The sequence below is a fragment of the Populus trichocarpa genome, chromosome 8 (assembly GCF_000002775.5).
Source record: "Populus trichocarpa isolate Nisqually-1 chromosome 8, P.trichocarpa_v4.1, whole genome shotgun sequence".
NCBI classification, from domain to species: Eukaryota; Viridiplantae; Streptophyta; class Magnoliopsida; order Malpighiales; family Salicaceae; genus Populus; species Populus trichocarpa.
The window spans coordinates 17,429,445-17,501,533 of NC_037292.2; the positions used below are offsets into that span (position 1 = coordinate 17,429,445).

General features: G+C 33.9%; 4 protein-coding genes, 1 non-coding gene and 1 pseudogene across 5 annotated transcripts; 3 read left to right on the forward strand and 3 right to left on the reverse strand.

Annotated features, from left to right (window-relative positions):
* Positions 1-980: 980 nt before the first annotated feature.
* On the reverse strand, positions 981-1,666 carry LOC127903941 (major allergen Pru ar 1-like; annotated as a pseudogene).
* A 9,371-nt stretch (positions 1,667-11,037) lies between these two features.
* On the forward strand, positions 11,038-12,049 carry LOC18101880 (major allergen Pru ar 1). Its single transcript, XM_006380161.3, has 2 exons — positions 11,038-11,326; positions 11,495-12,049. The coding sequence occupies exons 1-2, from the start codon at positions 11,143-11,145 to the stop codon at positions 11,785-11,787; spliced, it is 477 nt and encodes a 158-aa protein (XP_006380223.2). The 5' UTR covers positions 11,038-11,142; the 3' UTR covers positions 11,788-12,049.
* Positions 12,050-25,842: 13,793 nt separating this feature from the next.
* LOC18101881 (major allergen Pru ar 1) lies at positions 25,843-26,820 on the forward strand. Its single transcript, XM_006380162.3, has 2 exons — positions 25,843-26,127; positions 26,293-26,820. The coding sequence occupies exons 1-2, from the start codon at positions 25,944-25,946 to the stop codon at positions 26,583-26,585; spliced, it is 477 nt and encodes a 158-aa protein (XP_006380224.1). The 5' UTR covers positions 25,843-25,943; the 3' UTR covers positions 26,586-26,820.
* Positions 26,821-34,785: 7,965 nt separating this feature from the next.
* Positions 34,786-34,892, reverse strand: LOC112328533 (small nucleolar RNA R71). Its single transcript, XR_002983548.1, has one exon. It is a non-coding gene; the product is annotated as a small nucleolar RNA R71 (small nucleolar RNA).
* Positions 34,893-52,586: 17,694 nt separating this feature from the next.
* On the reverse strand, positions 52,587-53,617 carry LOC18101882 (major allergen Pru ar 1). The gene is made up of 2 exons (XM_006380163.3): positions 53,374-53,617; positions 52,587-53,262 (listed from the first exon to the last, which is right to left on the reverse strand). The coding sequence occupies exons 1-2, from the start codon at positions 53,555-53,557 to the stop codon at positions 52,973-52,975; spliced, it is 474 nt and encodes a 157-aa protein (XP_006380225.1). The 5' UTR covers positions 53,558-53,617; the 3' UTR covers positions 52,587-52,972.
* A 14,578-nt stretch (positions 53,618-68,195) lies between these two features.
* On the forward strand, positions 68,196-71,442 carry LOC18101883 (putative disease resistance protein RGA3). Its single transcript, XM_024606337.2, has one exon. The coding sequence runs from the start codon at positions 68,293-68,295 to the stop codon at positions 71,011-71,013; it is 2,721 nt and encodes a 906-aa protein (XP_024462105.2). The 5' UTR covers positions 68,196-68,292; the 3' UTR covers positions 71,014-71,442.
* The last annotated feature ends 647 nt before the right edge of the window (positions 71,443-72,089 follow it).

Sequence of the window (72,089 nt, forward strand, 5' to 3'; positions counted from 1 at the left end):
CATATCATAGATTTTTTAGTAACCATAATACTAAATAACAACACTTAAATTTCATAATCATAACTTTATAATTATACACAAAACCTTATTTTCTTCACTTTTAGAAGGCAGACATGTTATTGAATGCCTTACACATCACAACAAATTAAATGAGAAAATAGATTTGACACTCCATGTCCAAATAAGCTTTATCACAGGTGTTTGAAATCAATGTTCAAATAGGCTTTCATTAAGTATAGAATAAACACAACTCATATGCAAAAGGTATTTCAACAATTCATTACCAAAATAGTTCGATTTGTTTAATTTCACAACACAACTCAATACAATAAACACAACACAGTGGAACAAGTATTTTGACTCCTTTATTTTGAAAATAATAATAATAATAATAATAATAACAACAACTACAACATACATAATTGGGCTATACATGTCTACAAGCAAATATAAGAAATTTTATAATGATATTGTTCTTTCTAACACTCTTTATAGGGCTTTCAAAAATACTCTTAAACATATATTTATACATAATATGTATTACTACTATAAGAAAAATAATATATAATATTCTTGGACAATTATTTATGATTAGTCGATTTATTCAAATTTTTTTTTTGACATAGGAGTAACTTTGTTCGTGAAATCTCTTTTCTGTGGTCTTCGTTCATTTTTGGACATAGGACGATTCCAACGTAATTTTTCCAGGGCTATGCTCTCTTATGAAGTTGGTGTGCTGCTGAAGCAACAACATTGAATGAAGAAACATCTCCAAATTGAAGAATGTCCACCAAATCATTTGCAAGTAAAAACTTATTTCTCGTGAGGATTTTCAATTATACAAACAATACACCAAATATTTTTAATATTATTGAAAATTACAAGACCGTAGAACTCAACACAGATTCTTTAATTATTATCATTTTGCAGCTTCAGGAACTCTAGAACAAACGTCAAGACCAGCTTCAGAGAACGCACATTTAAGCATCAGGATTTGCCAACAGGTAGGCTTCAATGGCCTTGAATAATCCCATTTGCTTTTCTTGTCCATCCTTAATTTCATCTGCTTTTGCGTCCATGTTGCCAACAGTGTAGTATGTGGTGCTGGTCTTGCACACCGATCCTCCGTCAGGGGAGGATTCAATCTTCGATTCGTTGAAGATTTTTTCATATGTGTTTGCCAACGCATCACCTTCGAACACAGTGTACGCCTATGATAAATTCTCATTGTCAATAGCATCAGTCCTCTCCTTGAAAGATAGGCTACCTGAGGAATCAACAAGCACGCATAGTTCTTTAGTTCATATGTATGTAAGACTCGACCTTGGTCAAAAGTTCAAAATGCAAATCCATATTGTTAGTTTTTTAGCTCATTTTTGTTTACTACGAGGAGCAAAAGAGTGAAACCAATCTATTCAAAATGATGGATTGTGACTGTTACGGAAATCATGTATCAGACTACTAGTGAAGCTACGTACTGACCATCGCCAAAATAAGTTTGCTTGATGGTTCCAGGGCCTCCATCTCCTTCAAGAGTGACAATGCTTTTAATAGCCTGTGGCAGGGCTTTGGGCATGACTTCAGCAGCATCAACGAAAAGGGCCTTGAACAGCCTGGCTGGTGGCATCACAGTAGAAGCCTCTGATTCGTAAGTGAAAACTCCCATGATAACGTATATCTGCTGGAGTTTGAAGATGGTCAAATGAAGAAGAGTTAAATGTGAAGATAAATGTCGAGAAGCTTGAGTTTGAAGATTAATGTTTGGGATGGAGAAATGGTAGAACTTGATTTGCTATTTATAGATAACACAATCCACAGCTTTTCTTGTTTGACAGATTCGATTTAACATCTCTTTCTGTTTTAGATGCCGAACAAAGAAAGACTTCGAGCATAACTAGATTTAAAATAAATTTGAAAAGAATAATTATGATTCTAAATGGTGTCCTTACTCTTAATTACCACCATGCTTCCCTCAATCATCTAATTAGTTCAGATTGAAAACAACAAAATCACGGATCTATTCAATTAGCAGCGCCGTCTGTGTACTGCTGTAAAACCTGCCAAAAGTTACCGACGGGGTTTCGCTTTTTAATTGCTTATGTAATTAACACCAGCAAAACACTAAATCAGTTACCACTCCATCACCTCACCAAATACTTTATTTTATTTTTTAACTTTTGGTTTATTATAGATGATGGTTTATGTTTTTTTTTAATTTGTTTCTGTATTGATTATCACAGCCTCTTCAACCGGATTTTTATAAACCAGATTGCAAGTTAATTGGTTGATTTATTTTATATTTTTTTTATTTGTTTTTCTAATTACTTCTTGCAACATAATTGAGTTTTATAATTTCATTCCATTAACTTTGTTGCCATACTTTTTTTTTTTTGATTTGGTGTTTTTTTTAATTCATTCTTCAACATTTTATTGATTGAGAATTATATTTCATGGTTTGTTTTTATTTGTTTTCTATAAAATTAGCCTTGTCTCATGTCTTGAGTTACTAGTTTGGTGGGTTAATCCGAGTTGAGTTGTTTAATTTTAGTTATACATATATCATGTTTTAATATTGAGTTGATTGAGAATTATGCTTTATAATTTGTTTCATTTCTATAAGATTATCCTAGCCTTATGACCCAGATAACAGGTTTGGTAGATTCACCCAGGTTAACTTATATCATTTATTTTATTTGCTTTGTGTGGTTATCCTGATCTCATGACATAGGTCACGAGTTTGACATGTTAATCAAAGTTGATTTAGGTTATTTTCTATGTTATTTTTTAGTTGATTGTTTTAAAAATTTATTCCTCAACATTGAGTTGATTGAGAATTGAATTACATAATTTATCTTTATTTGCTTTCTATGAGGTTATCACAGTCTCATGACCCGAGTTGTGAGTTTGGAAAGTGAACCTAGTTGATTTGAGTTATATTTTTTTAATTGATTTTCTTTTCAATTTCATCCTTTAAATTTAGGTTAATTAGAAATTAAATTTTATAATTTATTTTGATTTATTTTCAGTAGGGTTATTATGGTCTTATAACCATGGTTGAAAATTTGATAGATTAACTAGTGTTGATCAATATGTTGTTATCTTAATATTTTTTTTTAAATATTTCATCTTGAATTTTTTTTGTCAAACCATAATTTTACTGGTTGTATTGGGTTATCTTGGTACTCGTCAAATTAACCAGGTCATATTAGATCAACTTCTATACATTGAATACGGTTGGTTATAGTCTATAAAGGGGAAAGATTGAGCGCGAACCCTATACACAACCTAGGGATAAAGTAAGACCAGAAATGACTTAATCATCACTGCTGATTTATGGATCGGCAGCTACACAGATTTCGCTGATGATTTTAGCGGTAGCCGCAGACCTGGATCGCGTTGATGATTTCTGGGTCGGTAGCAACTCAACTTTCATCAACAATTTTTGAATCAACAGTAGTTTATGTGCGCTAATGATTTCAGCGTCAATGTAGATATGTGTTGCATTGACGATTTCTGGTTTGGCAGCGACTCTATTTTCGTCAATGATTTTTGAGTTTGCAATAGATTGTGTGTGCTGATGATTTCAGTGTTAGCCGTACAAATGTGTTTCGTTGACGATTTCTGAGTTGGTAGTGACTTAGTTTTTATGAATGATTTTTGAGTCCGTAGTAGATTGTGCACACTGACGATTTCAACGTTAGCCATATAAATGTGTTGCGTTGACGATTTTTGTGTCGGTAGCAACTAAGTTCTTGTCGACGATAGAGATTATACACACAATCACACATAAAAAATAAATATAATGTAAACACCTAAAAAAAGTAAAGCCATAAATGATTGCACTATTGTTGTCGATTTCTGAATCGGTAGCGACACAGTTTTTCGTAAAACTCAACAAAAATTAGTGTTGGACCAGCATATCTTAGGGGATAATTGTAATAGGAACCAACCTAGGATAACTCAAAAGAGAGATAGGAACTAAACATTTAAGAGGGGGTATAAATGCAAGGAGAGAGGGAGGGTGACCTTTCCTCTTCCCTAAATGGGCAGCCAACAGCCCTAGACTACAACAATCTCCCTCTATCACAAAGAAAAACTAGCGAGCTGCATGCAGCAGACCCTCTCTCTTTCTCCTAAAGATAAGACCCCTAACTCAGTTGCATACATCCCTCTTAAACCCTAGAGAGGAAAAGGAGAGTTAAAGAGTACCAAAAAATGGCTGAAACCATGACAAGAAAGGGTGTGTAACAGGCTGGCTAGTGCAGCTAGAGAAGGAAGGAAAAACCAAAACCAGAGAGGAAAAAGAAGGAAGAAAACTATGGGTAGAGGGGGGAGAAAAACTTGTTAAATCTCTTCCTAAAACTACTAAAAATAGTAAGGTATGAACCAAATCTTTTATCCTCCTATTCTTTGGACCTTAGAACCGAAAAAAAGGAAGAAGACCCTAAGAAAATGACCTAGGACTTCTAGACCAGCTGTGAAGGAAATCAAAACTAACTAAAAGGACAAGAAAATAGGGATGAATGGGGGCTAAATTTTTAGAACAATTAACACAGAAAAATGAATAGATTGAATGGACAAAACTTGGTGAAGGGTCAGCTATAACTAAAGGGCTGGTCAGATTGCATGTTGGAACCGAAATGCATATAGATGTTCATGCTAAAATTGTATGATTCTGTTGGATTCTAAGAACAAAATGTATGCTGGAATCAAAATGCATGTAGATGTTTATGCTTGAAAATTTTATGATTCTACTGGATTCTAAGAACAAATTAGATACAGGAACCAAAATGCATGTAGATGTTTATGCTGAAATTGTATGATTCTGTTGGATTCGAAGAACAAAATGTATGCGGAAACCCAAATCCATGTAGATGTTTATGCTAGAAAATTGTATGATTCTGTTGGATTCTAAGAACAAATTGTATGCTGGAACCAAAATGCATGTAGATGTTCATGCCAAAATTGTATGATTCTGTTGGATTCTAAGAACAAAATGTATGTTGGAATCGAAATGCATGTAGATGTTCATGCTTAAAATTGTATGATTATGCTGGATCCTAAGAACAAATTGTGCTGTCGACAGCGAATTATCTACCATTGTATTATACTGAATGTTAATTGTCATGAATGGTTGTATGAGTATTACAAAGGATTTACCATTGTATTATACTGAATGTTAATTATCACGAATGGTTGTATTAGTATTACGAAGGATCTATCGTTGTATTATGTTGAAAGTTATTTGTCACAAATGTTTATATGAGTATTGTGAAGGATTTATTATTACTATACAATGTTAAATTGTTATGAATTTTTATTTCAGTATTACGAGGGATCTATTTTTGTATTGTACAGAACATTAACTATCATGAATGGTTGGATGAGTAACACGAAGGGTCTACTGTTGTGTTATACAAAATGTTAAATTGTTACGGAATGTAATGACTTGGCTTTTTCAAAGCTAAAATCGATGGAATTTTTTATATATATATATATAAGTCATCAGGTTCTGGATATTTTTCACCATATCATTCTGCAGATTTATAATTGCATTCCATTCATTAATAAGGTACAATCCATGTAGGATAACATAAATCAACATTCCTATAAAACGGATTCTCAATACACATGCTCATAATATTATATTTTCATACTCATAGGTTTACATTACATCGTATTGACATACTCATAAATTCACATTCATGTTCTAGTCTCGTTATCATCACAAGTTCATACAAGAGTGTTGAATGACAAGTTACACAACTAGTACTTTCGTTTATCCTGACCTCATGAAATTTCACAAAATAACATCCTCATAAGAAGAATACCACATACATATATTCTTACACATCATATCTACATGTTCACACATACACATCCGTGTTCCATTTCAATTTTTCATTACAAGTCTTTACAAAAGGGATCGGACGACTAATTGAGCGATTAACACATCTATTCATACAAAATTCATATCACTCATAACATGCGAATATATAGTTGTTTTCAAAATGTGTGAGCTGGGAAATAGATTTTCTTACGCATTGTGTTGGTATGATGTCCTTGTTACAGCACAAGGAAATTTCAAGCATTATAAGTAATTTAAAAACATAATAAAGAAATATTAACATTACATTTCATTCATTGACCAAAAGAGCATAATTCTTTCATTTCTCCTTACTTACATAAATACCACCCTTAATAATTTGTCAATTACCGAGGCTAATTACAATACTCAAACCCGGTCATCCGTCTTGAATATCGTTAACCAAACCAATATTATTCTCTATTTAAAGTATAACAATCATAATTCTTTTATATATTTGGTATATTTAAAACATAGTACACATGAACGCTTCAATTCTTGAAATTAACTCATAACTCCTAAATTCAGTTATCCTCTTAAGACACCATTAGTTGAAACCAATCGTTTATTCATCCCGGTCATCTCCTTACGATGCCATTAGCCGAAGCTAATTATTTACTCATCTCGGTCATCCCCTTGGAATGCCATTAGCTGAAGGGATGTCTTAATACCTAATACCCTAAAGTCTATTGACCTGAGAGTTATTGGTCCAAAGCTTGTCATATAGATCAAGGAGAAAGCTTAAGGGAATCAAACATTGCACTATCTATATTTAAGTATTTGCAACCCAAGTTACTAAACTCGTAGGGGTGTCTCAACACCTAATGCCTTAAGGCCACCTTATTTGGGAGTTATTAGCCTAAAGCTCGTTACATGGGTTAAAGATGCATTGTGTTGTTTTTTAAGTTATGATATTAAAACAAATGAGAAAAGAATATATATATCAACCAAAGGAAGTTAACCTTAGAAAAATATTAGATAAAATTTTGTTTTCTTCCAAGCAAAGCCTTATAACTATGTGTTAATATATTGAACACAAAAAAGGTTTATTAATATCTTGATTAAGAGGTATATGGTAGAAATATAAATCTAATAAGAGTTTGTTTTGTTGGATTGATCAATGGAAGTAAAATGATGAATGTCTTGGTTTTAGATTCTATAATTGTTTTTCTATTTTAATGTTTCAATTACTAAGGACTAGTAATAAGCAGGTTCAGGGGTGTGATAAGTACTTAAAAGTGTATTTTATTAAGGTTTTATATCAACATGTTACATTTAAAGTATCATTACGTTCTCTGACTTAAGCACGTTTTATAATAACAATTTTGATAATATAAGATATCTTTAATTTATGGTATATGTTTAGTTTTAAATGCAGGTTTGTAAAGTAAGCATATCTCACAATTTAGAGGACCGATTCATGTGTCTAATTATTGAAAATAAGGTTTATGTAAAGAGACAAAGAGAGGGCTAGGCTTAGAGAAGAAATCTTAGTTGGATTAGTTTTATTCAAACTGGAACACCATTTGGTTTTTAGGTTATAATTGGATCTACCAACCTCGAATTCAGGTGTGTTTTAGCTTGATAGAAAACTAACATATAGGCCTAAAACATTCATGAAGAGCCCAAGACTCAATATTGTTGTTTTTAAGTTCAAATCTTAGAAACAAAAGAGAAGTCTGAATCTATCCTACGGTCTAAATATTATTTGGTGTTCAGCCTATATTTGGAGTTCTAGAAGCCCAAATCAGCCCCTGTTTTTTTGGAAAGATGAGACAATTATCTACAACTTTCATGAAGACCATCTATTCAAATTATGATGATATCATTGATGTTTTGTCCAAACACCAAATCCATAGTTAGCCACCATATCAATAGTTGTAGATTTTTCCCTATAAAAAAAATGCATTTGCCATACATTTAAACATCTTAATTTTCGTATCAAGATTCATGTTTTTGTTTTTTTTTCATTTTTGTAATATTCAATGTTTTCTTAAAACATTATTTTGGAACTTAAATATTGGTTGACCATCTTGACTTGAGGTTGCATATAAATTGCTTTGGTGATTATAATTTTTCAAAGTGTTTAGTGTTAACCATTTCTCAATGATTACTGGATTATACATAAGATTTGATGCGTGAACTATTTCTCAATAGTTGTTGCTTTTGAAGTTTGGTATGTGACTCGTTTCTCAACAATTATGGCTTTTGGGAACTGTTACTCAATTATTGTAGTGCTTGACGAGTTATATCTCAATGGTCTCGGAGCTTGAAGAACTGTTTCTCAGCGATTATGGAGCTCAAATAATGGTTTCTCAATGGTTATGGTGCTTGACGAACTATTTCTTAATGGTTGTTGTGTTTGACAAACTGTTTCTCAACGTCCGTTGTGCTCGACGAACCATTTCGTAATGGTTATGGAACTTGATGAACTATTTCTCAATTGGTGTTATGTTTGATGAATCATTTCCCAATGGTTGTGTTGCTTATGAGAATTCATAACCTTTAGGCTCTTGCATAAGTAATGATGAGTTTTAGACTGCAACAATGCTAAGCTCCATGTCGTGTGCTCGAGTAGCTAATTCTTCAAACGACTTAGGTTTGATGCCTTGAAAAATATAGTATAGTGCCCAATACATCCTTTAAATGCACATATCTAAAGTAAAAGCTTCAATAAGTCAATTATTATAATTAAGGCTAAGATTTCTCCACCGATGAATGTAGTCGATTACAGGCTCTTCTGCTCATTAACACGTATTGGTGAGTTCAATCATGTTGACCACACAACGAGTGTTGTAGAAGCGGTTAAACAACTCATGTTCTAATTGCTCCTAACTATCTTTCATAGGTCAATCCTTTGGGTGTATAGCTTCGTATAAAAATACAAAGGTTAGACTGAACTTTCTACTTGGTCCATAATAGCCTCCTTGATAAGCTCTTTCACTTGATTCGTGGTGAAGATCTAATACCATAAATATTCCTTATAGCTCCAATTATAGAATCCTCAACAACATCCAAGTGATCTTTTTACAAAACCTTAATAACCAAAGTTTGGCCTCCCTCGTTTATGCTCTCAAGCTTGTTCATCAATTTCACTATCTCTTGATTGTTTACCTTGAGTGAAGTTGAAAGCCCCTCGATAACTGTTGCCAAGTTAGCCACTTGCTCTGCCAAAGATATAGTCTTAGTTGTCATCATTGACATGGTAACAAAACTTGAAGCCTTTCTTGGAGATGTTAGTTGTCATGGAAAAGTCTCCACAAGTTAATTATCGAAGTATTCACCTTGAGGGTCGATGAAAAGTCACGTGCCCCACTTGAATTTTGAGGTGGAGTTATTTATAATTTCAACCTTTGAGTAGCGAGCACTCTTTCCCTTTGCGTATTCATTTGTCCCTATTAGGTTGAGAATCAGCTGCACTTTCTCATACAACTCGATAATGGATTTGTTTTTAGAGACTAGGTTGGAGAATCTTTAACAGAGTATCAATGACATGAATTAATAGTCTTGTTGTCTTTGGAAGCAACAACTGTGGTCATGTTCTTTCTGGTTTCAATTAAGAGGTAGAGATGTTGGAAATTCTTTCTTGAAAGGAAGTGATGAGAGGTAGAGATTTCCCCAATAGAGTCATCAAAAATTTATAAACACAATTTTGAGTACCTGAAATTAAACAAGCACACATGTACATTTATTAAATTTTATTAAAATATATGAATGGGTATAATCTCTATTTTAAATACAAATGAATAAACAATCCTTTTATTCTTCCATTGAATTTGAAACCAAGCCTAGATTTGTGCTTTACTAGAACATAAATTTAGGCATATATTGTAGAGCGAGATTTGATGATTTGATACTTTGAAGAGTACCTTTGATTTATCCTTAAAGTGTTATTGAAGAACTCTTATAGGATGTTTAGACTTGATTCAATAGAGTTTCATTCCTTATAATTTTCAAGCATGGATGAAGGAGGTTCGAGAGCTTTTAAGAGAGTTTCCTTGCTTGAATAGATTGTCTTGAATAAGATTTTTGTTGAAGAACTCTTATGAGACGTTTAAACTTGATTCAAAAAAGTTTCATTCTTTGTAGACCTCAAGCATAGATGAAGAAGGTTTGAGAGTTTTTGAGAGAATTTCCTTGCTTGAAGATCTTCTCTTGAAGAAAATTTTATATCTCTTAATTTTTTTTTTTGTTGTTTAAGATGAGACCCTTTATTTATAGAGATTTGAAGAGGCACTCTGGTCTTTTGCTAAGACCATATTATATTATTTTATATATTGCTTCATCTTTATTTGTGGGATCTTGTATTTCTGACAAAATATTTTAAATATCTCATCTCATTCCACGTGTCAAAGATTAGCTAAGAAATATATCAAGCCTAACTTATTTTCCATGTTATTTATTTTAATTTTACTTTTTTTTATGTAAAAATAAAATAAAAATGACACATTGTGAAATTTGATTGGTTACGGCTTTTTTTTTTTTACACATATACTTCTAACATCTAGATGCTATAGGAATTAGATTAGTGACATTTTAAAACAAATAAAAATAAAAATAAAGGAAGAAAGAAAGTAAAGTTCAAAATCTTGGAAATCTTTTTAAAAAATTATTATCAAATTGAATCTAAACAGTTGGATACAGTTCCTTTTTGCAATGAATTAGAGTTGATTTTGATTTCAGCCATTGAGAATTAAAAATTTAAAATTAAACTAAAATAATCAATTTCCGAACTGAAGAGACTAAATACGTAAAGAAGAAACTATATGTATCCTTTTCAAAAGTGAATAGAATGGCTATTTTTCTTTCTTGGTGGCTTGACCGACGACTTAAAACTATGACTCCTACCATAGTTTATTAATACAGGTAGATAAATATTATTATTTATAATTTCTTGTCCACCAATTTCTTACGAGTAATGAAGGATTTTGGAGTGCGAAATAAATTAAAGTTTTGTTTGCTGCATGTGAAAAGTCTGCTTAGGAAGCGTCATTCGATGGAATTAATTAGTTCTGGCAGATTTACAATATCAACTTGAGAATTTTATAATTTCTCTAGTTTCAAAGCTGCTTATATTGACCAAAACAATAATTCTACAAAAAATAAGAACGATGAAGGGGACAGGGACTTTGATCCAGATGAGACGTTCATACACTTACCCTATAAATTCCTCCTCCAATTCTCACATTTCTTCACCCCAGAACCATCCTTCATAGCTTCAAATTCCCCCTCTAATTTCTCTCTTCTGTAATCTTTGTAACTAATATTTGGTTATCATGGGTCTCATCACTTTTGAAAATGAGTTTTCTGTCGCTGTCCCTCCTGCCAAGCTCTTCAAGGTCTATTGCCTTGAGACTGATACTCTTATACCTAAAATTCTACCACAATCAATTAAAAGCTCTGAGATAATTGAAGGAAATGGAGGGCCAGGAACAATAAGGAAGGTCACTTTTGTTGAAGGTAAGTTACTAATTCTATCATCTCTTAGCTGCTTGCTGTAACTAATATATATACACACACACACATACACATAAGAAGAACAAACTAAAGGGTGGCCTTGAAATTAGTGTATCACTAGCTAGCTATATGTGTTGCACAAAGAAATAACGCTGTAGATTTCACTTGCAGGCAAAGGACTCACCTACGTGAAGCAGAAGATTGAAACAATTGATGAAGAGAATTTCGCATACAGCTTCAGTTTGATTGAATCAAACGTTTGGATGGAGGGAGTTGAGAAAGTCATTTTCGAACATAAGTTTGTGCCCACTCCTGAGGGAGGATCCATCTGCAAAAGAACAAGCAAGTACTATATAAAGGATGGTGCTGAGATCAAGGAGGATCAAATCAAGAAGGATGGCAGGAAGACCGAAGGACTGTTCAAGGCTGTCGAAGCTTACTTCTTGGCAAATCCTGATGCGTGAACCTGAAAATTCCTATACCTTGTAATAATTAAAGGCTGCAGAAGAAAAAGCAAGTACTATATAAGTATGTCAAGATGGTTTCTGAAGTCTTTCCTTGTACTTCAGTTGATGGTGTTGGATTCTGCTTTGTAATAATTATCTCCTTGCGGTGGTTCCGATCATTTTTTTTTTTGGTGGTTCCGATCATTTGATCACTAGTGTTGGGTACTGTAATGAAGAGAAAAGGTTTTTCTTAATAATAAAATATTCTGGTTTTGGTTTCTCTGATTGAAGTTTAAAAGGAAGAACCTATTTAATTCTCGCGTGGCGCAACGATTACTTTTAATTATTAGAATTTAAATCCTCACCCAATAATTAGCAAATAAAAAAAAACATAAGAAAAACTCCACAAAAATAGTTATTATTCAATAATTCAATATAAATTCTTTCAAGAACCAAAAAGTTTTGAGTTTTCCTCACTTACAAATATTATTCTAAAATCAAAGTCCGTAAAAAAACTTAAATACAAATTAAATAACTTTATTTATAATAGGTACAAAATATCCTAAACAATTTTTAAAAAATAATAAAAAAAAATTAAATCAAATAGGAAAAAAAATTCTAAATTAGATAGAAAATAAATATAAATCGCGCATAATAGCTTTTGAGCCTTATTACAAGGCTTTTTAGTTGTCCGACTGACTTGCAATTTTAACCATGTATAACACAAGACCTCTGAAAATTTTTGGTAAAATTTCCACCCAGTGAAATGGTTAAATTGACAATTATGTTTGTTAGCATAAAGGTATGCATTGCAAAAAATCAATCCAAAACAGACTTTAACTTAATTATATATTATGCTGAAATATTGTTGTAATGTTAGGATTAATTGCGAAATGTTAGGATTAATTGTGACCACCTATCTTTCCTTTTAGAACATGAAAAGTTCTTTTTTTGACTAAGAAGTCTAAGATAAACCTTCATGTTCAGCTATAAATACCACTTACGCTCAACGCTATTTCTACACTGTAAAAGGACCATCGATCCCACAAATCAACAAACGGTGCTCAAAAAATTATAAGATTGGTTAATATGCCTTGTAGCCATTTCTACGCTGCAAAAGGGCCATCGATACCACTTATGCTCAACGCCATTTCCTTTCATCAGTGTGGTAGTTTAATATGCCTTGTAGCCAATTGATTGGTTACACATGATATTATTATATTCATGTAATATTAGATTAATGAATCTACAATAAAGATAAAGTTCATAGGACAAAAATTCTTTACAAAAAAAATTATAAAGTTGTTATAATTATAGGATTCCTATTGCATCAAAACATTGTTCCTAAAATATTCTTGGTCGATACTCTCTTAAATACTCGACATTCATTAGACCCGTAGAGACCAATACATATTATGTTCTTTCCTTTATAAAAAAAAAACAGTTATTCTCATAAGCTGATGTATAAGGGATACCTAGAATTAATATGCAGGTGCTTGTCATAAGACATGTACACTGAACCTACCCACATGAGAATTCCATATGGAGAGATCACCTATGTCTATGGAAAGGCTCATGTGACGGTTACATAAGTGATCCTTAAACTTCATATCACTAACTCATCTAATATAGAAAATATTATGCTTTGATACTGTTACATGTTATCTTAATCGAGATAACGAAAGAGTAAACATTAGGTGTAGCATGAACTATATGAAGATATTTTAGTGATCAAGAGATGATTCATCACCTTAGATGAAGAGAAAATATTTCATCTATTCTCAAATAGTATGACTAGAAAATCCTTGGTCAAGGTGAAATAAGATTTGAAAAGAGTCTCAAATCTTATGATATACAAGATTTGGCTAGGTTATTAGTAGAATAAATAGATTTGTTATTTCTTATTCTCCCTTCTAATTTAGAATCATGGTGGAACATGTATCCCCTGTTTTGATTATGAAATATATATATGAAATAAATAAATAAAAATATTCAAGAAAGAAATATTATTGGAACTCTCCACATCCAGTTCATCCTTCAAAACCATATCACATCCCTAATTTGGTGAAATGGGATGAATTAAGATGGTATTTTGTAAATATGTAATTACTTTAAATATATTGATTATTTCTTTCTTTTTTTCGATCATTTAGAAGGGACTAAAGAAACATCTTGCTATTTCTTCAATAATTTATTATATCTAGTGGACCTCTTAGTAAGATTCAAACTAAGATGAAGTTTTGACCACTTGTTAGAGGAAAGAAATTAATGAACCTTGTAGGACTCTCAATAAATTCTTTAATTTCTTTCAAAAGCATATGCTTATTCATCTCCTTCACATCTTTCGTGAATAACAAAAATATCTAGAAAGACATTTAGGGAACCAATCTAATTTCATCTTTGTTCCTTCCATTTGAAGAACAGAAGATCTCAAAAAACCGAGATATTTATTTTAGTTATTAAATATCTCTTTGACTAATCAATTATATTTATAGTAATGGTCCTTTTATATCATATTAACAATTAAAAGATGGTTGAAAAAATAATATCTATTTTTCAAGGCTTCTTCCTATTCCTATGAATTTCATTGGACCTATAAATGATATATTGAAAGAATCATTTGGGTCTTCCTATATCAATATGTTGATTGTTTCACTCATGTATCTTTTAAAAAGAAAAAGATCTCTTACTCGATCTGAAAGAGAGTACTTGAGTTCTTCCAATAACTAAAAAGTGTATCATGCTTGAATCTAACTAGGTTTCATGGTGGTGGAAGACTGGATTGAAAAAAAGGACTCTAGTTATTAGATATTTAATGAAACCGTCTTTTGAATTGAGATCTCATTCAAAGAGAAAGACATCAAATATTTGGAGTTTCTTCTGAATCTTTGTCAAATTTAATAAATATTGGTTGATTGTATATTTCATTATAGTTCTATGATTCATAGTTTTGAGGCTCCTTGGTGAAATGTCGAGTCAGATTGAATGACTAGCTTGAATTGAGCCCCTTCCATCTCTTAGAATCAACAGGAAAAAGTAGGCAATCATGGGAACTTAGGATCAACAATTTAGAAATAAGGCTTACAAACCTGACCTATAACTTCACCCCTTCTCTTTTCCCTTAAAGCCCTTATAGATTAGTCACTCAAAGCTAGACCTAGCAACTAGACTTTCAAGACCACCCGATATATGAATTAATTATAGAGTTGTGACACAATCTTTATTAAAGGTTATTACTCATTTTCGTACTTGCTATTTTATTTTTTAATGTTCTTACCTGTAATGGATATTACATTAATAGGAATATAAGTTGAAACATCTTCCAATCGGGTTTAACTATTGATAAAACAATCATACTTCCTTCACCTAAAAAAAAAACTTGGTTTAGCGACTCATTCCAAAAGGTGTGAATGCAAATAAAAAACATATATTGGAAAAGTTTCACAGCCAGACGGTCTTTATTAGAAGAGACATTTGATGATAAGCTTGTGCTTGTTACATACAATATTTAGCCACAACTACTCCTATACAAGGACCCTCTTTATTTTAATGTATTTTTTACTTTGCATTAATTTTTTATTTAAATTTCAATTAATACCCTCTCTTCCATTGTGGGGTATTAATTTTAACCTTATCATAAGTCAAAAAAAAAAAATTCTTGACGGCTACATACCTCCAAGGTCGATGTGGACCCAAACACTTTAAATATTCATCATAATATAAAAAATGATAATATATTAAAAATTATCCAAAATAAAAAAAAAATTATTTGGGGTTCAAAAACAACTTTAAGACTTGTTAGAGTTGACCAAAAGTTGATAAAATTAGATTGGGTATTGCTGGTGGACTGTTTGTCTAGAGTGTGGCGCATGTGCATCACGTGCTGTCACAAAACCTAGAAAACTAGCAAAAACAACTCAGTCTTTTTAGGTGATTAGAAGTGTGAGAATGGATCTGATTTGCGACTGGGATTTCAGGTCGGAAAAGGATTCGGTGTTGCAGTGGAAGGAGTGTTACATGGTTGTTGGGATTTTTGGGTTTTTCAGATTTCGAGTGTGGATGATCGGTTAGAGAGAATGACTATGCTACGATGATTCATAAGTGGTAACTTCATTTTATAGTGATCGGGTTGGTAAGTATAAGATTATAAGAAATGGTGTGTAATGGTGGTGGTGAGAGGTTGTTTTTGGTCTAGTTCATGGTGGTTTGGGTGGCGTTTTGATGGTGAGCTGATTTTGATTAGAAGGGTGGTTGACTGAAGCTATGATGGTAGAAGGTTGGTTACAATGTGTTTATATGAGTTATGTTAGTGGATTCTTGCAGGGATAAAGGAAGGGAAAAAAAATTGTTGTATTTTTGGCTAAAGAGATAAGCTTGTTTTGTTTTGTTTTTCCTTCTTTTTATTTTTTTTTAGGAGTGCTTTTTTTTTTGCTTCATTTTCTCTTTGGTTTTCTCTGATTTCTTTTCTTCAATTGTATGGTCTATTTATAACTCATTCTCTTCTATATTTATATTTTTATCCCTTCTTATCTCCTTATATCCCTAACTTCTAATCTTTTTATCTTCCTATCTCCTTATCCCTCTATTTTCTTATCTTCTTATCTCACCCACTTTCCTTGTTTGCTTATCATTTCACTCATTATTTTTATTTTTGAAAACATCTTTTAAAAATTAGGTGATAAAAAATGAGTTATGATATTTGCTCCTTCTTTACAATACTTACGGTACAAAAACATTGAAGATTTTATTTTTCTTTAACTTTGTATAATAATTTTGTATTGAAAAGAAAGCGAGCTTTGCTCAACATTAAAAGAAACAACCTTATTGAGAGGCGATTACCCGTAACTTCAAACAAAAGAAAACAACTACACAGTCTCATTAAGAGATGATTACCCTTAAAATAAACTAAATAAATAAATAAATAAATAGTGTTATCAAGAGATGACTACCCTCAAAACAAAATAAACAGTCTCATGAAAGATAACTACCTTTAAAATGAAAAGAAAAAAAATGCTCTAACGAGAGATAACTACCTTTAAAACAAATTAAACAGTCTCATCAAGAGACAACTATTCTAAAAATAAAATAAAAAATCTTATCTAGAGATGACTACCCTAAAATAAATAAATAAAAACAGTCTTCCATGAAATATACCAACTTTCTCTTGTCATCTTAGGCTATTGTCCCGATTCTCACTTCTAATCATCATGATATTAGGCTCAATTATTTGCTTGATTTCGGTTTCTGAGTAAGCGACCTAGTTTTGAGACTTCTTGTGCTTTTCCATCATGATTTTTTTTTTTACTTTCTATCACATATAGCGTCTTTATTTGCCCCAAGATTTCTTTCTACTATTGTAGTTCTTATTTCTTGATGACATGTCATCCCACATTTCATTCTTACATAGCCTTGTCATAAATCCCTTTGATATCCTTCTTTGTCAAACATTTTTTTGTCTTTATTATCACATTTATTCTTTAAAATAACATTGTTGCCTATTAAGTCTAGAAATAAAACTCATCCCAATGACCATTTTGCAAAAGACGTCGAACTCTGAGAACCCAATTGGCTGAAATTAGGAGTGAAATTGAAGAAATTTAAAAGTTTGATGGTCAATTAAGAATAAAATTACATAAATCCAAAACCAATAACCAAGATAAAAAAGGCATTGAAGTCCAGAGCTTAAATTGAAGTTTGTCAGAGGTACAATTGCACAAAGTTGAAAGTTTGAAGCCAATCAGGGGTGCAATTAGGAATAAATCATAAATCGAAGGACTAAAGCACAATTGGCTAAAACGAAGCCGTTTTGTTGCGATTGTTCATCTTCTTCTTCAGAAAAGCTATTTGAGTGGCCTACTTCTCAAGGCATTTGATGCTTCGTTTCTTCATCAAATTGGACAAAACTTACACCAAAATGATCATCTGACATCTGACTCCACTCAAGTGTGATCAGTTCTGGCTGACTAACACCACAGAGGCGGTGGCACCGCTCCAAAGTGGCCAACCCGACCAGCCTTTTTCTTGCAACAAACCTGATAGCCCATAATGACTACTTTGAGCCAACAGTTAGGATTCTTTTGGGTCAAATCAAGGGTCAAAATTTGGCATTAGTGGAGACCAAACGTTCCTCTTCCAACCCCTATAAATAGATAAGGATTTCATGTTCTAAGGGGGAAAGAAAGTCAACCTTTCCCCTTCATTTCCTTTCTGCCACCGTGAACTTTCTTTCCTTTTTCTCTCTCCACTATGGCCTTTAGCCACCACCAGCCTTTCCCTCCATTAGCATCGTCACACTTTCCTCCTCTCCATTGACTATTTCTCCTTCTTCCTCCACAGCGCCAGCAGCTCCTCTACCGCAAGCTCCCTCTTCTCTTTCCTCTCCTTCTCCCTTCTCCTTCAACTGATGTTGGCGTCTCCACCCACCGTTCTCTCCACTAGCTCCGCTACCAGGTCACCAGCAACTTCTTACGCCAGGTAACCCATCTGTCTTTTTTTCCTCTAGTTCACCTCCCCCCCTTCCCTTTATTTTCCTGCATGCAGAACGATAATTTGTTATGCATTCTGCATGCAGGGCACTAAGGGGAATAATTACCCCCCAGCCTGGGCTGGACCCGTTCCAGCCCACTTCAAGTGGCTAGGCCGGGTTCAACCCAAAAAAAAGAAAAAGAAAAAGAAAAGGAGAAGCTTAGATTTGTTGGACCGCTAGTCGGCCCAACCCATATATTTTATAATATATTTAATTATGATAATATAATAATATTATATATTAAAAAAAAATCCCAAAAGGGAATTTCAAAATAATTTTGATTTTCTCGCGTGTTATTCTATCAATTTTGTTTAATATTGGGTTATATTTTTACATTGTAAGATATAGATTCGGTATTAAAATACTCAGTTTTCTCCGAAAATTTTCAAAAAAAAAATCTCAAAACTTTTAAATTAATTTCCCCTTTCAAAAAACAAAAACAAAATATACTTTTTTAATGCATACGACCAAATTCTAAAAAGTTTTCCAAGCATATTTTCATTAAAAAAAGACAAAAATTGCATCTTTCTCATGTTTTAAAAAATCCAAAAATAGATATCATTTCCAGTTTATGATTATCCGTTAGGATTTAGCTAAAATGTCAAAAATCCTTCACCAATCATTTTGTTTATTTTATATTAGGGTTCAGAAGTAGACTTTTAATACTTGGGGGGTGTAAAACTACACAATAAAGTACACTCTCAGGTATTAAAGATACAAAGTGTAAAATAAATACGATGCTAAAATTTGAACTTTAAAATTGTTAGGATTAAACCCGATGAGGTAGAAACTCTCTCATGAAGGGAGATCTACCTTAGACCTTGGACAAGACCAATTAATAGAAACTTGACTTAGAAAAAAAAACAATCAAATAACAATGCAACTTACTTTAAGTAGGGTGCACTGTGGGTGATGCATATTCCCTTTGCACAACCAGTCCATTACTCAGACTCTCGCAGACCATAGATTCCTAGTAATCATAATACTAAGTGGTAGCTCCTGAACCTTAATCATAATTTTATGATTAAACTCAAAAAAATTTCCTTCCCAATAACACGCCTCTTATGGAGGCACACACCCATATTTTTCAGCGAGCTCAGCCATACATCGTCTCTATCACGTGCGAAGGTGGCATAACAAATCAAAATAGAGAAGGGGAGGTTTAATTCTTGATGGAGAAATTGAAATATTTTGGAAGTATAATATAGTTTGTATATAACGCCCCGTAAAATTCTCAACGTTCTAATGATATTTTAAGCCTTGAAATCATGTAAATAAGGTAATTTTTTTTATAACTTGCATATCTACTCCCAGTAACACCATTCATATAAATATTGAAACGTTTCCATTAAAATTGTCACATTAGATTCCTAATGAAATTTTGATAGAGTTCCTTCTGTCAAAGTCACTAAATTTTTTGTTTCTCTTCTTTTAATAACCTATATAACAATCATTGAAGATTATGAATCCTGCCCGTAACAAATTATATCCAAGTAATGGCCTCAGGCCATCCAATCAATCCAATAAATTTTACATCAATATCTATACATTAAAATTCTTTGAAACGTTAATACCCTACTTAAAGAAACAATACAATGATGTACTTATATGACAATTTACATTATTTTTTACTACATTATATATATAGATTGATCTACTTGGTATGATCGTACAGTATAAAATTTTGTCATAGTATCAGCTCTGTATTTGATTCTTTCATTCCCTGGCTAGATCATGCAAAAAACACTCTTGCAAAACACAAAACTTATATTAGGTTTTTTCTTCCAACCCAACAAAGACTCGATTCACATTATTCATAGTTCATACAAGTTAATAACTAAAAGTTTAATTCCTTCATTATATTTTGTAACACATACTACACTAACTAAATTTCATCAGTTTCAAACTTTTACTCGCATTCCATTCTTTATACCCCTAACTCAGGGTCTTATATATAACATATTTAATATTCTATTTCACCAAGTAGTTACACATGTTTTGAGGTGGCATCATCTATATAAAATCACTTAGAGGCTCATCCCTTTAAACCCTTCTCTTCAACTTATCAATCGCCTACTTGTTTTCAGGATTTTTATCCCTTATGGTTGCTCGAAGGTAGAGGTGAGTCCCAACCTGAAGCTATTTGTTTTAATCATTCTGAAGTGTATAAATCATCTCATTTACCCTTTCATGACTAAAATATCAGTGATTCAAACCTCAAGTCTGGATCCACATACAATAATTATTTAACATTCAATCTATTATGTTGGTTCAGTCAAATGCATTAATACCATTTCCTTTCAATCATATGACCCTATTTTCATAAAGAATATGCTAGAAATAGTCTTAGGAATCTGACTAAAAAAACCTTGTTTGTTAGTTTTTTAAAAAAAACTGGATGGGAAGCCTATCCCCAACCTATAAACAGCGTTTAAGTTGTTCTTGGATGTAAAACCAAGAGAAGATGTGAGTCATAATCACATCTACTTGTACATATACATGTTCTAAATCAAATAACAAAAAAAAAACCCTTTAACTAGCCTATCCATATAGGTGATATGATTGCATTCCTTTTCCATGTCTATAAAATATTTTCACCCTTCCTTTTATTTTTATTCAGCTCATACATTCAAAGAGTATAAGATACTGTAGAGATGACAAGATCCTCAACTCTTAAAATAAAAAATATTTGTGGATCCAGTCCTGAAAAAGAAAATGAAGTTTTAGAATCAACAAATTATCTTGGTCGGGTAGTAGCTGAGAGAAAGACTCATTTAGTATATGGGGGAGGCAACTTTGGGTCAATAGAAAATGTGTCAATAGTTGTATATTCTTCATAGACAATCAAGTTTTGGGTATCAACCCAAAAGCTTTAGCCAATGAGAACATCACTAGAAAAACAATTGGAGATGAACTAAAGGTCTTGACAAGGTCTGAACGAATAGCTACAATACTTGAACATTTTGATGCCTTTATTTCTTTAGCAATTAGTTTAGGTACATTCAAAGAGATATTTCAGATTTTCTCTACACCCAACTGAACATTAAATGTTAATGATTTTTATAATAATTTGTTATCTTTTTTTTTTATCATGTTGGAACAAAAGTTTATAACATCTTCGACATAATGAAACATAATATCTGTTGCAACTGCTGAACAATTGATTGATCAACTACAAACTTTCATCCCTAAATTTGATCAATCCATGAATCGAATAGACTGGTCAACCAAGAAAAGTTGTAAAAACAAAAGATTGGGTTTGAGCCTTAGTGTGTAAATATTTATGTCTTTTGATTTTACCCATAATATATTATTTTTTTGTTCCGTTATTTATTATATTTGTTTAAGTGTGTTTCAGGTTTTTAGTAGTTGTAATTTTAGGTAATGTCTTCTATACACTACTGATCTGACTTTAAATATTGAGAACAATGTCTCATTTTTGTTAGGGGGGAGAGGATAGTTGAAATAATTAAAAAAAAACATTTTCTTCTTGGTGTTATTAAAACCATTTGACATAATTGTTACAATTAGAATGGCCAAGTAAGAAGGAACTTTACTTTTGAGATGACTCTTGAGACACATTGCAATAAATATTTTATTATGGTTATTTGTAAAATTCATAACAAGGTTTTATCACATGCTTTTTTTTTTAATTATTCAAGTTTACAAGCTCTCATATTGTTATCACTTAATTCTGCTCATATACTTACTTAGTAAGTATTCATAAACCATCTTCTTCACACACATACTTTAACACATGTTTATGGGTTGCAAATTAGATTATTACATTATTTGTGTTCTTTTATCGTAGGTGGCAACTAAGAGAATGATAGATTATATATATAATAAACTAATAAAATAAATACATAGATAAGTTCAATTTTGTAGTCTCCTTAACCTAAGCAATTAAGCACGAATGAGTGTTTTAACACCTAATAACTTAAAGTCAACTAATCTGGAAGTTACTAGCCCAAAACTTGTTACATGAGTTGAGGAAAAAGCTTAAGGGAATCAAACATTGCACTATCTACATGTAAGTATCTGTAACTCGAGTTATTAAGCTCATAGTGTCTCAATACCTAATGCTCTAAGGCCAACTTATTTGAAAGTTTTTAGCCTATAACTCATTACATGAGTAAAGGATGCATTATGTTTTTTTTTAAAAGCTATGTTATTTAAAAAAGAATGAAAAAGAAATATATATATATATATATATATATATATATATATATATATATATCCTAACCAAAAGAAGTTAACCTTAGAAAAAGATTAGAACAAATTTAGTTTTCTTCCAAGCAAGGTCCATAACCATGTGGCTCAATATTGAACACAAAAAATATAGTAATATCTTAATTAAAAGGAATATGGCAGAAATATAAATCTAAAGAGAGTTTTTTTTATTTGGATTGATTAGTAAAAGTAAAATGACGAACGCTTTGGTTTTAAATTCCGTGAATTGTTTCTCTATTCTAATGCTTTAATTGATGGGGAGTAGTGATAAGTTAGTTGAGAGGTGTGATATGTACTTAAAGTGTATTTTATTAAGGTTTTATATCATCATATTATATTTAAAGTATTGTTAAATTCTTTAATTTAAGCATGTTTATAATAACAAGTCTAACAATATAATATATCTATAATTTATGGTAAATACTTAGTTTTAAATGCAGGTTTGTAAAATAGACATAGTTCACAATTCAAAGGACTAATTGATATGCTTAATTATTGAAATTAGGGTTTATGTGAAGAGACAAAGAGAAGACTATGTTTAGAGAAGAAATCCTACTTGGACTGATTGATGTTTGAACTGGAACATCATTTGGTTTTTAGGTTATAACTGAATCTAACAACCTCCAACTCAAGTGTGGTTTAGCTTGATAAAAAGCTAAGATGTAAACCTAAAATATTCATGAAAAGCCCAAGACTCAACACTGTCATTTTTAAGTTCAAATCTTAACAACAAAAGAAAAATATGAATTTGTCCTCCAATCCAAATACTGTTAGTTGTTTAACCTATATCTGAAGTTCTAAAAGTGCAAATAAGCCCATTCGTTTTAGGTTGGAAAGATAAGATAATTATCTACAACTTTCATACAGACCATATGTTCAGATTATGATGTTATTATTTATGTTTTATCTAGCTATAAAATCCATAGTTAGCCACCAAATTAATAATTAACCACCATATTAATAGTTTTAAATTTTAGCAAAAGTAAGTATTTTCCATACATTTAGACTTTTTAGTTTTCAAATCAAGATTCATGTTTTGGTTTTTTTTAAATTGAATTTTTGTATTTTTTAAGATTTGTTTGAAACATTATTTTGGAACTTGAATGTAGGTCGATCATCTTGACTCGAAGTTGCTCATAAATTGCTTTGGTGATTAGAATTTTTCAAAGTGCTTGGTGTTAACCCTTTCACAACGGATGCTTGCTTTTGTATAGGATTTGATGCGTGAACTATTTCTCTCAATGGTTGGTGCTTTTGGAGTTTGAATGTGAACCATTTCTCAATGATTGTGGTGCTTGACAAACTATTTTTTTTTTAATGATTGTTGTGTTAGACGAACAGTTTCTCAATATTTATGTTGCCCGAGTAATGAAGGGTTATTTAATATAGGTAGATAAATATTATTATTTATAAGTTCTTGTCCACCAATTTCTTACTAGTAATGAAGGATTTTGGATTGCGAAATAAATTAAAGTTTTGTTTGCTGCATGTGAAAAGTCTGCTTAGGAAGCGTCATTCGATGGGATTAATTGAGGATTGTGTAATCTTTAGTTCTGACAGAAGATATACAATATCATTGTGAGATCGATGTATATCCCATGCAAATTATGGGTTAATCTCTTGATTTTGCACATTAAGAGTTAATTTTACATGACTTGTAAAACATTAACTTCTAACTTTGAATTGTAATTTCAGAGTTATTTTTGATGAATAACTTGTAGAAAAAAAATAAATTAAGATAAAAGTATATTAAATTTTTTTTCAAAATGTTGAAATGATTCAAAGCAACGTTTTGAACAACAATTTTTCTAATGATATCTTTACGCCACACCGACTCCCTTTTCGAAACGTCATAAGGCGTGGAATGAGACCAATTGTATATTACTCAGACCTCAGACTCGGTATGGGGTGTCGATGTCAGACACATATACAGATCCGAGCACTCATGCTTCAACAACGTATTATTTGGGAAAAACCTCTATAAAAAAATATATACAAACATCATTTAAATTAAAAAAATAAATCTTGACTGCTACTTTGAAAAAAAATCCCACCAGTATGGCAAGTTAATGCTTAAAATAAAATAAAATTAGCCCCCTGTAAAAAAAAGAACAAAAATGAAGAAATTAGTCATTCCAATTTCCAACAAAATTTAATATATACTCAAAGCCAACTTGTGTTTGAGGGGGAGTTTGTTTAGTATAAAGATATTTGTTTTGCAAAAAACATTTTTTATGAATTTTTTTTTCTAAAAAATAAGTTAATTTTTATTATTTGGATATATATATATATTGTATTCATGATTTTTGAATAGCAAAAATAAAATAAGAAAAGTTGCAATATTTATGATAAGATAATAATAACGGTGGTAATAATGACAATTATAACTATAATATTAATAATAATAGAATAATAATTACTTTAATAATAAAATGGTTACGATGGTGGTCGTCATAGAATGATAGACTTGTATTAATGGTAGATGTTAATGAAAAGATAATTATAATTATAATTATAATATTAGTAATGATTATAATAATAATTACTTTAATAATAAAATGGTTATGACGGTGGTAATCATAAAATGATAGACTTCCACTTATGGTAAATGTTAATAAAAAGATAAGTACGTATTTATTTTTAAATTTGAATATCAAAAATATTTTTATGAGACTAAAAATCTAAATAATTTTCTCGGGAATATATTGATATTCTATTTTGAATAATAGCAATATTGATTTTAAATGGGCAATTAATATCTGGGCCATTGAATACATAATCGTCTTCGATGGCTGCTAGTTCTAACTTGACTTCTACTTGTAATTTCTGAAGGCACTGGACTTGACCAAGTCAGAGCTTTTTGTGACAGTAATTAACATGGAAAACGATAGATTTTCAGCGCCTGCAATTTACTCTCAATGAGGAGTAAAGAAACTATCCAAAATATTCCAATCCTCTTGCTTTATATGCAAGTGTGTATAGCTAGGGACTTGCAAACCGTCTTTGATCCAACTTGCAGGCAAGGGACTTTAGAACTATCAAATTATCCATGCACTAAGTTTTTTTCCCCTAATTCTCTTACTGGAGGTTGCAACAACGGTCCTCGTAATTCGTGCTAAATTAATCTAGTTCAGATTATTTTTCTTACAAAATGATGTTTAGTTATATTCAACTTGAGAATTTTATAATTTCTCTAGATTCAAAGCTGCTTATATTGACCAAAACAATAATTCTACAAAAAATAAGAACGATGAAGGGGACAGGGACTTTGATCCAGATGAGACGTTCATACACTTACCCTATAAATTCCTCCTCCAATTCTCACATTTCTTCACCCCAGAACCATCCTTCATAGCTTCAAATTCCCCCTCTAATTTCTTTCTTCTGTAATCTTTGTAACTAATATTTGGTTATCATGGGTCTCATCACTTTTGAAAATGAGTTTTCTGTCGCTGTCCCTCCTGCCAAGCTCTTCAAGGTCTATTGCCTTGAGACTGATACTCTTATACCTAAAATTCTACCGCAAGCTATTATAAGCTCTGAGATAATTGAAGGAAACGGAGGGCCAGGAACAATAAGAAAGGTCACTTTTGTTGAAGGCAAGTTATAAATTCTATCATCTCTTAGCTACTTGCTGTAACTAATATATATATATATATATATTACCCAAGAAGAACAAAATAAAGGGTGGCCTTGAAATTAGTGTATCACTAGCTAGCTATATGTGTTGCACAAAGAAATAACGCTGTAGATTTCACTTGCAGGCAAAGGACTCACCTACGTGAAGCAGAAGATTGAAACAATTGATGAAGAGAATTTCGCATACAGCTTCAGTTTGATTGAATCTAACGTTTGGATGGAGGGAGTTGAGAAAGTGATTTTTGAGCACAAGTTTGTGCCCACTCCTGAGGGAGGATCCATCTGCAAAAGAACAAGCAAGTACTATATAAAGGATGGTGCTGAGATCAAGGAGGATCAAATCAAGAAGGATGGCAAGAAGACCGAAGGACTGTTCAAGGCTGTCGAAGCTTACTTCTTGGCAAATCCTGATGCGTGAACCTGAAAATTCCTATACCTTGTAATAATTAAAGGCTGCAGAAGAACAAGCAAGTACTATATAAGTATGTCAAGATGGTTTCTTAAGTCTTTCCTTGTACTTCAGTTAAAGGTGTTGGATTCTGCTTTGTAATGATTATCTCCTTGCGGTGGTTCTGATCATTTGATCACTAGTGTTGGGTATTGTATTGAAGAGAAAAGGTTTTTCTTAATAATAAAATATTATGGTTTTGGTTTCTCGGATTGAAGTTTAAAAGGAAGAAACCTGTTTCAAAGGCAACTCTCGCGTGGCACAAAGAATTAAATTTTAATTATATAAATTAAAATACAAATTAAATAAATTAAATTAAATAACTCAAATACAAATTAAATACAAATTATAATACATATAAAATATCCTAAATAATTTTTAAAAAATAAAATAAAAATTAAATTAAATAAAAAACTAATACAAATTTGATAGTTTCTAAATCTTATTACAAGGCTTTTCTGTTGCCTGATTAATTTAAAATTTTAATTATATATAAAACAAGATTCTCAAGTTATTATGCTGAAATATGATTGTAATTTTAGGATTAACTGTACATATGATGAATTCAGAGAGGATGGTTTTGGAAACTATAAATCCAACCACTGGCTCATTCTCAGTAGCTAGCTAGATCATATTTCAGACTTTCTTTCTTTTTTGGTCTACTCGTTCATCCTAATTGAAGAGGCCCTTGTTTCTTTCAGCTTTACGAATTGCTTACTATCTTCAAACTTGAGCTGTCTCGGTCATAGTTATCATACATGATTTGAAAAGTCACCTTATCAAGTTGGGTTTTAAATTTACTCGGATTAATCTAAATTAATATAAAAAACTTTTAAGTTAATATTTTCAATTTAATATTTTATATAAAAAAATTAAATAAAAATTCATGTGAATATAGATCATATATGTTATAAATAATAAAATTTAACAGATTATTTCAAAAGTTTTTTTTATCACACATTAAAAAGATACTATATTAATATGTTATCCTTTTAAGTTGAAGTATTTAAACCAAAAAGATTTTTTATCCCACATTGAAAAAACATAACTTTTTTCTTGTGAATATAAAGTATATGTATTTAAGGGTTTCAGATTCCACATTGAAAAAATAATATTTTTTTTTGTGAACATAGAGTATATATTATACTAAATGACTTCAAATCTCATATTAAAAAAATAAAATATTTTTCTAATATTTATATAATAAACTTTGAAAATGATTAATAATCAACTAATATATATATATAAAAGATTTCTAGTTAGAAGACAAAACACATTTGTAAAAATAAATAAATAAATAAAATATTGAGTTTCAATCTGATTTTGTCAGGTTGTCAGGGTTATTGATGAACCAGATTTTATCTGGTTTTTACCAATTCTAATTTTTTATGTCACCCAGATGAGTCCAGCTATCAAATCCATGGGGTCCTAAATCAACCCCCTAAGTCCTAACTATGATCTCAGGCGGCATTAATCTAAGACCTATCCGATCTTAATAACTATGATCTCAGGCGGCATTAATCGTCTTTATTATTTATAAATGTTATCTTGCTTTTGTACCAAAACGCAAAAGCCAACTGGCTTTAATAAAAGAATGGTGATCACGGGCCAGCTTCCTACAACGGGAGTATTTGTTTTGAGCGGTTTAACCTTTTTTTTTATTTAAATAAATTTTAAGTTGATTTTTGTTAGGTGGTTTTTTATAATTTTAATGTGTTAAAGTAAAAAATAGAAAAATATATAGAAATTATTATTTTAATATATTTTCAATTAAAAAATAAATTTGATAAATATCACAGCATTACTATACACGAACTAATTCTACTTTCTAGAATGTTGGCCAAGGTGGCCTTTCTATACTCCCTTTTACTTTTGAGTTATGATATCACAAGAATAAGATATATATAAAATCTAAATGGCTTTTTTTTTTTAATTTATTGAACGTGACCTCTTCCGAAAACCACCTTGGCAAACGATGAAGACCCAAAACTTGCAGGGACCTCGTTCAAAACATGATGGGAAATCATAACCAAGTCTGCATAGTCATGCTGTGAGTCGTTGTTGAATCTCACAAAATAAGAATTCATAACATGAGAAATATAGTTTAACTTGTAAGATCTTTGGTTTCTTTTCTAGAAATTACCAGTTCGAGTCTTACAAACTTCAGGATCACTAGAGGTTTACATAGTCATTAACTTTAGGGCCCGTGAAATTAGTCAAGATACGAGCAAACTGATCCAAATATCATGTTGATAAAAAAAAAATCCATAAACAACTGAGTTCACTTCCGACTCAGTCCATTGATAGCCATTACACATAGCCCAACTGAAGGCCATAATCGGCTGCAAAATCTCTGCGCGACAGACCATATACTCAAATCTGTCACAAAAATTTGAAAAAATACCCAAATGTTCAAAAATCAAATTAATCAAAATTTTAAAAAATAAATAAAATTTCAAAGTTTGAGAAAATGCCCAATTTGAGCCAAAATAATTAAATTATGAACTTTTTTCATTTTTAAATAACTTTTTTAACAAAATAAATAACAACCACCTTAAAATATTCTATCTAAAATAAGCTATTCATTGTTTGTTGTTTATAATAACAGATATATATTATACTTATATTAAAATAATATATGAATTTGTGGCAGAAGATTATTAAAACTTCAATTTTGGAATCCAAGCATGCCCTGAAAGGAAGGTAATGGTCAATTGGGTTTTGGTCTTGTTTCTTTGGTTATGTTCAAAATAGACCTGAAAGCCAATATTTGCACTCGATAAGCTTTCATGTGGTCATGTTGACCTAGCCCAAATTTACTCATATCAAAAGAATATTTGATCTAGTTCAGAAAATAATTAAATACACGTCCACACATATTCAAAATTAAAATTTATTTAACAATAAATGTAGACATATGAATTATATTTACAAACCAACGTCCAAAAAATATATATACAAGATATTTATTATACATAACATTTTTTAAAATTAAATACGGTCACTTAGAAGATGACTTCGATGGTAGAATAACGGTTTACTGGATATTCAGAGAAGTGAATTAAAATGGTACGTATTTCCTAGGTCACCCTTCAACTCACAGGTCTAGATTTATATGCACAATTAAATAATATTTATATATTTTAAAAACATAATGTATCAACCATATTCAATATATTTTAACTTTCAATGGGTATGACTTGTTTAAGGATCATATTATTTTTGGGTTGATTCTTAGATAAAGAAAACAATCAATACACCCACACAATACACATAAAAAGATTCTTTGTTTTATACAAAAAAAGGTCTCAACTTATACCGAAGCCAGAATAAAGAAGAATGGTACAAGCTAGTGTCCTTTGCTATATTCAGATTAGCTTTGTTCCCATATAAAAGTAAAGTCATAAGTTTAGATAATGCAATGCATTCATAGAGTATGAACATGATCAAATCAACTCTCTTGCTGTAATTTTGGCTGAAATCATGCTATCATTCAACCATTGTAGGATGCATGAGAAATGAACCATGAGATATAGTGTTTCATTGTTGCATCTATGAATTATCAGTCACATTGAAATGCAAGAGATATTTTCAATAACTTTTGGTTGTTTGATCTTCAACCATTAAAAATTATTATAGATAATACTTGGAAGAATTTGACGAGAAAACATGGGTAGAGAAATATACCGCATTAATGCAAAACAACTTCACATGGAAAGCACCATGGATTAAAGACACTATCTATATAATGAGTTGTGGTAGCAAGATATGAGTTCCTCTGACTAGTGTAACCAGATACATCAGTAATACACCTGCACTTGTAATAAAACAGCTGAGTGGAATGTAGTATGTATCGATAACTCTAGGATTAACAGAATTCACCAGTTTATTTAGACATCAGTCATCCTTTTATGAGATGGAATTTATTAGACAAGATTGGAAAAGACCTTTATTGGTGAAGAAGGAAAAAGAAAACAGGGTTGAATTCTCATTCAGTCAAAACTACGTGATCTGGAGAATTGAAAAGCTTTTTGGAATAATCAAATTCACGATAGCTAGAAGTTTAGAATCAAAAGTGGAGCAACCAAAAAGAAAAAAAGGATTGATAAAAGTGCAGAATTGACCTCTGTCATAGCATAGGGCAACAACAACTTTTGGAAAAACAACTAGAAGAAGAAGATAGGATAAGAAATTTCTTGAACTAGCAACTGTAATGAAAAGATGAATAGTTATTGATCTTGACTAAAGATCTTGAGATGGAAAGATTGGAAACAAAATGGTTGAGATAGCTAAAGAAGTAACCATGGGGATCCAAAAGGAGTTAGAAAATCAAATAAGCAAGCATAATGAATTGGTCAACAAGTGTGTGCAAATAGAAAAAGAAGGTGTCAAGATCAAGAAATCAACTAAGAACAAGATGATTTCTAATAAGAAAATAATAGATTCTTTGAAGAAGGAAAATGATAGCCTTAGAAAAAAATTAGACAATGAAAAAGAGAAGAACTGGCTAGGTGAATTTGACATAAAAGAAGGAAAAAGCTTTCAAGCCCAATATATAGAATAGTTAGAAGAAGAAAGAAGTGCTAGGAATGCTGCTAAATCTGACATGCAGGACTACAAGGGGCCGAGTATGCAAAAGAATAGTTCATGGTGATGCAATCCGAGCTAGAAATTTGAGAGGAAGAATTGATAGAGCTAAAAGACCAATACTTCAAAATGAAAAAAAAATGAATAGGTCCAAGCAAGAGCGTCATGAATGTCAAGATTAAACTGATAGTTTTAAGGTTCAGATGAACTCCAAAATAGATGGGCTTGACATCGAAAGAAAAGAACTACGACAAGTAATGACTAAAGTAACCTATCTGGAAAACACAGTATGAATGCTTGAAAGAAATTATAAAGCTCTTGCTTCTAGTAATGACATCTTAGTCACTAACAACACTTTATTCCACGACAAAAAAAGAAGAAGCATATGACAAGGCAAGTTGAGTAAGTAGCTTTTCAGGCTGGGAGATTACAACAACAGGCTGCCTAGATTGGGAATGATGTCATGAAGTACCAAAAGCACTTGGATGAAACCCCTGCCTTTATTATAAATATAGCTAATAAAGGCAATGCCCTCTATGAGTGGTGATGTATAGATTTTTCTATATTTGTCTAAATTTGATTTATAAAAAATGTATGAATTTTTATTATATGTAATGAAAAAGCCACAACTCATTTTCTCTTTTATATAATGTGTTTGGAATTCAACAATGATAAGAACTTGAAAAATACTCCTTTACAACAATTAACTAGAATAAAAAATCATGCCTAGAATCAAGAAGATAGAAGTCATGAATCAATTTCAATCCATTAACAACATAAGCATATATGAGCTTTAACATGCAAACATTTTTTGACATATATGCATATACAGGAGTTGAAATGTATGTCCCTCTATAAAACAAATTTATCACACAAGATAAAAAAAAAGAAGCTAATGGGGAACGAAAAGCGTGCATATTTAGAAGCTGAACATCAAAAAGAAATGGAGAGCGTTAAAGGTGACGTGGCAAGACTAACTAGCCTACTTGAGCAAACATTGCAAACAACATCAGTGGAAGCTTTGATTGTTCAAACTATAACAACTCCTCATCCAACAACTATGGCTCCATATCAACTGATGCAACCATATTATTTGATAGTTTTACCTATATTTACCTAATATTTTGTACATGTTTTATATATAAAATACCTTGATAATATTTATTTTATATTTTGAAGGTACTTTTGGATGTAAGATTTGAAATGGAGCAAATTGGAGATAAAATTCAGACCATGTTTCAACCCGTGTCGAATATCTTGGCATTAGAAAAATATATACATCACTACTCATAGAGGTTGAAATGAAGTGATTCTAGTGGTATTAGAAAGCTAACATCCATACCTTTATATACATATATGGCAAGAAAAATATAAAAGAAAGGGGATGGAAATTATAGCCTTCAAAGACAAGTCTCACATTCTGCCAATTTTGACCTTTTGTCATTCCAACTTTAATATCTTGAGTTAGAGAACTTCATTTGATGCAAACTTAATTTTATTGGATTCTTGACTCAAAGACCTATTAATCTATGCAATGGCAACAGAAAAATAGCTCATATGAGAAATATATGATTTTTCTATGATAACCCATAAATTATATCAGCAAACAGGTTTTGTGAAGAAACAAGTCCAACTTACTTCCAAAGCATCCAAACCAACATGGGAATTGTTTCTTCTTATGGATAAGATCTTCAATTAGGTAATTTAACTTCTCTAAGTCCAAAGTCAAATCTTGAAGATTTTATGCAATATTATTTTCTCTTCTTTTTAGAAAAATAATTATTGTACTACTTAAATATAGATTGTCTATTTTGGAAAAGACTATTTTATTTTTTTAGGATAAAAATGGATTGGAGGGATGCGGGAATTAGGGATTCCTATCAAATAAAAAAAGAGAGAAAGAAATAGAAGGGCGACAAAAAAGAAGAAGAAATCTCTACCCTGTTCTCATCTGTTCTCTTCATTAGTTTTTGGATAGCCATGCAAGGCTAAGTTATTTTTTTAGTTGAAAGGATACAGAAACATCCATATTTTAAAAACTACGAGATCTATTCTATCCTTTCTTTTCAGTTTATATGATAACTATGAATATTTTTCTATGTGTATTTCCTATAATTGTTTAATTTAATTATTATAGCGGACTCAAAATTATTATTCTAAACCAATCTACTGCTAAGTTTGCTATCAAAACCAGAGTTGTGATATTTAAACTTGTGAAACGACTAGGTTTAAAATTATGGTGGATCTATGTTGTTAATCTTAGGGAAAATATTCAATTAAATCGAGCATAGACTGCAAACAGTTATGTTGTCTAGATTTATCAACTTTCTAGTTCTTAAAGCTTTTATTGAATTAAATTACTAGTGCGGATACTGTGGTTGTTTAATGGTTAGGGTTATTTACCCTGCGGATTGGTTAACTGATTAATGTTAAGGAAAGATAAATATCTAGAATATAAATTAACATATTATTTTGATGATCCATTTTGATTTTTGTATATGGATGTTTACTTGAGACCAAGGTTTTTCTCTTAATAAGTTTCAGATTTATTTAATTTATCTTGATTATTTTATTAAGTTTACTATAGCATAACCTAGATAACCTCAAAACCCCCCAACTTTGAATCATCTAGCATAAAGACTTGAACTCGATCTTCCTTGTGGAATTTACCCCTTGCATGCTCTATACTATCTAGTTTGTTTAAAGCTAGGGTAATTAATTTGCATGATCACAACATCGCAACAAATTTTAGCGTCGTTGTTGGGGAAGTGATTCTAGTTGATTCTTGTGCTATGTTTGTTATTTATTTTGTTCAAAAGAAAACATAAAAAAACAAAAATAGAAAGAAAAAAAAATTAAAACAGAGTTGCGGTACTATTCAAAATGGAAGTTTTGGTTGAATTAGGCTTCAACATTTAGTTTCCTAAAGGAAACAATGTTCCGAGCAAGCCTGGTGGGCTTTGGCCACTAGCATTCCTCTAGAGGCCAAATTCCACAGTTTTCTAGGGTTTTTAGGCATTTTTGTGTTTTAGCGTTGGATTTTCATTTGCTTTCACTACTTTAAATCTCTTTTGTGATTGATTTATTTTTAGTTTATTTGAGTTTTCTTGACTATTTATGCCAATAACTTGATCTACTAACCAAGGACAAGTGTAAGAAGATCTCAAAATAGAAAACACTTTACACAGATTATGAAAACAAAGCGCGCATCAACACCATGGTTGCTGCACAACAACAAACACTGAAGGAGCTTGCTGCTCCCAACGTGGAGAATCAACCATTATGCATAAATATCGACAACAACATCAACTTCATGCTCAAGTCTGGGTTTATACACCTACTACCAATATTCAATGGACTTGCCGGAGAAAACCCCTTATACTCATCTCAAGGAGTTCCATATAATTTGCATTGGCATGAAATCACATGGAGGTGATGAAGAACAAGTTAAGCTGAAAGCTTTCCCTTTCTCTTTAAAAGAGGCAGCAAAAACATGACCTTCATTCTCCCTAGTTCTATTAGAACATGGAATGATATGAAAAAGATTTTCCTGGAGAAGTATTTCCCAGCATTTTGAGTTGCTAATATAAGGAAAGAAATATGTGGAATTCGACAATCTCATGGGGAAACACTCTCCGAGTATTGGGAAAGATTTGAGCAGTTGTGCAATCAATGTCCTCATCATCAAATACCTGATCAGCTACTCATTTAATACTTCTTTAAAGGATTGATGCCTACTAACCGTAGTATCATTGATGCGGAAAGTGAAGGGGCATTTGTAAATAAAACACTAGAGGCTACACGCCAGTTGATCTCAAATATATAGTGGTCAACTCGAAACAATTTGGCACGCGTGGAGACTTCCCAACCAAACGAGGTAAGTATTGCTAACCTTGAGAATAAAGTTAATGATCTTAGTTCTCTTGTGCATTTTTTGGCTTGTGGAAATGTACAACAAGTGAAAGTTTGTACTATATGCTCGTTATAAGGCCATGATTCAGATATGTGCTCAACAATACAAGAAGATTACATTGAACAAGCTAATGCAATTGATGGAGCATTTAATGGCCAACCTCAGTGTAAATATAATCCCTTTTGTAATACGTACAATCCTAGATGGAGAGATCACTCGAACTTTCACTATGGGAACCTACCTCAACAAGGCAATTAAGTCGACAGTTCCACCCCCATGGATTTCAGCCCCAATAGAATTATCAAGCGAGAAAGCCCTTTGCATTTACAAATTCTAATGTTATGGGGTCATCGAGTGATGATCTTCATGAGATGATGAAAACTTTAGCTTCTAACACAATGACTTTTCAACAGGAAACAAGGTCAAGTATTCACAACTTAGAGAAATAAACAGGGCAAATAGCTTCAAGTGTAGGGAAATTGGAAGCACAAATCAACGGAAAATTGTCCTCCCAAACATTGAATCCAAAAGAGAATGTTAGTGTGATCACGCTGCAAATTGGGAAAGAACTTGAAGATTAAAGGTCAAAACAAATTGAAATGGCAGAAGAAGAGGAGATAGAAACTAAATTGAGCATAGCCCCATTTCTTTGCAGGAAAGTAGTTTTCTTTTGGAAAGTGGTTTCCTTGAAAAGTCAATTCCGGGAAAGTAAATTTTTTTTTATGTTTGGTAGTGTCATGGAAAATAAGTTGGAAACACTTTTCAGTGTTTAGTTATGTTATGGAAAATGAGCTGGAAATAGTTTATTAATGTTTTATTTTTTTTCAAGTTTATTAAAATAATAAGGATCAAATCTTACAAATTGAAAAGGTGAATGAGAATGGAATTGAAAAAAAATCTAATTTCATAAATTATCTCAAATAAAATAAATAATAATAAAAAAACAATAGAGATCAAATCTAACAGATAAAAAAAATTGAAAGATGATGAAATTAAAATAATAATAATTACAATTTCATAAATTATTTTAAATAAAATAAGTAACAATAAAAAAAAATGAGGACCAAATTTGATAGAAAAAAATTTCAATTAAAAAAATGATAAGAGAAAAGTAAATAACAATCATAAAAATAAGGACCAAAGTTAATATAAAAATCAAATTAAATCAAATTTTAAGGGATGAAATTGAAAAAAAAAAGATTCAAACAAAATATATAGCAATCAAAAGTTTGAGGATTAAATTTGACATAATCAGCAAATAATATGATATTGCTAAATTTTTCACAACTTCTGGAAAGTGTTTTCTGCGCAAAATAGAAGGAAAACACTTTCTTGGAAATCAAGCCAAATTTTCCTTTGATAGGAAAGTGTTTTCTGTTGACCGGAAAGTGTTTTTCGTTGACTAGAAAGTGTTTTACGTTGACAACTTTCCTAATGGCAAACAAACACAGGAAAGTTTGGAAAGTGATTTCCCGGAAAACACTTTCCAGGAAACAAATGCACCCTAAATAAGAAACAACTTTCTCCACTACAAACTGAAACAACCACCAATACTCCTAAGGTAAGTCCTAACTCAATGAATTCCAATTTCAAGAAAATCCCTACAGATTTTAGAGGTTTTCAAGAAAGTAAAACTCAACATTCCTTTGATTGATGTTATCAAGCAAATTCTCAAAATGCCAAATTCTTGAAGGAGCTGTGTACTACCAAAAGAGCTTACAAACTAAAAGGCTATGAAATGATAAGTATGAGTGAAGTTGTATGTGTTGTTGTTCAAAAGAATTTGCCTTTAAAGGAAAAGGACCCAAATGCGTTTACTATCCCATGTGTTATTGGTAGTAATGCTAACTTTAAAAGGGCTTTATATGAATTGGGTGCATCCATTAGTGTTACACCTAAACATGTTTATGATTCTCTTAGTCTTAAGCCTTTGATTAAAACTAGTATTGTAATACAACTTGCGGATCGTAGTTTTATTTATCCACTTGTTGTGATAGAAGATGTCCTAGTCAAGATTGATAGTTTGGTTATTCCATGCGACTTTTCTTGATATGGAACGTGATTCCTCAAACACCAACACTTCTATCTTGTTTGGAAGATCATTCTTGAAAACAGTCAACACTAAAATTGATTGTGGCAAGAATACTTTGTCTATGGGAGTAGAAGATGAAGTAATTGAATTTAACTTTTATGATGCAATGAAATATTCTTACAACAATGTTTATTCTATCACATGCTATAACCAAATTGATGAGTGTGTGGCATTAAGCCATGACATTGATTTTACCGAGATAAAGGAGATGGAGAGGAACATATATGCTTCCTAAAACATATAAGAATCAGCCTTGGTGTTGTAAACCACCCCCTATGATAATGTTTTTGTTAATTTAGTACTTTCACACAAAAAGCTTTTGCCTTCTATTTTACAAGCACCCTAGTTAGAATTGAAATGTTTTCCCGATAACAATACACTCTCCGTTACATAGTAAAAGGTTTGATAAGTGCACAAGAGGAAAATCTTGTGAAATTGTTGCGCGATCACAAAATAGTTATTGGTTGGACTTTAGCCGACTTTAAAGGCATTAGTCCTTCAATGTGTATGCATCACATACTATTGGAGGACAATGCAAAACCAACAAGGGAAATGTAAATGAGGATGAATCCACTAATAATGGAGGTAGTGAAACCTGAAATTTTTAAATTATTGGATGTAAGAGTCATTTACCTTATCATGGACAGTAAGCGGGTGAAACCAATCCATGTGTGCCTAAAAAGACCGGAATCACGTTGGTAAAGAACAAAGATGATGAACTCATTCATATTCGCATCTCGAGTGGTTGGAGAATGTGTGTTGATTATAGAAAGCTTAACTTTTTTATATGCGAAGATCACTTCCCATTACCATTCATGGACCAAATGCTTGAACGCCTAACAAGTAAGTCTTTTTTTGCTTTCTTGATGGATATAGTGGATATAATCATATTGTTATTAATCCTGTAGATGAAGAAAAGACTACCTTTACATGTCCATTTGATAGATATGTATATAAGAGAATGCCCTTCGGTTTGTGTAATGCACCTGCAACTTTTCAAAGATGTATGATGAGTAATTTTTCTGACTATGTTGAAAGAATAATTGAGGTTTTCATGGATGATTTCATAGTGTATGATGATTCTTTTGATAAGTTTTATTTTATGGTAGAACAAGGAATAGTTCTTGGGCATATTGTGTCTTTGCGTGGTTTAGAGGTTGATAAAGCTATAATATATGTTATTTTATCATTGCCTTACCCTTCGTGTGTGAGGGAGGTTCATGTTTTTCTTGGCCATATAGGTTTTTATCGATATTTTATCAAATATTTCTCAAAGATTACAATATCCTTGTGCAAACTATTAGCCAAAGAAGTGGATTTTGTGTTTGATCAAGCGTGTAAAGTGTCCATAATGAGCTTAAGAGGTGGGTCACATCTACCTCCATCATGCAACCACCAAATTAGGATGAACCTTTTGAGATAATGTTTGATGCGAGTGACTAGACGGTAGGGGCTGTATTTAGGCAAAGAATATGAAATAATTTGCATGTTATCACATATGCTTCCTGCATATTAGACAAAGCGCAATGCAATTACCATACAACTGAAAAGAAACTTTTTGTAGTGGTGTTTGCTCTAGAAAATTTCAAGTCCTATTTACTTGGTACACAAGTTGTTGTTTTTACTGACCATGCAGCTTTGAGGTATCTTTTGAAAAAAAAAGAATCTAAACCAAGATTGATTAGGTGGATCTTGCTTTTACAAGAATTTGATTTTGCGTTCAAAGATGAAAAAAGGTGTCAAAAATCATGTAGCTGATCACTTAAGCATACAGCAGACCAAGGATATACAAACCGAAATAGTAAGAGACATTTCCCAACGAGCAGTTGTATACGTTACAGTCCTTTACAAGACCATGACATGCTGATTTGGTGAACTATTTAGTCACCAAAAAATTCCCTTCAGGTTTGTCTAAATCGCAAAAAGATAAGTTACAAGCCGATGCTAAATATTATTTTTGGGACACTCCTTATCTATGCAAATTTTGTACGGATCAAGTAGTTGGAAGATGTGTGCCACATGATGAATTTCATTTCATTCTCACTTTTTGTCATTCTCATTCTTGTGGTGGGCATTTTGGAGCAAAAAGAATAGCCCACAAGGTACTTGAAAGTAGTTTATATTGGCCTTTTATTTTTAAGGATGTGTATCACTTTTGCAAATCATGTGAAAAATGCCAAAGAATAGGCAATATCACTCATAAAAATCAAATGCCTTTAACTAATTTTATTGTAAGTGGAATTTTTTATGTTTGGGGTATTGATTTTATGGGTCCATTTTCTTCTTTTGGTAATCTTTATATCATTCTTATTGTTGATTATGTATCCAAATAGATTGAGGCGGAAGCCATATGAACTAACGAAGCTAAGGTTGTTTTAGATTTTGTCAGGACTTCACATATTTGACAGGTTTGGAATCCCTAAATCTATCATTAGCGATCATGACACTCATTTTTGCAATCGTTCAATAGAAACATCACTATGCAAGTACCTTGTGACTCATCGGACTTCCACAGCCTACCATCCTCAAACAAATGACCAAGCTGAAATTTCAAATCGAGAAACCAAGTTCATTTTGGAGAAGACAGTGCAACCAGCGAGATTGGAGTTTGCGACTTAGTGATGCACTTTAGGCTTATCGGACTGCTTATAAATCACCTATAGGAATGTCACCTTATAGCATGATTTACGAGAAAGCATGTCATCTACCAGCGGAGCTTTAACACAAAGTTTTTTAGATCATTAAGCAATGCAACTTGGATTATGATGTTGTTGGGATTGCAAGGAAGTTGCAATTGCAAGATTTGGAAGATATACATAATGATGCCTACGAGAATGCAAGGATTTACAAAAAAAAAGACCAAGAGTCTTCATGACCGAATGATTACAAGAAAGGAGTTTCATGTTGGAGACAAAGTCCTTCTTTATCATTCATGTTTGAAACTTTTTTTCCTGGAAAGTTGCGCTCTAGCACTCTTGTTGGATTGGACCCTTTGTTGTTTCTAATGTTTTTTCTTATGGTGCTGTTGAGATTACAAGTTTAAAAACAAACAAAGTGCTCAAGGTCAATAGGCATCGATTGAAACTTTCTATGAATGTTGGATGACAGAACTCACCACTTCCATTGAGTTAGATGATGTAAGGCCCGACCCACTCCCCCTTGCAGAATATTGTCCGCTATGGCTCAGCCCAACCCGACTTCCACGCCTTACGGTTTTGTTCCTGGTAGCTCACGGGCCCCAAAACGCGTCCTACAAGGTTAGGTACCAACTGCCTTATTATGCCCTGACTCTGCACACTATTCTTTCTATGTGGGATGTTACAACTGAACTAATATTTGAGGCATGAGCATGCGATATGTCAAGCCAATAACATAAAACAAAAGCGCTGGGAGGCAACCCAACAAAAAAAATTTCAAATTTTCTTTCTTTTTCCCTTATCTTTTATTTATTGCATTTTACTTTTTGTTTGTCATTCTCTTATATTCCTTTCCTTTTTTTTCAACATTGAGGACAATGTTGTGTTTAAAGTGGGGGGGCATTTGGAGAATTTTGGTTTTCTTTGTTGTTTCTATGTAAAAAAAAATTATATTTTTCAACCTTAAGTATTAAGTTTTATCATTTGGAAAAAATTGAACATGTATCTATTTTTATCCTTTTCTTTAACATGTATATTTCTAGAAATCATTGAACTCAAGTTTTTTAAAAATATATTAAAGGCCATAATTTTCAAAAATAAATTAGATGATTTTCCTATGAATTTAGACAAAATAGACAAATTTTTTATAAAAATACTTTTAGGGTGTAACCAACCTCCTTACCTGATTTTTGATAACCAATATTAGGTTTTCACTACAAGATTTCACAGTTTTACCGACGGAACAATTCCATCGGTGTATGATGAGAAGTTCGTCGGTGATTTTTTTACCGACGTCATTACCGACGGAATACGTCCGTCGGCTTTACCTTCGTCGGTGATTCCCCATTCCGTCGGTATATCGGTCGGAAAAACAAAAAAACCATTTACCGACGGTTTTACAGACGGAACGTGCGCGCCAAAAAAAAAAGATTCCCGCTTGAAATATACCGACGGATTTTTATTCTGTCGGTGACATTGTAATTACCGACGGAAAATATCCGTCGGTACATCGGTCGGTGAATGTATGAAATACCGACCGAATATGTCCGTCTGTAAATTCGTCGGTACTGGTGGAAGCTACTGTCAAATGCCGACGGATTAATTCCGTCGGTAAGTCTGTCGATGAACGTTTAAAATACCGACCGAATTAATCCGTCGGTAAAATCATTGGTAATAGTTTTTTTCTTAATTTGTTTTTAAAAATTTATTTAGGATATATAATATAAAACTATATAAATTAATTGTTATACAAACCAATTATGCAAATAAAATTTTTATTAAACATAAAAAAAAAAAAACAAAGTTAAATAATATTCATTACAAACTAAATATGTTTCAAGAAAAATATTAAATGAAGTTTTAAAGGTAAATAATGTTGATTACAAATTAATATAAAGGTGGAACTGGAGGAGGAGGAGGAGATCCTGGAGGAGGCTGGTGGTTATACGGCCAAAAAATATTAGGCGCACATGTTCCACTATTTGACATGTTCATGATTATTTCGCGAAGCTGTTCATAAGTCGCTTTTTGTTGTTCATGAGCCGCTTCATACTCCGCTTTTTGTTGTGCTTGAGACGCTTTGAGTTGCTCAGACTCCGCTCTTTGTTCCGCTCTGAATTGTGCGTACTCCGCTTTTAGGTTATCGTATTTCTCGGTGAGCTGAGCAGTGTGTTGCTGCAAGGCCACGAACTCCTTAGATTGGGAGCTCGATATCGATTGGGAGCTCCCAACGGTTGAAACACTACGTGTCGACCGCAAGTTGTCGGCCGTAGTGTTGGAGAGCCCGTAAACCCGATTTTTATCGGGTCCACCTGACGAGCCAACCTCCATCCACAAATCCGGATCGAATTCTGGATGGGTCAAAGTATCGTCCCCGTATCTCTCCCTCAACCGATTATTATACGTCTCCTGAAAATAAAAAAAAAGTAATCATCATATTCAATACAATAAACATAATAACTTACATAATAACTTACAAAATAAAATGGTTGAACAAACATACCACGAAATGCTGAGCACGGTTATCAACGAACTGTTGCGCCCCCTTCTGGTGGTCTTGACTCCGCACATGCGTCTCCACAAACAGCTCCATCGGGCTCGGCTCACGTCCAAGAGACGCAGCCTATAATGAAAAAAGATATATTAATAACAACTGAATTTAACGATATATTTCATTTAAATTAATATTACCATCCGTTTCGCATGTGCAGCAAACGGAACGGAGCCGCCAGTGTGCGTTGTCACCCCACCATGAATTGGCCGATTCCGGTTGCCAGCACCGGACTGTGAGCGTCGTGTGAACCGCTCAGACGTCACGTGCTCAAGATAGTGCGGCCATATATCTTCCGGGATGTATATCGGTTTGAAATCCCTCCAAACCGCAACATCGTTCCAGCCTTCGAAACCCCTATCCCTCGCGGTTTTTTTTGCCTTTTTTTGTGCTTCATACCAAAAATCACGCAACCTACTTCACGCAACCAAAAATTACATTTCGAAACATAAATTTTTGTCTAAAAAAAATCATGTACTGTTTTCGATCTTACCTAGTTGCCGCGTGATTTTCCCACACCCTCCTCACAACAGTGTTATGCTCACTGTCCCAGCAGAATTTGTGCTGTGTATAAATAAACAAGTTTAAATAAAAACAATAATTTATTTACAATTATATTAATAATTTATTAGAAATAAGCTGAAAATTATAAATTAACACCAACCTGAAATCTGCCAAACCATGCATTGATTTGAGGCATCCATTCAGGATGCTTGGATATCTGACTCCATTGAAACAATGGAATCTCCATCGACGATTTAAACGCCGATGATATTACTCGGGCGGCTTCAATGTTTGTGAACCTGAAAATAAATGAAATAAATTCAATAGTGATTACTTCATAAATTATGTTGTAATTTTTTAAAAAAAAACTAAAACCTTAACAAACTTACATTGAAAGGTCGTCCTTCCACTGTGCCTCGTACTTGCGGGTAAATTGATTCCGCTGCGAAGGCACGCCGCCTCTGCGCTGTGAAGTACCGCTGGAAGAAGCAGCATCGGTTGACGGCGCAGGTGGTGTAGGTGCCTCTTCTTAAGAGGCACCTAAGGAAATATCATCCTCGCTGCTAGACGAACTAGCTGCGAACCTACTTGAGCGACCAGCTCTGGTTTTCGTTTTACGCATCTACACAATTTTATACAAATACTTATATAATTAAATTCAAATGTCAAAAAAAAAATTCGACAACACCTCCCCTATACCGGATACTACCCAAATCCACAAACTTGCACATATTAACAATAGCCATAACCAATTTACCCAATCTATACTACTTATTCCAACATATTCAATTACTAATCCTAAGGTAAATTCAACATTAAGAATTACAATTCAAGTAATTATTCAATAATTATGCCAATACAACAAAACAATAAATTAAAAAAAAACTCTAGAATAACAATCAAAATAAATGGAAAAAATTAAACACAAATCATGCAATAATAGAGTAAAACTAATAATTATTCCAACATATTCAATTACTAATTCTATGGTAAATTCAACATTAACAATAAATATTCAACAAATTAACTACTAATAATTATGCCAATACAACAATAAAAATTATTCAATAAATTCAAAAAAAAAACTATAGACATTAGCAATGAATTATGCAAAAAAAACTATAGACTTTATCTACATTACAAAAAATACACCAAAACAAAAAAAATAACCAAAAAATAACCAAAAAAATACCATTAAAGTAAAATAAAATAGAGGAAACACTAACCTTTTAAACTGATGAAGATGATGAAGAAAACTTGCTAGAGATTGGAGGTGAAAGCTTTGAAGAATTGAGAGGAAAAAAATCAAAATTTTAAGGTGAGAAACGAAGGAAAAGAAAAAATGAACTGAACGGGCGGTCAGTTGAACTTATATGGCAGTTTTACCGACGGATTCACCGACGGATATAAAATTAATTATTATTTTAATTTATTCCGTTGGTGATGTGTTAAAAATCCGTCGGTAAATTTTGAATTTCGCACCAAAATTTTTAATGACCCTCCATATTTTTCGTGGTCCGTCGGTAATTCCGTCGGCAAGATGACGCGGTCAGAGGCGCATTTAATGCACAACCCTTTGAAATTCGCGCGGTCCGTCGGTAATTTTATCGGTAAAATTGACCCGCCGACAACTTACCGACGGATTTAAATTCGTCGGTGATCGGGTGGCATTTCAAGTAATTATCTTCGAACTCTCTGTGAAATGCCGACGGACTTAAGGCCGTCGGTGATCTGGTGGCATTTCAAGTAATTATTTTCGAACTCTCTGTGAAATGCCGACGGACTTAAGGCCGTCGGTGATCTGGTGGCATTTTAAGTAATTATTTTCAAACTCTCTGTGAAATGCTGACGGACTTAAGTCCGTCGGTGTGTCCGTCGGTGATATGGTGGCATTTTAAGTAATTATTTGCGAACTCTCTATGAAATGTCGACGGACTTAAGTCCGTCGGTGTGTCCGTCAGTGATATGGTGGCATTTCAAGTAATTATTTCATTTTACAAAATATATCATCCATGATCAATAATTATTTCAAGTAATTATTTAGTAATTGTGGCATTTCAAGTAATTATTTCAAGTAATAAATATTTTGTGTTTCAAAATATATCATCCATAATCTAAATTACATGAAAAAAAGGGTTTTACATAGGGCTTCATTTTGGTAGTTAGTCAGAATTTTCTTCTTCTTCGTCATCAATTGAATTGTCATCACCTTCATCGCAATCTTCAATATGAATATCATCTTCTTCATCGATATTTGCTTGTCCGCTAGAGCTCAAAACAAAATTCAACTCCTCTGCGTCAACATCAACAAGACTATCATCGAAAACACGAAAATTTGAATTTTCTTCCAATTCAATCGAAGGAGCAACTCGATATGGTTCAACCACCTCACTAACTTGAAAGACTTCATCTCGCACACTTGTGTCTTCATTCTCATCCTGAACAACCTCGACACGACCCCGGGGTTTCGTTTTTAAAACGGACAACCAATCCACTCTTGATCGATCCTTTCTAAATGAAGGGGTGTATGTGTAATAAACTTGTTGACATTGCTTTGCGAAAACAAAGACATCGTTTATGTTGCGGAGTCTAGCTTTTGAGTTGATTTCGACCAGACCATAGTGCGGATCAACTCTGATTCCTCTGTCAGTCGTGTCATACCAATAGCATTTGAATAAAAACACTATATTCTGCTCGGTATGATATTGCAGTTCGACGACTTCTTCTAATCTACCATAGTAGTCAACTTCTAACTCACTACTAGTGGATCCCTTAACACAAACACCGCTGTTGTATGTCTTTCTTCCTTGCCCGTATTCTTCAGTATGGAAAACATATCCATTGACAAAATACCCGTTGTAGCACTTACATTTTCTTTCAGGCCCCAGGCTTAGTGAAGACAATGACTTAGGCGCACTCCTTCCCATTTGATAAACCTTGTATGTAATGTACATCAATAAACAGTAAATGAACGAGAATCTCGTAATGACATGCATACGTACAGTAATTTTGCAAGTTAGAATGAGTTTGTGATAGTGCTTACATGTGTTCTGAACCACGTGGCAAACTGCTCATCTTGTAATTGAAAGATCTGGGATTCGGTCAGCTGTGAGTTATTGGAGAGCAAATATTGTCGATGTTGCCTGCAAGTGATAATGATTGTATGATATTACAATATATAATTAACAGTATATTACTAACAAAGTCTAATTAGTATAAACTTACTGAATAAAAGGTCTCAGCTCATCACAGTTAAATAGAACATAGTTGTGTGCTTGTTTGAACTCTATTTCCGACAAATATCTTCCTCTTACGGCATTTTTAGGTGTGGGTCGTCTAGTATTGGAGAATATTGACAAGTTCCCACTGGAAGGCACTTCACCGCCATCATCATGCCGTGGAACGCGATTGATTCTCGTTCTCAGATGAGGTTCGAAATAGTACGAGATAAATGTTGAGATCTCCTCAACAATATAGGCCTCACATATCGAAGCCTCAACATGCGCCTTGTTCTTAACCTTTTTCTTGAGATTAAACAAGTACCTGCATTGAAATATTAATCAAGTATTTTCAATTAATAAAAACATATAAAATACTTGTATATATGAATTACATTGCAACTGTAATATCTAACCGTTCGAATGGGTACATCCATCTATACTGGACCGGTCCTCCAGCTTTTGCCTCGAACGGTAGATGTATAGGGAGATGCTCCATTGAGTCAAAAAATGATGGAGGGAATATCATCTCAAGTTTGCATAGTGTCTCGACGATATTCGTTTGAAGCCTATCAATGTGATCAACATTCAACTTGCTGGAGCATATATCTCTGAAGAAATGACTGATCTCCGTGAGTGCATCCCATATTCCCTTTGGCAACAAATCACGAAAAGCTAATGGGATGAGTGTTTGTATAAACAAGTGGCAGTCATGACTCTTCATTCCATACAATTTGTAGTCCTCTATATTAACCAGCCTTGATATGTTCGATGCATGTCCATCCGAAAAACGCAGACTCTTAAGGCATTTGTAGACTAGCAGTTGTGCGTTTTTCTCTAACACGAAGCTTGCTCTTAGTTTTGCGACCCGTGACTCATCATAAACCAACTCCATATTTTTACGGTTACAATATAAAGCTATATCCAATCTAGCCTTGATGTTGTCCTTTGTCTTCCCCTTCACATCCATGACGGTGTTGAAAATATTCTCAAACATGTTCTTTTCGATGTGCATGACGTCAAGGTTATGGCGGAGCAGATTGGTCTTCCAATAAGAAAGCTCAAAAAAGATAATTCGCTTTACCCAATTATGGGTCAAACCAAAACCAGGAAACTTTTGCTTACTTGATTGAAGGCCAAACACAATGTCACCGTACTCTGAGACAACATCATGCAATTCTTCACCAGAAAGACGCGGGGATGCAACATCTTTTTCAACTCTGCCAACAAAAAAATCTTTTCTGTTCTTTCTGTACCTGTGATGAAGTGGCAAGAAGCGACGGTGACAGTCAAAAAAAGAAGCTTTACCTCCATTTGCTAGCGTGAATGCCTTGTTGTTTTCCATGCAGTATGGACATGCGAGTTTCCCATGCGTGCTCCAACCAGAAAGCATTCCATAAGCTGGAAAATCATTGAAAGTCCACATCAATGCCGCCCTCATAAGGAAATTTTGTTTCCTCGATATATCATAAGTCAGAGCTCCGGAGGACCACAACTGCGCCAACTCATCAATCAACGGTCGAAGACAAACATCTATATTCTGCCCCGAGCTTCTTGGACCGGGTATGACAGTAGATAAAAACATGAACTCCGGCCTCATACACATTCCCGGTGGCAAGTTATAAACTGTGAGTATGACCGGCCAACAAGAATAAGGAGCAGCAAATGACCCAAATGGGTTGAATCCGTCTGTACACAACCCAAGACGCACATTCCTTGATTCAGCTGAAAAGTGAGGATGAACACTGTTAAAAAGTTTCCACGCTTCGCCGTTAGAAGGATGAACCATCACTCCATCAACCGCATGGTGTGCTTGGTGCCATGTCATGTGCTCAGCAGTCCTTGGTGACATGAATAACCTCTGCAGTCTAGGTGTGATCGGGAAGTATCTAAGTTTTTTATATGCCACTAGAGTCTTTCCCCTGCCAGTTCTAGGTTTGTAATGGGAATGCCCGCATGTCATGCACTCGGTCATCTCAGCATTTTCAAGGTAGTATAACATGCAGAAGTTAGGGCACATGTCAATTTTTTGGTATCCTAAACCGAAGGGTTTCATCATGGACTTCGCAGCATAGAAGTTCTCTTTCAGCTTGTTCCCTTCAGGTAAAATGCTTCTTGCCCATTTAATAATCTTGTCATACCCGGCCTCACTCAACCCGTGATCTGACTTGATGGTGAACACCTGTGCTACGACCGATAATTTACTGTGGTTCGTGCAGCCATCCCATAATGGTTCGTCAGAATCTTTCAACAAATCAAAAAACCTAGCTGCATCTGCATTAGGTTCTTCTTCTACGATTGGACATTGACTGCCATTACCTTGATTCATTCTCATTGCATCCATAACCATATTTCTGTAAGGATTAGTGTTGTCATTTGCCGCTTCATGCACGGCGTTGCTTGCACTAGAAGTAGACCCAACCACCGTTTCTTCCATTCTCCTCTCACTCTCGCTAACAAATACTTCTCCATGTGCATACCAACACTGGTAATTCTCTATAAACCCTTTGTGTAGAAGATGCATCATTACAACATCTTGATGCAGATACTTTTTATTTTCACACTTCCTGCATGGACACCTAATTCCGCCTCCAGTAAAATTTCTAGGAATAGATATTGCGAAATTAATAAAACCCTGAACCCCGTTACAATAATCCATCCTCCGCAATCCTTGGGGTGAATCTCGATACATCCATGAACGATCATCCATGATTTATATCGAACCTCTATAAAATTATGATGACATAATGTATTAATTAACTAAGTTAGGTAAATAAACTTGCAAAAATATTACTTTACCTCGAGATTATCCAACAAACCAATCACAACTTCTCATAAATATTAAATATTCATTATCATTTATCAACGTCCATTCAAATTAAAATATATAAATTTACAGAAATTACCACTCCGCAATACCATTGACAAAACTTTAAACGGACCCATTAAGTAAGCTATTAATTATTTCAAAACAGCACATGTACTTCGGTAGTTCCATAAAGTTTTAACAGTTTACAAACAAATACAATCTTACAAAATCTAAAACAAACCATAACAGGTATAGAATTATATATTCATATACTACAAGTTTGTTTGAGAAATAACAATAAAACATGTACATTTGCTAACAAAATACATATACTAAAAAAATGATAAAATATAATTGACATTTAATTAAATATTAAAATTTAAAAAGAAAGAATTACTTACAAAAATTGATAAAATCCTTCGGTAAATCAGAACACGGATGCTGTGACCACAAAACTTCAAGAAATATAACTTGTTGTGCTGATATGAGGAAGACTTTTTTTTAGGGGGGAGGGGGGGCTGGTTGTTTGCAGATGGGGAGAGTTGGGATTAGGAAGAAGAAGAAGGAAAAATAGGGGAGGAGAGGGTCGGCAGAGATGACATATATTAACTTTTACCGACGGATTCACCGACGGATATTCCGTCGGTGATCACGTCTGTGATTCTGACGGAAACATAGACACGTCACCGTACGGATCTGCCATTTCAAATCCCTCGGTGAGTCCGTCGGTAATGTAAACAGCGCACCGGTCACGTCACTGTACGGGCTGTCGTTTTTGAATCCGTCGGTGATGTCGTCGGAAAAAAATGACCCGCCAAAACCTCCACTTCAGCGACCCGTCTTTTTTTTAATTCGGAAACTTTTCCGTCCGTAATTCCTTTGGTAACTACCGACGGAATAACTACCGACGGAATATTTCCGTTGGTAGTTACCGAAAGAATTACGGACGGAAAAGTTTTCGTCGGTAGTTACCGACTGAATTACGGACGGAAAAGTTTTCGTCGGTAGTTCCGACCTCAAATTACCGACCGAAATATTCCGTCGGTAAATCCGTTGGTATTTAGCGAATTTCTGGTAGCGTTTTCTTTCTAAATTTTTACAGTGAAAAATTTAAATGGTGATTCCATTGATTTTTACAACAAGCCCTCGATGTCACTGTATGACATGTATTTCAAACTATTTCAACAAGTATAAAAACTATTTCAAACATTATAATTGCAATAAATGTTATCTTCACCCTACTTTTACTACTACAACTGTCGCCTTCTATTTAGAGGCAAGCATAATTGTAAAGAAAGCTAAATAGTGTGGGGTTTTCTTTGTAGCTTTAGACACAGATTATTGTGGATTGCGATCGTGAAATTTACATGGGTATGTTGTGTAATTAAGAGGACCATGGGGACGTTTTAGTATTTTTACGTTGTATTTTTTATTTTTTAATTGAAAAGCTATTGTCGCATGTTCCACATGACCCAGTGAGTGGGCGACACTCGCACCATTAAGGAGGCGTGTGAGATGCTTCTCGGTTGCCAAATCTAGCCATCCACCATATAACTAGATGCGCAGATGTGCCCTTTTCCATATGGTACGGTGCATGTAGACATATCATGGTTGAATTGTCGTCAATGATCGATTGTTTGTGTTTTTTCTTTTTTTCTCTCTCCTAACAACTAAATTACACAATTATTTTTTGTTTATTTGTTATTTGTTTCGGTCTGGCAACCCAAGCACCTTGGGTCTAAAAAACATGCAAGACCCAAGGTTCTTAGGTCTGACTACCATGTTTGGTGATAGACCCAGGCGGGGGCTGGCAACCATGTTTGGTGCCAGACTCAGGCGCAGGTCTGGCATGGTTGCTAGACCCAAGCTTTGTGGGGTTAGCAATCTTGTGCAAGTGTATTGTGGACTAAGACAAAGTCCATTGTAGACTTGCATAGTGGATTTTTTAAGCTCTGAAGACTTGGGATGGAGCTAATATTATCTTTTCATATAAAGTTAAAGTTTTATTTTCCCCATTGGTTGAAAAAATTGAAGCTCTAGTTGTGGGCGTATTTTAGTATTTCTTATAGACTCATTGATATTAAACATTTCAGTGAAGGTATGATAATCTTTTGACGATTATTTGCATAGTAAAAATAGTATTCTATCCCCATGGTTAACAAAATTAAGACTCGTTGTCAAGGGGTTTTTTGACCTTTAACACTGTTAAATAATTAAAATACATCATTTTATTCTTTGTTTGTTTGTTGTTTGCTTGTATTTGACATGAGTTGCCAGACCCAAGTACCTTGGGTAAACCAACCACGCCAGACCTAAGCTACTTGGGTATGGCAACAATGCGAGACTCAACAACCTTGGGTCTGGTAAACCATGTTTGATGCCATACCCAGGTGCGGTTTGGCAACCATGCATGGTGTCTGACCCAAGGAAATTAAGCCTGACATGCTTGCCAGACCCAAGAGCCTTAGGTGTGGCAGCCATGCCAGGTCCAAGCGACTTTGGTAGCTTTGTTAAGGTGTGTCTGGGCTCGGGTCCAGGCCTATTTAATATATATATATATATATATATGAATCAGGTGTAGTGCTTATCAGAATCTGAGTAGGTGATAATTAAAATGTTGAGACTTATAATTTTTTTATTTTTTATAAAAAAACATTTAAAGTATCCTTAAAATATTCTTAACAGAAATCCAAGTGCAGAATTTATTTATAAACAACAAATCATCACAAAAATCTAATCTAACGTTTTAGATCTAAAAATTCAAATCATGTCTTCCGATTGAAATCGTTTGTTTTTTATGTTTATGAATTTGTTATTACTTTAATAGAAATTATATCTTCTCTTTTTTTCTCTCTTTTTTGTGAATTTTTATTATATATATATATATATATATATATATATACACACATTAATCAAACTCAATGCAAAAAAACATTTATTTAATGGGCGGTCGCTTGTGATTTTTCACCGATGACAATATTATTTTATATTTTTTTAACAACACTGGACTATATGTGTTTAGTTTCATTATACAATTTATTTAGTTTTTTAAGTGCTTCTTCTACCCAACTGTATGACATCTATTGTTATATGAAAGAGTCCATCATTTCATCACATGCTGTTAGGAAGAAAAGATATGGAGCCCTCCAGAATGGAAGACTTAACGAATTTGAAAGAAAAGATATGGTTGTCAAACCCAGACGCGCGGGTCTAGTATGATTGCTAGGCCTAGACGCATGGGTCCAGATTAAAGCGTCTTAGGGTGGCAAACCATACCAGCCCCGAGTTTCTTGGGTCTGCCACCCATGCCAGATTCGAGGTACTTGGGTTTTGCATGACTGTCAGACTTAAAAGACTTGGGTCATATATGATTGTCAAACTTAAAACGCTTAAAACATTCTTTATATATTTAATATTTTTTTTTACATTTAAAAAAAATTTAATATTAACCTGTGACAAAGCGCGGGGCAATATACTAGTATAGACTAAAGGAGGCCACATCCCCTCCAAGTTTTTAAAAATTCCTTTAATTGATATAATTATAAACCCTCCGAGATTATTACCTTTAATTGATATATTATATTTTATTTCTTACTGAAATTCAATGAATCTAGAGATGAATCACAAAAGTAGATTTCATTTTTGAAACTTTGAGGTAGTGTTAGAATTAAAAGAGACAAACCATTTATTCTTAAAATTAATCGATCTTTCCCGTGAAGCAACAAGCATTCATTCTACAAAAAAGCATCAACAACTACTATTACAATTTAGTCCACATCGAATTTTTTTAATGGTAACATATGATAAAGAGAGAGTTTTGCATGTGTAGTGAAGTCAATTTTTTTCCTATACAGTGTGAGCATACCCTTCACACACAAAGCATTATGGGAATTTTCTTTCAGGAATTGAAAAGATGTAAAACACTTGCTTTCATAGTTATTATTTATTAGAAATTGGCAGAAGCTACTTTTATTTGGCAAGACTATAGTGATTAGATAGTCTAATGCATCGCTAAGTGGTGTCTCGGAGTGTCTCATCGCAGTCTCATTATGCGTAGGCCTGAGGATTTGCAACTACGTAGGTTTCCACAGCCTTGTAAACTGCTGCAGCCTTTTCCTTGCCTTCCTTAATTTCCTCTTCCTTTATTTCAGCACCTGGTTTTGGGAAATACTTGCACACCACTTTAGTTTTGCATCCTCCTTCAGGGGTGGCCTCAAACTTCATATCATAAGCAATTGATTCAAATTTGCCCAGCAAAGGAACACCCTCAATTGTTGTGTAGCTATGAGTCAGGTTGACTTTGTCCACTGCATCAATCCTGGTCTTCGCATACTTACCTGCATAAGAAAAGGAACAAAGATGACAATTTTGTCAATGTGTACTTCTCCTTATGTTGCAATTAATTAAATATTTTGTTCTACTGAATAAAAAAGTGAAAAGTAACTAGCCTTCGGCAAAGGTCAACTTCTTGATAGTCCCAGGGCCTCCATTTCCTTTGATTGTTTCAATACTCTTCACAGCCTGCGGCACGAGCTTGGGAATGAGGGTGTCAGCCTCAAGTACCATGGCCGTGAACAACCTTTTAGCCGCGGCGGGGCTGGAGAACTCCTCAGTGAATGTGAGAACTTCCATGATTTTTTCTAAAGCAAACAATGAAGAGAAGGATATGAAAAGATGGGTGACGAAGTGAAAACAAAGGTTTGGTATTTATATATAGATTGAGAAGAGAAGGGTGTAATGTGTTAGTGCTAGCTAGAGTGTGCTGCCAATTACTATGGCTGGCACCAACTCAACTAATTCAGTAACTAATTATTCAGCTTGAAATAAAAAATTCGGTAGCGGAAGAGCTACTGGCATGTACATAATTTCTAGAAGACGATTTCAACTAGGAAAATGGTTGTTAGAGGGCGGTGACTTGTGCACTACAATAACAGAGTTTTAGCCAACCCAATATTAATGGCAGGGACCATTCTCTTTCCTACCTAGTCGGCATTAATGCTTCATAATTCCTGTTTTCGTTGGTTCCGTGTATGACTCTGTTAAAGTCATGAATTGAATTGAGTAGGTTAATTTAAAAAAAAGTTAAAATAATGTAATTTTTTTTTAAATTAAACTAGAATTTGACAAGGTTAATTGAGTAGGTTAATCGGGCTTTTATGAATCAGTTAAAAAAAAGTTAAAATAATGTAATTTTTTTTAATTAAACTAGAATTTGACAAGGTTAATTGAGTCTTGGATTGACTTATTGGATTAATAAAATTTAATTAAGTTAATTTTCACATACTGAGAGAATTGTTTCCGCAGCAACTATCACGTTTTTCCCTAACCTCAATTATATAGTGTTGGGTTACAAAATAATACTGTGGTTTGGGTTATGGGATCCATCAATAAATGAGATTTTGATGAAGCAATTTTTACATGCTTCCAGTCCTGCGTTTTTTATTTTAGCTGCTTCATGTTTATTGTTGAAGACACCAACCAAAACAACCTTCATAATTTTCATTTCTTCAAGAACCAACCGTATAAATAAAAAAAAGCTATAAATTAGATCTAAAATGTTTGTGTTTGAATAGAACTGCATCCAGTGTGCTTGATGTCAACAACAAAAAACCAGTTTTTTAATTTATTAAATAATAAAGTAGAATGAAATAGTTGTATAAATTTAATTAAATCTATAATATTTCAATTAAAAACTATTAATATTAATATATGTCTTTTTTAATTATTTTATAACCTCAATTTGAAAAGCATTCTTAACCAAACATATTAAACTATTTTTTGTTTAACCTCAATTTCAACCACAGTTTAAACCAAACATATATTTTACTAAACCAACCTCAACTAAAAGTTTTTTTTATAAAATAATTTTTTTCAAACCACAACCATAAAAACTACCACAAGTCTCACATCAGCTAGTCATCAAAATAACCAACCAAGCGAAGTCTCACATCTTATGCACTGAGAAAAAAAAGATTGTGGATATAAATGTAGTTTTAGTTTTATGAGTTAATAAAAAAAATTCAACATTTAACTAAACATAACTCTCAATTTTTTTAATTAATTATTTATAATTTGTACATTTCTAAATAATGAGAATTAATGTGTTCATGATCATATGATGAAGTCTAGCGGAACTTAATAGAATTCACAAACCCAAGATCCATCTAATTCAAGTTTGAGTATGAAATTGAGCTTATCATAATGAAAGATTTACTCCAAGGCAACAAAACTATAAATCACCCTATCACAAAGCTTACTCCTAGAGACGAGCAAAAAAAGTATAAAATCAATAACAAAGATTGATCAATTCTTTGAAGAGTTAAAGTTCAATCAAGAAACAAGAGAGACAATATTTTATTCTGAAAAAAAAATCTATTCTTGAAGAATTCTTCACAAAGAGTACTTCTACTAGAAAGCTAAGTAACTCTAGTTTCTCTAATGGGTTACATATAAACTCAGTTTAAATAATACCCAAACCAATCTAAAACTAGCATATACTAATTAAAATAAATAAAATAAACAAGCTTGAAACTTAAACAAGTATTGTCGCACAAAACAAAGATAGATCAATAGCTCATCTAATTAAAATAAGACAAGATCGGTTTTTCTCGTAATCTACTGGCAGCATCAAAGATCAACTTTAAACGAATAGTTTTATCTCATCTTAAAGAATTAATGGTGTTCCATATATAATTGAAAATGTATGGAAATCTAGTTTCCAGCCTAACAAGAATATAATCAAAATCGACTTTGCAGCTCCAGTTATGATCAAAACTATATCGAAAGATCAAACTGTCCGATTTGAGTCTTCTTATTTCAATCCTTGTGTAATGGCCTTGGTTCCACCAACAAGCCCTTCTTGAACATGAATTATATTAATCAAGGCTTGCTCTTTATTATTCATTACCCTTTTAAATTCCACCTTAGCCCATGTATCTCAAAGAAGTCCGTTGAAAGCCTCTTTAAACCTCTTAGCCTTAAGCCTTGTCACTGTACCAACTGAAACCTCTAATAGATCCTTTAGTGTTGTTTGGATTGCATTATTATAGGATTATTTTTTTTATGAACGAGTATCTAGGAGATAGATTGAAGTTAAATCCCATAAGGCTTAGAAACATATTGATGTAAAACTCTTAATCACGTGGTCAAATAACTCCTAACAAAGTTGAAATACAACTTGAAAAGCTAAAAACCAGGTTTGATAGAACTCTGAACCAGAGGTAACCTTATACATTAACCAAAGGTATTAGAATAAACTTGGATCCAAATATAACCTTGTACTTAAAAGACAGAAGTATGCGAATGACATCATGAACTCAGTTAATCTTTAATAAATCGAATGGATGATTTTTGTCCATGCAAAGAAAGGATGTTTTACCACAAACAATAAAAAAAAAAAAAACTCACGTTTATTATCATCAAGCTTCTAAGATTTGCAGCTCCAAAAACATTATATAGTCTCCTTTAAATAACTATAATGGACCCCTTTTGAGTTATAAACTAATGGGTCTAAACTAGGAATCAACTAACATAAGGCCAATAATGAAATAAACTCTTAAACAAAGTCTAATGGGTTAGAACAAACCCAAATTAAAAATAATTCTTCAACATCAAATAAATAAAATAGGATACTAAAAATAAAGTCTTCATACTAGAATTTATCCATGTAGCTGGAATCTCCAAGCTCTTCTAGGTAGTGTTTTGGCCAAAACTTTTAGTGTAGGTATTCAAATAGGAAACTTTGTTTTGATTGCTAGAATTTCCTTCTTTATGTTGCCTACTCTTAGTCTCCTTGATGTTCTAGGAATACCAACAAAATAAGAAAAAGAAACCTAAAAGAAAGATCTCCTTAGATGTTGTCATATCAAGTCCATGTGAAATTTGGAATCCTTGCAAAGTATAGACTTCAATTCTTCAATGAATCTAAGCCATATTAGCAACCTTTGTATCCCATGCCCATGAACCAGCTTAAGGCCTAAATAAGCCTCGTTTAATTTCTTTCTTTGTCTAAAATTAACCCATTACTGGTCTGGACTGATTAAGCCAAAAATAGTTAAGAAAAAACACTTTATCGATGAATCTATCAAGACAGTAACAACAACTTTGACCAGTTTAAATAATATTTTTTTCAAAATCTTATTGACCTGAAATTTATCAAAATATAGTTCCATATTTTTAGTATCTTCCTATAAAATTTTAGCTTGATTTGATATACAGTTTGAGAGATATATCTAATTTCGCAAAATTGATCAATAAGTATTTTAAGGAAAAAATAGTACCTAACTTGGTTTGTATCTTCTCCTCCCTCTTTGAAAATATTCATCTTCGAATCTATAATACGAAGATCATCCCCTAAATAAAACAAATCAGTACTAAATCAAAAAATAACATTATCATCAAATCCTGAAAGAACTTTATTAGCAAAAAAGGTCTTGTTGGTATATAATTTCTTTTTTTCACCCATCTTCCCCGTCTTTAATTTTATTTGCTCATCATATATTTGTTTAGGTGTCAAAGGCACAAGAATTATAGGCCTTTCATTCATTTCAAAGGAATATCTATTTATCAATCCATAATGCATAACTCTACTATCATATTATCATAGTCTACCAAACAACAAATAACTAGCTCGCATTGGCATAATGGTCACATAATACCTCATCACAATATTTAACAATATATAAAAAAATTATTCACCTTCACCTCACCACTATCATTCAACTATTGTAATTTATAAGGTATGAGATGTTTGATTGTGCGCAAGTTAAACTTTTTCACCAATTCAGTATTAACTACATTAGTGCAACTATCACGATCTATTATTAAGCTACACACCTTATTCTGAACATGGCATCTCACTCGGAATATGTTCTCCTTTTGATCTTTCAAATCATCCACTTTGACATGCATATTCAATGCTCTCCTCACCACAAGTGTCTCTTTCTTAATCAGATACTCAACACAAACATCATCAGCATCTGTTAATGGTGACATCTTCATCCTCCTCATTAGTCTCACCTTATTAGTTGCTTTCATAACCATGACTCTTTTGTTTGGACACTATGAAGCAACATGAACAAAACCCAAATAACAAAAGCATTTAATATCACGATTACGAGAAGTACGAATATCCTTAATACCTTTACCAATGACCAAGATATCTTTCTTCTTTCTAAGGTATTCAACCTTACCCTTCTTATTCAACTGTGATGAACCAACCTCAGTGTCAGTTTTCTTCAAGGTGTCAAATGGCCTAATGGTTGGCTTTTTCAAATGATAACCTTCTATTTAAGTTGTTTCTCCATTTTCAAAACCACATGCACCATCACCTCAAACTCTAAATAATGTTGTAACTCCATAATATATGTTATATCACGATTAAGGTCATTCATGAATTTAGTCATAATAGCCTCTTTATCCTCCTCAAAATTAGGCACCAATGTCATCCTCATTGTCACGAGGTCGCACCGCAACGTCGTCTAGGGTTGGTGGACGCTTTTGTCATGCCTCCCGATGAGGTGTGGTGCGTTGGGAAGGGTTTTTGAATTTAATCATAAAATTATTATTAATGTTTAGGAGTCGCCATCTAATATTATGGTTACTAGGAACCTATGGTCTACAAAAGTCTGGGTAAGGGACTGGTTGTGCAAGGGGAAGACGCATCACCTCCAGTGCACCCTACCTAAGGTAAGCTGCATTATTGTTTAGTTGTTTTTCTAGGTTGGGTTTCTATTCATTGGTCTTTTCTAACGTTTAAGATAGATCTCTCTTCATGAGAAAGTCTCTACCTTATTGGATTAAATCCTAACCATTATAAAGTCTGAATTTTAGCATCACATTTATTTACACCTTGTATCTTTAATATCTAAAGGTGTATTTTATCGTGTAATTTTACACCCTACAGATATTAAAGTCTACATCTGAAAAACAAATTGGAGAAAAAAAATGTTTTTGACATTTTGGTCGAATTCTAATGGATAATCATAAAATGGTTACGATATCCATGTTTGAATTTTTTTTAAATCATGAAAAAGATGCAATTTTTGTTTTTTATGAAAAATATGCTTTGAAAAATTTTAGGATTTGGTTGTATGTATAAAAATAAAAAAAAATTGAAAAAGAAAATTCATTTTAAAGTTTTTTCTTTTAGAGATTTTTTAAAAAATGTTTTGAATTTTTTTGAAATACTTCAGAGAAAACAAAATATTTTAATAACAGATCTGTATTTTACAGTGTAAATATACAACCCGATATTATGCAAAATTGGTAGAAAAAGATTTGAGAAAATCAAAATTTTTTTGAACTGATTTTTGAAAAATTTTGGATTTTTTTGTTTTGTTTTTTTATTTAATATATATATAACATGTGGGCTGGGCCGACCTAGATAGCTGGGCCAAGACATTTGGGCTAGGCCAGAACTGGCCCGACCCAGGTGAGAAGTGAATTATTTGCAGAACGTGAATAATAAGTTCACGTTTTGCATGCAACTTTGTTGTTGCAAACGGCGGAGTGAAGTGGGAGGCAACCTGGCAGAGGAGAAGGAGTTGCTATCTAGGTGGTTGACAAGAGGCTGGTGGTTGTGTTGATGGAGAGTTTGGTCACCAGTGTTCTACTATATAGGAAGAAAAAGTTTGCAGAGAAGAGAGAAAGGCTGGAAAGAGAAGAGGGAGAGAGTCATGGTGGTTGCTTGGTAGCCGGTTGGTGGTTGTGTTAGCTTCCTTTGGTGGAGCTGGTGTTCGTGGTGGTGTACAGGCTGGGTTTGTTGGTATTCTCACCAGAGAAGGCAGTTGTGAAAGATGCCGCAGAAGGCTGACAGGGAAAGAAGGAAAATGAAAACAAGGGAATGGCTGGTTTTTTATGATTTTTGTACCTGATTTTCTTCTTGCTTAGGCCATGAAATGCACCTCTATTTATAGGAGGTGGAAGAGGGACATTTTGTCTTTAATGGTGCCAATTCGTGGCCTTTGGTTTGGCTGGAAAGGATCCCAACCATTGGTTCAAAGTGTGCATCGTGAGTTGTCAAATCTATAAGAAAGGCTGCCTTAGTTGGCTTCTTTAGGCCAGCGCTGGGGCCGATGTCATGTTAAGAGGCCTGAATGGACCATACTCGGAGATAGAGGGATGTTAGGTGACCATTTTGGTACATGTGTTGTCAATTTTGGTGGACATATAAGGTATTAAATGCACCTTAAAAGTAGCTTCCTGAGATGTCATTTTCGGGCAAATTTGGAGAAGACAATGAACAGTTACCAGACAACGTGTCGCCAGGTTTTTTTTTTAAATGAAAAAGGGCGTCGTTTAGGGTTAAATTAGGGAGTTTTGTCCAACTTCAATGTAGTCCTTTATCTTTCAATTTCGTTCAATTGAATCCCTAATTGACCCTAAACTTTTGATTTAATGCAAATTAGCCCTTGCCGAGCTTCAATTTGAACCCCATATTTACGCACCTTTTGCACTTTAGTCCGTGGTCTTGGTTTTATGCAATTTAACCCTTAATTGACCATTAAACTTTCAATTTCTTCAATTTTACCCCTAATTTTTGTCAATTAAGCCCCTATAGTTTGGTGCCTTTTGCATTTTTTCTAGGTAGGTCACCCATTACAACGCGACCAATTCTCCATGTTTTTTTATCTGGGTAGGTCACCCATTACAATGAGGCCAATCTTCCACCTGGGTAGGTCACCCATTACAATGAGACCACTCTTTTCTTTTTCCTTGGGTAGGTCACCCATTACAATGAGACTAACATTTTTTCTAGGTAGGTCACCCATTACAACGCGACCAATTCTCCATATTTATTTTTATCTGGGTAGGTCACCCATTACAATGAGACCATTCTTCCACCTGGGTAGGTCACCCATTACAATGAGACCATTCTTCCACCTGGGTAGGTCACCCATTACAACTCGACCATTCTCCATGTTTTTTTTATCTAGGTAGGTCACTCATTACAATGAGATCATTCTTCCACCTGGGTAGGTCACCCATTACAACACGATCATTCTTCCTTTTTTTCATTTTTAGGTAGGTCACCCATTACAACACGATCACTCTTTCTTTTTTCTATTTTTGGGTAGGTCACCCATTACAACTCGACCATTCTCCATGTTTTTATCTGGGTAGGTCACCCATTACAATGAGACCATTCCTCCACTTGGGTAAGTCACCCATTACAACACGACCACTCTTTTTTTTTTTTCATTTTTGGGTAGGTCACCCATTACAACTCGACCATTCTCCATATTTTTTTTTATCTGAGTAGGTTATCCATTACAATGAGACCACTCTTCATTTTTTTACTTGGGCAGGTCGCCCATGAAAATAGACTAGGGTAAGCGTGAGTGTGTGGGCTGGTCGCCTATGAAAATAGACCACTTTGAATATGTGTGGGCAGGTCGCCCATGAAAATAGACCAGGGTAAGTGTGAGTGTGTGGGCAAGTCGCCCGTGAAAACAGACCAATTTTCTTCAAAAGGGGCAGATTGCCCAAAATAATGTGATCGTTTTCTTTTTTTCTTTTTTTCTTCTTTATAAAACTTACTACGCAAAATCTTTGCTCCGTAAGTATTGTAAAGAGGGGGGCAACTGTCATAACCCATTTTTGAGTTATTCCCCAATTCTCTCTTAAAACAAATAATACAAAAAAATCAAAAAAATATTATCAAAAAATATAACAGTGAAAAGAGGATGCCAAGACGCTCAGAAAATAGTCAAAATTTGGTTGAGAAGGTTTAAAAATACAAAAATTAAAATTTAACAGTATTTTATTAACTGATGATAGCCCTGTTGACAAAGAAAATTCAATTTGAGGAAGAAAAGTCCAAAATCAAATGTTGATGGACTCAATTAAATTATATTGAAGGTTTAATTGAATTTATGGAGAGTTTAATTGAAAGAAAAATTGATTTTGGAGTTAATTTGGGCTTTAATTGGAAGAAATTAAAGTTCTGGGGTCAAATTATAATTTTTGAAAGTTAATTTGGTCAAATCAGAGGCTTAATTGCATAAATATTGAAGTTTGATGGCCACTTGGGGACTTAATTGAAGAAATTTGAGACCAAAGACCAAAATGCAAAATGCGCGCAAATTGAAGGATTGGCTTGAAATCTGGCACTTTGGCGCCAGTTTTCATTTAAATGAAACGGCGCGTTTTAAGCAAAACGACGATGTTTCATGCGTTTGAAAAAAAAAGGACGAAACGGTGCCGTTTTAAGGCGGTATTGTTTCTTCTTCTTCCTCCCCTGGACGTGCAGCAGGGGAAGAAAAGTTTTATTTTCTTCCCCTTGTCTCTTCCTCCCACGTGCTTTAGAGCTAAAGTCAGACACCACCCATCTCATGATGAGATGCCAGAGCAGCTGTGTCCCACAAGCGACGCCTCCATTGGCCACCACTGTCGGCGTCGTGGCAGAGCAGGCGACGTGCACCCCATGCATGGGCGGCGATGGGATGGGGTAGGGTCAACCCGACTCCCCCTACCTCTATAAATACCACCCGAACGCAGAAGAGAAAAAAAGAAGAAAAGAGGAGAAAAACAGCAGAAAAGGGGGGAAACTGAGAGAGAGAAACTGACTGTGTAGAGAGAGAAACGACCGAAACTGAGAAACACAAAAACATGGGATATCGACTAGGAAACTGAGAGAGACAAACGGGGAGAAGGAAGAAAAAGAACAGAAGGGATAAACCGGCGGGGAAGGAAACGCCGACCGGTGTCTCTGCACAGTGGAGAAGAAGTGTCGCTGCTGTCACTGGGTCTCACTGTCACCGCCACCGCAGCGCCACCGAGAACAACCACCAGCATCACCACCAGCTCAATCGCCCGAGATCACCGCCTCAGGTAATTCTTCTTCTCCCCTAGCCGCCGGTCCTAATTCATCTTCTTGTCTGCAGAACTATGCACGTTCTGCATGCAAGAAGAAAATAATTAGTCGGTTATTGTGCATGCGCATAGTAACCGACTCATTAATTAACTGGTTACTGTGCTCATGCACAGTAACCAGTCATGGGTTTCTTTCCTTCTCCGGCGGGCTGGAACATCAGCCCAACCCACGCGGCTGGGCTGAGTCCAGTCCCTTTTTGCTCCGGGCTGGAACATCAGCCTAGCCCACCTGGCTGGGCTGAGTCCAGCCCTATTAACTAAAGGTTGGAACATCAGCCCAGCCCACGCGGCTGGGCTGAGTCCAGCCTTGTGGCTAGGCCAATACAGGCCCAGCCCAGTCCATTTTTTTTATTTTTTTTATTTTTTTTTCTCTTTTTGTATGTGTGTTTTTTTTGTTATATATCTATATTTTTTTAAAATTTGTGATTTTTCCATGGATTTTTCTACGTCATTTAGACTAAGATTGGTCTGTATTTTAATATCATAAAAATAAAAATCCGGTATTAAAAATACCTGGTTTTCAAAAAAAAAAACTTTTGTTTCCATGCATACGGCCAAGTCTCTCAAAGCTAAAAAACTCATATTGTATTTTTTTTTATAACAAAGAAAACTTCAAATTATATATATATATATATATATATATATATATATATAGACACACACACTAGCATGTATTTTGGCTTTAATAACCAGTTTATTAAAGTCATGAGAACTTGACCAATATTTCAAAAAAAATAAAAAAAATATTTTGTTTTGTTTTATGTCTGGGATTATGAATTTATACGTAAAACGTATTCCCGATATTAAAAATTCTCTATCAACATTAGACCGGTTAGATTTTTACCCCATAAGATAAGAACCTCCTTATTGAGGAGGGCTTTTCTTAAACCCTAGACGGACCAACATGAGAAGACCTTAGAATTTTTTGACAATAAAACAATGCAGCTTACCTTAGGTAGGGCGTATTTGGGGTGCTAATACCTTTCCTTTACGCAACCAGCTTCCGTACCCAATCTCTGAGACCAGTTAGGGTTCCTAGTGACTAAAATACTAGGTGGCGACTCCCACACCATTTTTCACCGCTAATAGACAAAGAATTCCTTGTCTCACCATATTTTCCACAATAGATAGACATATCACACCTGATGATGGGGGGTGGTGGGCGATCGCCGCGACGCCGCACACGTGCGACAACAATTTCTTCTTCATGCAGCTTCTCTCTCATCTTCTCAAGTAATAGTGGTTGTGTTCCTCAACTACTTCAATACTTCATATGTGAGTAGAACCTCCTGAGTAGTAGCAAACTCTCGCAAGCAACAAGGATTCAATCAGCTTAATAACGCTTCGATACTTTGGCTTCAACAATATCAGACAAACAGCGACAGCTCCAGCAACCACGAGCATCTCTACCATGAGCTACCATCCTCATGACAACGCCACCAGCTAAGCAATACCCCCCCGGTCAGCGACTATCATTTCATTCGATTTTTTGATTTATCTAATGGGGTCTAAAAAGACTTTGGAGTCACCAACAACACTTGTAAGCAGTATTAAAGGTGATGAGGAGCGTTTAATAAAAGTAACAACAACAACTTGGTTGATTTCCTTATAAGAGATTTCGTAGTAGTCCAACCATACTTGGCCGTTTGATATTGAAACAACAACTACAATAGCTTTTAGCATATGTAGCTCTTTAGGATCCCAACAGCTGTGATTTGTCCTTTGTTTCCTTCAAGAGCAATATTAGCAACAATCTCTCCTTAGAAGCTGCGAGCACCTCTACAGTGGTCTTCCATCTCCAACACTTCAGCACAACAACGCTACATCACATGAACTCCAGCGGTATCAGCTTTAACATAGCAGCCTATCAATCCAACCGGTAGCTCGCAGCCAACAACAACAACAACAACAGCACTCATTTAATCATCAATCAACTACAACAATGAAGGATTTTCCTACAGCAGCTTACCTCACGAGTAGTGGCAGTAGCAACCAACTGTGAAGAAAACAAACATGAGCATACATTGAAATTTCAACGTAGCAGAACCCCTCTATAGAAATTTGTTTGTGGCTCTACTAGAGAGAAAATCAAGAGGAGATGTAATAGTTTCAGGCCATCTACAATCTTCTCCCACCAGTGTCAGCATTAAAATGCAGCAGTAAGGAGAAGAGACAGACTTAAACTGAAAAACATGAAGAAGACTAAAATTTCAACATAGTGAAGCTCCTTCTACAATTGTCTGTTTGTTGCATCATCAGTGAGAAATCAAAGAGGAGACAGAGGAGTTTCAGATTTACCAGGTTCTCCTCCTCTAGTAGAGACAGCGCATGATTCCACGTGTCGGTAATGGCGATGTTGTGTAGTTTCACGCACTATCGGGATTACCTAACAACCTTGGAAGGTCAATTCCTAACCCCAAACCATTTATTTGATAAATTATTAGTTTTGGGGACAAATTATTAATCATGCGTATGGTTTTGGGATTGTTTAATGATGATTTGTGATTGATTAAGATTTAAGATAAAAATCATCAATTTGTTTTCATTGTATACGGTCAAATCTCTCAAAAATATGAAAAAAAATTCATATTATTAGTATTTCCATATGAAAATTCAAAAATACATATTTGCATGCATTTTAGGATTTAATAACCAATGTATTAAATCCATGAGAATTTGGCCAATATTTCAGTAATCACTATATTTTAATTCATGAGAATTAATGGTTAAAAATCTTGGTACAAAACATTGGACTTACAAGTGAGACTATTATTTGAAATATCAGGAGTTGATTAGAAAAACTTTTTCCTAAGAATTTATTTGGGTACTCGAGTTTATAATAAATTCTTAAACACTGAATTTATTCATACGAGTAAATCTCAATCATAAACCATAGGTAAACCATTGATTAGAAAACCACTAAAACCTTTATACCACATCAAACTACACAAAACAACTTACATCAGGTAGGGTGCGCTAAGGGTGTTAATACTTCTCTAGCCACGACCAGTCTCTTACCCTCGAATCTATGATAAGATCAGTACACCTAGATTTCCTAGCGACCCTGAACTAAACATCTAGTTGGCGACCAACAACCCCCCAACACCGCGCATCCAAATACGATATTTTGTATGAAATATGCATGAAAATTTTAGAATTTGGTTATATGTACACAAAATAAAATATATTTTTTGTATTTTTGAAATGAGAAATTTTTCTAGAAATGTTTTGGAATTTTTGAGAAATTTCAACGAAAAACAAGTATTTTTAATATCGAGTTAGTATCTTATAGTATAATTCTACAGCCTTGATTTTAAGTGAAATCCTTGAAAAGAAATATATTTTTATGTTTTTGAAATGAAAGGATTATTTTTTTGAAATTTTTAAGAATCTATTTGGATGGAAATTAAAATAAAAACAAGTTAAAAACTATGGAATAGGCATAAAGATGAGTTTGCCAAACACACCCTTAGCCTGGGGGCTAGGCTAGTTGGACTCAAGTCCCAAGCCTAGCCCGGTTTGGTTTTTGAGCCGGTAATCAGCCCAAACATTTTTTTTTTTAATACATGGTGGTTGGACCAAACTCAACCACGTGGGTTGGGTTGAGAGTCTAGCCCATCCCTCTTTCATTTGAAAGAAAAACAGAGGCAGCATGAAGTGATAGTTATTGAGGAATAAAGGTTACCTGGAGCAGGGGAGGAAAGCATCGTGACGGTTGCTGAAAGAAGCTTGCGGTGCTTTCGTTGTTGCTGGTCTCGTTGCAGGGGCTGAAGTTGTTGTGCTTGGGCTGTTGGCACTGCATGGGAGGAAGAAGTTGTTGAGGCCATCATGGTGTAGAAGAGTTGATTGTGGTTGGGTTGAGGAAGTGCAGCTGCCATTGGGAGCTTGGTGCTGCTGCAACTGGAAGTTGAAGCTGTTGTAACTTGTCCAGGAGGTTGCCGTTACTGTGGAGAGCCAAATTGGTGTGGTTGGTGAAGATACTGTTGGATGTTGTGATGTTGCTGAGGCTAGCTGTTGTCACCCGCAGCTGCGCCATCAGGTCTGGAGGAGAAGTGTTGTTTGTTAATGATGATGAGAGGACGTAGCGGCAAGGAGGAAAAAGATGAAGGTTGAGTTGTTGTTCCTCTTTCACCGCTGGTGGCAGTGATGGTCACGGAGGGAGAGGCTGTTGTTTATAGTTTCTTTGGTTGGAAATTTGAAGGAAGGTGAAGTTAGTGCTGTTGTGGCTGGTGCAGTAGGTGTGAATAAGTTGTGTTTGCTGATAGAAAAAAGGAGATATATATTGGCTGACAATGTGACAGTGAAGAGGGTGCTGTATGGTATTGTTAGATTTTGAGGCTGTGTTATTTTGAAAATGTTTTTAAAAAAATTTTAATTTTTTTTTAAATTAATATTTTTTTAAAATATTTTCAGATTATTTTGATATCAAAAATAATTTTAAAAAAATAAATATATATATTATTTTAATATATTTTAAATTAAAAAATATTTTAAAAATTTAATCACTGTTATATCATCAAACACGTTTTAGTTTACAAATGAACTATGATGACAGAGCTAGGATGGAAGCTTGATAGTGGCTGGTTGTGAGCTGGAGCTAGGGTGCAAACTGACCATGGTGTGCCTGACTTGTCTTTGATTGTTTTTTTCTTACAAAAAAGAGAGGTTTTTTTTGTCCATCCCTTTTTTTGCCAGTCGAACATTCTAAAACTTCTCCAAACATAACCGAACTAATTTTCATTTTCAACCTTTTAATTCCTCTTTAAAGCTAGCTCCACTTTTTTGTTTGAGTTCTTCTGGGTCACACATAAAAGACAAGCAAAAGAATGAAATTTCAAATTTGTTTAGGAATGGTGGAATAATATTTCACTCTTAGATGCAATTAAACATGTTATTGACTATGCAAATTTTTTTAAAGAGCTATGCATAGCAAAAAGAAATGAGAAACTTAAAGTTAATGAAACAATAAATACAAGGCAGAAGTATATGCTATTATTAAAAGAAAAAAAAAAAGATAGGTTCATTTTCTATTTCTTGTTAATTTGACAATAAAAGTTTTGAAAAAATTGGTTGAATTAAAGAGTTTTAATTATTATTATTATTATTTTATTAATGTAAGTGTTCGGGTTAACTTGTACGTATTTTGACTAATTCCATGGACTTTAAAGTTAATGATTATGTAAGTCTCTAGTTACTATTATATTAGCAACTACATGATTTAAATTTAAAATTATAAAAAAAAAATATTTTTTAATTTCAAGTTTTTTCCACAAAATCACCAGCTAGTTAATAGTAAAAAGTTTCAATTATTGAAATGTCAAAATGAAACTCGTAATCATTTTTTTTAACTAAGCTATAAAGAAAAAGTACAAAGCATTATTGTAAAAAGAAAACTTTAAAAAAAGCGTGTCCATTGACTTTATGATGTTTTTTTCTTCACTTTGCTGCTCCTCCATCATCAACCACAAAATTAATTGCCTGCTGCGCTAACCATGGCTGATGCTCTTGTATCAAAGGTCTTGCAGCAGCTAACTTCAGCCATTGAAAATGAGTCAGCATTAATCCTTGGAGGGAAAAAGAAGGTTGAAAAGCTTACTACAACCCTCACTGCTATCAGATCTGTGCTCATTGATGCTGAGAAAAAGCAAGTGAAAGAAAAGAGGGTGCGGGTTTGGTTAGAACAGCTTGAGGCCATATCTTATGACTTGGATGACTTGCTAGATGAATGGAACACCAAGATCTGTGAACCCAAAAGAATTGAGATAATGGGCCATCATCATTCCTCCCTTTCCAAGAAGATGGTACGTCTCTCCAAGTTTATTTCTCCATGTTTTTGTGTCAATCAACTTGTTATGCATCGTGATATTGGTAGCAAGATGGAATGTATTAAAGAAAGACTAGATGAGGTTGCAAATGAGAAAGACAAGTACCATTTTGATATTGACGGCAAGACGGAAGAAGCAGATCGACAGGAGACTACACCTCTAATTGATGTTTCAGAGGTATGTGGTCGGGACTTCGATAAAGATACTATAATAAGTAAGCTGTGTGAAGAATTCGAAGAAGAGAACTGCCCTCTTATTATCTCCATAGCTGGGATGGGAGGCATGGGAAAGACAACCCTTGCTCAGTTGGTGTTCAGTGATGATAAAGTGACTGCTCATTTCGAGCACAGAATCTGGGTGTGTGTTTCCGAGCCTTTTGATAGGATCCGGATTGCAAAAACGATCATTAATGCTTTTGATGAACTCCATACGTACATATTGTGGCAACATTTGCAAGAACATCTGCGCAAGTCTGTCATGGGAAAGAAGTTCCTTCTTGTGCTGGATGATGTATGGACTAATGACTTCAGGATATGGGAACCAATAAAGGTACCCCTTAAATCTGGAGCCCCAGGGAGTAGAATTTTAGTGACTACAAGGAATGAGGGAGTTTCAAAAATGATGGATGCTGCTTACATGCTCCCTCTAGGTAAATTGTCTCCTGAGGATTCTTGGTCATTGTTTAGTAAATTTGCTTTCTACGGAAAGAGCAGAGAGGATCGTGATAATTTAGAAGAAATTGGTAGAGAAATTGCAGACAAATGCCAAGGTCTGCCTCTGGCTGTAAAGTCCTTGGGGAGTCTAATGCGCTTCAAGGAAACGAAACAAGCTTGGGAGAATGTCCTTCACAGTGAATTGTGGGAATCGGAAGAAGCTGAAAGGGGAATTTTTCCTCATCTGTTATTGAGTTATCATGACCTGTCACCCCCCATTAAACGGTGTTTTGCATTTTGTGCTATTTTCCCTAGAGATCATAAGATAGAGAGAGACACTTTGATACAGCTTTGGATGGCTCAGGGTTTCCTTGTTCCAACGGGAAGTGTTGAAATGGAGCAAATAGGTGCAGAGTATTTTGATAACTTAGTAATGCGGTCATTCTTTCAAGATTTGGAAAGAGACAGGGATGATTTCAGCATAGTTGCTTGCAGGATGCATGACATTGTGCAAAGCTTTGCCCAGTTTCTTTCAAAGAACCAATGCTTCGTTATCGAATTTGATGAGAAAAATGTGTTAGAGATGGCTTCTTTGCATACAAAAGCCCGTCACATGACCTTAACGGGTAGAGAGAAACAGTTTCATCCCATCATTTTCAACCTGAAAAATCTGCGTACACTGCAGGTCCTGCAAAAGGATGTGAAGACAGCTCCTCCTGATCTATTTCATGGCTTGCAGTGCCTTAGGGGATTGGATTTGAGCCATACTTCAATTACCGGACTACCGAGTGCTGTTGGTAGACTTTTTCATTTAAGATGGTTAAATTTATCTGGCTTGAATTTTGTAGTGTTGCCTGATACTATCTGTAAGTTGTATAATTTGCTGGCCTTAAAACTTCATGGTTGTAGACGTCTTCATAGACTACCTAGAGGCCTTGGAAAGCTAATTAACCTGAGATATCTTAATATTGAAGAGACCGAAAGCCTTAGCGTATTGCCACAAGGAATTGGGAGATTAAGTAACCTCGGCACTTTGAGCAAGTTTTGTATTGGTGAGAATAGGGAAGGATGTAATGTTGGAGAACTGAAAAACCTCAATCATCTCAGAGGGCATCTGGAAATAAGTGGGCTAGAGAAGGTTAGAAATGTGAATGAAGTGATGGAGGCGAACTTGAAAAATAAGGAGCACCTAAGAAGTTTGGATCTAGCATTCTCGTTCGGAGGGCAAGAGCTGATCACAAATGTTCTTGAAGCTTTGCAACCACATCCTAACTTGGAAGCTTTACTTGTTTACGACTATGGTGGATCAATTTTGCCCAGCTGGATGACATTGCTTACAAAGATGAAAGATTTGAAACTCCTCAGATGTGTAAACTGCAAGGAGTTGCCTTCTTTAGGGAAACTCCCATCTCTAGAAAAACTTCTGATAGGACACTTCAACAATGTAAAATGCGTTAGTGTTGAGTTTCTTGGGATAGATCCTGTCACAGATCAAAATTCTATTACAGAATCAGTTGTTTTATTCCCAAAGTTGAAAGAGCTCACCTTTCGCTATATGGTGGAGTGGGAAAATTGGGATACAACAACAACAACCTCAGCTGCAACAAGGAGGACAATGCCATGTCTGCGCTCATTATCACTCTATGATTGCCCCAAGCTTAAGGCAATACCAGAAGGCCTCAAGCAGAGGCCTCTGGAGGAATTGATCATCACCAGGTGCCCCATTTTGGAATAGCAATGCTGTAGCCATAGCCTTCCAATTGACTAGCACTTCATGACAAACCATGCACTACCTGGAAATTTTGGTCAAGTCACGATTCTGTCAAAAGCTCAGTTTGGTTTTCGTATAGTTCAAAAGCTTTCCAACTATTATTTCTAGAAGTTCTGTTTGTCTAACTTGGGATTTCTTGCATCATTTAATTAAACTTTTGTGATTAAACTTTGCATAATATTCAGTTCATCCATAATTCATTTATAGCATCCACAAACCAATGTTCTGTGGAAAAACTTGGTTTGGAAATTGCATTCTTTATTGTCTATCTTATTTGGAATTTAAATTAGTTCGTAGAAGAACACTAGCTGCGATCTTGGGTTGTCATGATTGCATGATATTAGCCTGGTGTTGTAATTGTTATAAAAGAAAGAGTTCTTCAATTTGTATTCACTCGCTTAATGTTTTAAGTTTACAGTGCTCCTATATATACACAGAGAGGGTGTTCTTGAAAACTATGGATTCCTGCCATAGACAGGACTTATACAGCTGTGGAATAAATCAATTACTAAACTTTCTCATACAAACTCTCAACTAAATCAATGTACAGCTAATGCCAACACTCCCCCTCAAGTTAGTGCAAAGATGTCTTCGATGCCCAACTTGTCAAGAGAGCTCTAAAAGTTTTTGCTGGAGACGGCTTTTGCAATGATATCCGTGAGCTGATTCTCTGATCTGACAAATGGAAAATTAATCACTCTTTCAAGATTTTGTTTAATAAAATGCCTGGCTACCTTAATATGTTTTGTGCGGTCATGTTGAACTGGGTTATGAGATATTTCAATGGCAGCTTTATTATTATAGTACAGGTTCATTCTTGGTTTGAGACCAAAACCAATTTTTGAAAATAATCTTCTAAGCCAAAGCAGTTCACATAGTCCCTTTGCCATCCCTCGAAACTCAGCCTCTGTGCTTAACAAGGCAACTACGTTTTGTTTCTTGCTCCTCCATGTGACCAAGTTGCCACCAATAAACGTGAAGCATCCAGACATAGATTTTCTATCAGATATGCTTATTGCCCAGTCAGCATCTATGTACCC

What these genes read in the sequence shown, in the direction of transcription:
- LOC18101880 (XM_006380161.3), top strand. Translation starts at nt 11,143, where the DNA reads ATGGGTCTCATCACTTTTGAAAATGAGTTTTCTGTCGCTGTCCCTCCT. An exon ending in GAAGGTCACTTTTGTTGAAG is followed by an intron (nt 11,327 to 11,494) that starts GTAAGTTACTAA and finishes TTTCACTTGCAG; the next exon opens with GCAAAGGACTCACCTACGTG.
- LOC18101881 (XM_006380162.3), top strand. Translation starts at nt 25,944, where the DNA reads ATGGGTCTCATCACTTTTGAAAATGAGTTTTCTGTCGCTGTCCCTCCT. An exon ending in AAAGGTCACTTTTGTTGAAG is followed by an intron (nt 26,128 to 26,292) that starts GCAAGTTATAAA and finishes TTTCACTTGCAG; the next exon opens with GCAAAGGACTCACCTACGTG.
- LOC18101883 (XM_024606337.2), top strand. Translation starts at nt 68,293, where the DNA reads ATGGCTGATGCTCTTGTATCAAAGGTCTTGCAGCAGCTAACTTCAGCC.
- LOC18101882 (XM_006380163.3), bottom strand. Translation starts at nt 53,557, where the DNA reads ATGGAAGTTCTCACATTCACTGAGGAGTTCTCCAGCCCCGCCGCGGCT. An exon ending in GAAGTTGACCTTTGCCGAAG is followed by an intron (nt 53,263 to 53,373) that starts GCTAGTTACTTT and finishes TTTCTTATGCAG; the next exon opens with GTAAGTATGCGAAGACCAGG.